Source organism: Fringilla coelebs (assembly GCF_963513975.1).
Source record: "Fringilla coelebs genome assembly, chromosome: 18".
Taxonomy (NCBI): Eukaryota; Metazoa; Chordata; class Aves; order Passeriformes; family Fringillidae; genus Fringilla; species Fringilla coelebs.
Genome location: NC_140044.1, coordinates 731,216 through 800,589, shown reverse-complemented (window position 1 = coordinate 800,589; position 69,374 = coordinate 731,216). Strand labels below are relative to the sequence as shown.

The 69,374-nt window shown below is 50.5% G+C and overlaps 3 protein-coding genes across 3 annotated transcripts; 2 read left to right on the top strand and 1 right to left on the bottom strand.

The window, feature by feature from the left end:
- Positions 1 to 21,790: 21,790 nt before the first annotated feature.
- Positions 21,791 to 24,389, bottom strand: CEBPB (CCAAT enhancer binding protein beta). Its single transcript, XM_084217953.1, has one exon. It carries the CDS (start codon positions 24,141 to 24,143, stop codon positions 23,169 to 23,171), a length of 975 nt encoding a protein of 324 aa, XP_084074079.1. The 5' UTR covers positions 24,144 to 24,389; the 3' UTR covers positions 21,791 to 23,168.
- A 6,622-nt stretch (positions 24,390 to 31,011) lies between these two features.
- On the top strand, positions 31,012 to 45,633 carry LOC311160898 (plasmanylethanolamine desaturase 1-like). The gene is made up of 6 exons (XM_084218039.1): positions 31,012 to 31,196; positions 34,232 to 34,351; positions 41,132 to 41,223; positions 42,658 to 42,802; positions 43,445 to 43,657; positions 44,418 to 45,633. The coding sequence occupies exons 1-6, from the start codon at positions 31,070 to 31,072 to the stop codon at positions 44,537 to 44,539; spliced, it is 819 nt and encodes a 272-aa protein (XP_084074165.1). The 5' UTR covers positions 31,012 to 31,069; the 3' UTR covers positions 44,540 to 45,633.
- A 2,749-nt stretch (positions 45,634 to 48,382) lies between these two features.
- On the top strand, positions 48,383 to 60,010 carry LOC311160899 (ubiquitin-conjugating enzyme E2 variant 1). Its single transcript, XM_084218040.1, has 4 exons — positions 48,383 to 48,429; positions 56,944 to 57,092; positions 59,149 to 59,274; positions 59,560 to 60,010. The coding sequence occupies exons 1-4, from the start codon at positions 48,408 to 48,410 to the stop codon at positions 59,704 to 59,706; spliced, it is 444 nt and encodes a 147-aa protein (XP_084074166.1). The 5' UTR covers positions 48,383 to 48,407; the 3' UTR covers positions 59,707 to 60,010.
- Positions 60,011 to 69,374: the final 9,364 nt, after the last annotated feature.

Genomic DNA, 69,374 nt, shown 5'->3' with positions numbered 1-69,374 from the left:
ATCCTTTTTCCATGGGGAATTTGCTTTTGGAGTGAGCAAAGCCCACATGCTCCATGTGAGACTCCCGACATGGCAAACAGCCACAGCACCTTGGCTAATTTCAGTCCCTGCCCATGAAACTCACCTCACCCAGAACTTGTTTCAACTTCTCCAGCTGTTCTTGGCATGTGTTGAGATTTCATAAAGTTGATGCCATCAACTCCCACACATATGGCAAGGCAGAGTGAGAGAGAAAACCCACACACAGTAACTAATATATAGGGAGAAGAGGTATTTGCATGGGAGAGCACAAACACGAGCCTTTTCTCTCTGGCTGCTGCTGCTGAGATGCAGAGGGATATGCAGATGGGGAGGGTGACTCAGAGAGCCCTTGCCAGTGCAGAACTCCAGGAAGACACTTGGTGCTTCCAGCTGGGCCATCATTAATTCTGGGGGTCATTTTCCTGCTGCCCACCGAGTGCGCAGGGGACGGTGCCCGGCTGGGCTCCTGGCTGGGCACAGGGACAAGGAGCTGCTCCCTGACACTCCCTGAGGAGGGCCCAGGGCGGCACATGGCTGGGCCACTGTGGGAGCTCTGATTCACAAAACAATCTCCCCTTGGAGTTAGTTTTGCTGAGACATTTTGCCTGTGATACAGAAGGTTTGTTCTCCTTGTGGGTCCTTTTTCCTTTTCCTTTAGAGGCAAGTGCATAATTTTTCAAATTTTCGATGAGACTCATTTTCAATCCATAATTCATTATCAAGATGACACCCAATTTTTATCCATTTACACTCTCAGGCAAGTTAGGAAAAGTCTGGAAAATGCAGGCAAAGGAGAGTTTGGTGACAAGCACAGAGTGCAGGCAATAGCACCCATTTCCATAGGCACCTTCAGGTCTGGGCACATTTCCAGGGGAATCCATGCTTGTCTCCTAGAAACGACTTCAGGAGAGGCAGAGGGGTTTTTTCAGCACTGAGCACTCACACCAAACTCTTCTTGGGAGTTTGATCTGCCAGTTACGGGGCAGCAAGCTGGGGTACGGGGGGCAGAGCCAGACTGGGAGCGACGCCAGGACTGGGCACAGCCCGGGGGATGAACCTCAGGCCCCTCTGCTCACCCAGCCCCCGGGCCAGGGTGGGAATGGGCCCTGGACACGCTGGCTCTGTGGGATGAGGCACCTGGCAGTGGCCTCCCTTGCCAGTGTCCCCACCTGAGATGACAATGTCCCCTCAGCCCCGTGCGCCTGCCCGGCAGTGGGACCTGGCAGCGCAGCACCCAGCCCGCACTGCAGTCACTTCCTTAGCCACTAATGGGCTGCACACTTGGGAAGCATTTCAATCTGTTTTATAGAGATTGAAAGGCTGCAATGAGATTTTGCTAATTAGCTCGTTGCATACCCAGCGAGCCCTGCATCGTGGGGTTTATTGGACACCAAGTATCAGGCTTTCCTTTTCCTCTTCTATTTATATTCTCTGTTCAAATGAAAACCACAAATCTTTCCAGGTGACCTGTTTATTAAGTGAATTTAGAGCACTTAACATTTGCATTTATTAATTTTCTAGAAAAACTGGTATTACTAGTTACTGAGAACTAACTGCTATCTCAGATTTCACTGGATACCAGCTGCAACTCTTGGTAATAAGACTTTGGTGATGATTAAGCCAATGATGTGATTTTTCAGTGGCACCTGTAGCCAGCTCCAGCTTTGCAGTGACCTGCGAGGACTCAGCACCTCGGACAACACCTGCACAACCCCTGGGCACAGATGAAATAAATGCAGAAGTCTGTACGAGCAGATTGTTCCCAGCTGGGTGCACAGAGAGCAGCTCTTGGTGGGACCTGGGTCTGCATCTGCTCTGACCCCTGAGAGCTGGGAGGGGATGGCACCCTGGAATTATTGTAGGAATTGCACGCTCCAGCAGAACCCCAGAGCCAAGTCCCTAAAGCTGCTCACGTCCCAGGACATGAACATGGTCGTGTTGTAGTTTTAGTGAGAATGTTTGGGTTTCTGAGCTCAGGCCCTGGGTTCTGAGATGCCCTTTTCTGAAGAAGAATCTGTATTACCTTCTTCCCAGGCTAGGACTCACAGACCCCTCCATGCTCAGGAGTTTTGTTCTACATTTCCTTAGGTGCATGATCAGAAATGCTCTTTCAGTAATTTTATCTCATTTCTTTTCAGTAATGACAGATCTTTTCTCTTGACAAAACCACCTTTATATTCCTGTACTGGGTCACTGTTAACTCTTCTACGCTCTACATAATAACACCGGAGATTTTTTGTAGATAGGCTTTCTGCCAGTCTCCTTCATAAAAATGAATTACATCTGGAGCAGGTAGGAACTTGGAACAATTCCTACCTCCCAGGTAAAATAACTCATCTGATGCATAGACATACCATGAATCCTGTACAGATTGAAAAGCCTGGGAAGGTGGAAGAAAATTTTTCTAATTCATAGCTGAATTTCTTCTGATGAAGGACATGTACAACCAACTGCAAGAAAACAAATGATTGTTCTGATTATTCTTCACTGTAGGAATAATTGGTAACATTGTTCTTCTTGGCAAAGATGAATAGTTGGAACCAGACTATTTCACAGAGACAAAATATCCACAGGGAGAGATTTTTGAGGCAGTCATAGGATGCACCCTACAGAGTGTGATTCTCATGACATTAAAGCTGTGCTAATGGTGCTGCAATTAACTTCTAATGAAGAGAGAAATGGACCTGATAAACACAGCATAAACGTTCTGTGGAAAGGACAATAAAAATATCACATCTTGGGCAAGGTCTGCCTCTCATTGAAGCCAAAAGGGTTGAATTTATTGAACTTATCCAAAACAGGAAAAAGAATTTATGACTGTGAAGGACGAAGAAACGCTGCTGTGAGTCCGAGCCACTGAATAACTCCATACCACAGTAGAGATCCCCCAGAGTTTTGCAATAGTAACTGTTGTGTTACTTTGTGGAATTTTCTGATCCTTTGATAATGTTTCCTCCTTTTAACAGCAAAATCCACACTGCTTCTTGAAAGCTTTTAGAATATTTTTCCTTATGCTTTTATCCTAGGCAAGGCAGGACCACATTTGGTATTTAGGACAGGGAGCTGGCAATCTGGATTCTTTTCAGCTTTGTCACTAACCCGTGGTATGACTTTGATCTCCTCGTTGTACAGCACCACTGGGAGAAGCCCTGGGGAGGCTCCTGTGCCTCAAAAGGGCCCAGGCTGTGCCACCAAAGGCAAACCTGGCACTGCCAGCTCCTGTGCCGGCTCTCTGCAGCCTGGCAAAGCCCACTGCTGCTGCAGAGGCTCCTGGAGCTGTGCTGGGGCTGCTCAGGGCTCTCTGTGCCTGCTGCTTTCCCTCCCTCTGCGCTCCCCACGGGGTTGGGGCTCCACAGCTTTGGCTCCACTCACCTCTCGCCCAAGGCCAGGCAAAGCAAGTGTTTATTTAGAAACAATTAAAATTGGACATTTAGATACTAGACTGGGAGGAAGTAAACAAGTAAAATGTAAAGTAAATAAATATAAAATATTTCAATTCTGGCCTCAGTTTTGCAACCAGAGGCCAGTCTTTTAAACACTGTCCCCTGCAATCTCAAAGAATGCTCACATGCTCAGAGACTGGCATCCACTGGTCCCAGGCTGAATATACACGGTGCTCCAACCTTCTTTGGACAGCCCTTTGAAGTTCTCCACTCTTCTGCTTCCTAAAATTAGGTTTTATAATATAAATGGGTCTCTAATTGACTTTTACCAAAGCCAGCAGCAATGGATATTTTAGCAGTGGTTCCTCTGGGTTTAGACCTAATTGACCAGAAGGTGTGTGACCTCTGTAAACACATCTCTGGCCCTTCCTGGGAACCAGGTGCCTTATTATTTCTGCCTTCCTCCTAGCCAGCCTGCTGGCTACTGCTTCCTACCCACTCTGAGCTGCTCCCTTTGTTCCTTTACACAGAGTTATTAGTCTTATTCAAGACACTGCTTACACACAGATTCTATTAACTTATGGCTTGTGGTGTTACCAGTTTCCTACAGAGACCTGGATGAATGGAGATTATTGATTGCTAACCCTTCATCTGACAGGACTTGTCTGGGACTGCAGTAATTCCTCAGCTTCATCCCCTCTCCCAGTTTCGGGCTAAAATTCCGAAAACCCCTCAGACAGCCTTCACTTTTACTGCCTGCCCTGAAAGGAGTCCCTGAGCACCTCGAGGTCCTGTTGGCTGTGCTTGGTTTGATGAGCTTTGTTTGAGGTAAAGTGGCTGCCCCTGGGTACCTCGGGACCCCTGACTGCTGGGCCCTGGGGTACTTGCTCTGGGGGGGAACAGGCTGGAAACAACGAGATGAATAAAAACAGGGGCTTTTTGTAAATGCCTTCAACTTTAAAATGGGACTTTCAGTTTCTAAAGGCTGGCAGGGAGTTAGTTTTGAGTCAGTCTTTGTGTGGTCATTTTCATTCTGGAATGAGAGTGTTCTTGCACAGAATTACACTAAAATGTGTTGTCAAGAGACATTGTCTTTTGTTTCCATGAGTTTGCAAATATTCCCAAACAAGTTTGATGTAAGCCAGAGTGTCCCAGCTTTTATCTTGCCGAATAAAAGCTTCTCCCCGAACACCACGAGCGCTGGGCTGGCTGGGAGCTCCGGAACGAGCACATTCCTGACCTGCCAGCGCCAGGCTCTGTGCCACAGCCCCACCGAGGTGCTTTGCAGCTGCTTCAGGGGGTCTCCTCTAGTGCTGCCATGTCGTGATGAGACTTTAATGGACTTTCTGAGCTGCCTGAATTCCTCTGATGAGGGGCATTATATGTGCACAGTTTGTTTGTATTGTTGACTAATTATGAGCAGCAATTAAGACTTCACACCTACAATTTGTATTCACAATTTGTAAAATTCCCTTGCCCGGAGTTCTCTGCTACTGCTGCCAACAAGGCATACGGCAAATTTTATTCTTTCCCCCAGTGCCACAGAACAAAGCTCTCCATCAGCCTCCTGCCAGCAGCACGAAGCCCAGAGCCCGAGCTGCTGACTCGGAGGCACCGTGGCTGACGTGTCCCTGGGCAGGGCTTGTCCCCACCTGAGCCCAGAGGACGGCAGTGACAGTGCCCAGGCTGTGTCCAGCACACAGCCCCAGATGGGGCAGGAGGGGCACTGCCCCAGCCCTGCAGGGAGGGCATTTGCAGAAAATGAGTTTTGTGGGGGCACCTTGTACTCATTCAGTCCTGCCCTCCCCAGGTACCACCAGCTGTCAGGGACTTTCCCAGGAGCTGGCACTGTTTAGGGCTGTGCTGTGTTCCAAGCACCAGTCCTAATCCATTTAACTGTGTCCATGCACATTCTGAAATGATTTGTGGAATGGGGAGCACGCTGAGCACATTTATACACATCCAATCTGCAATTTCGCTGTACTTTAAAAACCTAGCTTTGGAAACAGTTCTCCTGGGGAAGGATAAAGCCAATGCTATTTTTTTTTTTTGAGCTTTTCTGCTGTGCTATTAGGTTGGGTGGGGTTGGGCAGCCCACGAGCAGGAGGGAGCAGCAGGAAGGAGCAGTCAGTCCAGCTGTTAATGGCACTGTCTGGGGAGCTCCCAGTGCCACAGCAGCCAGAGCACACATGCCTTACCCAAGCGTGGCACTTACTCATGGAAGTGCTTACCTGGAGCCACGGGGACTGACCAGCGGCTCTGGGCTGTATTATTAATTTTGCTGCTGATTGTGTACGTCGTGATCAGAGTCAGAGGCAAACCAGAGCATGGCAGCAGTGTTTGGACAGACAGAACAGCACCAGGCCTTCCCTTGTGGACGCATCTCCTGGAAAATGCTCCTCTTCTGACTCTGCTGGGGAGTTTTGCAACAGTATCTAGGAAATATATTCCAATGGGAATGCCTCCAAATGGTGACTATAACATGAGTATAAAGTACTGTAATAAATTAATTGACTTTGGGTTTTTTAGCTAGAAAAATAAACCCTGGCTCATGTTGTTTGAGTGAAACTCAATTCAGCACAGGCAACATCAAGAGCACAACTAGGATAAAAACTACCACACAGTAAATCAAAGAGCAAGAAAAGTACAAGGCTATTAATGCTTTACTATAACATTCCTCACAGCCTCTCTGCGCTGTGGATAACTGCAAGCCAACATTTTTCAACTGTCCTAAAGTATGTGAAATGTAAATGTTTAGAAGAATGTTTTTGTGCCAAGCTGAGAGTGATCATAAACATCAGCTTCTAATAGAAACATTTTCAAAAGATGCGCTCTGTGCTGCCAGCTTTTGAGAGCAACACCATGTAAATTAGGTCGGAGTCTCCTCGGATTCCTGACACTCCATTGCTGCCTTTTAATTGCCAAAAATTGTTGGATTGATGCTGTGTTTGAATTTAAAGTATGAACTGCGACTGTATTAAACATGCTGCTTAAATGTCGTGCGGATAAACAATAAATCACCTGCCTGGGATTTGTTTTGGGGACAGGCCTAAAGGAAATCTGGAGGGGAAAGAAGCCCTGTTCTAATTATGACCCTTTATTTCTGTGGCATCACGAGTGTGCCTGCTGCTGTGCTGCCAGGTGGGGTTTATGGGCTGGATAACCCTGCCATGCTAATGACACACCAGGAGCAAAGCGTGGCTCACTCCTGAGTGCAGCCACTCCACCCTGCCCAGCAGGGAGGGACAGTGCCCAGCCACCTGCACGTGCTGAAACTGAAACCCCGGCTCGGGCAGCGCTCTGCTCCTCCTCAGTAACCTCCTCCATCAGAGAATCTCAGCCAGAATGCTCAAATCGAGGAAAATGAAAAGGACTTGGGAACTGTAACCAGGTTCAGCTGACTGGTTTGGTTATATCATCCCAAAATTGCAAACAAATTCACATTTTGTAAGTGAAATATTTTAACTTTGGGATTTAGAGTTTCCATTGTAGTTTAGTGCTTAATTATATTTTTAAAAACCTTAAAGGAAAATTAAATATTTGGATCCAAGTATCAAATGCCTTTTTTGTCACTGCTGCTAGTGAATCCAATTTAGTATCTCGCTAGAAACAGAGCCATCTCTGATCACAACTCAGAGCATCTTCTTATATAATCAGTGTTCAAATTCTTCCACTTCCCATCATCCATGGCAGCAGATGGTCATTGATGACATGAGGGGTGGACGTGTCTGGTTATTAGTGGATCATGGTTACAGATCTTTGCAGGGTCTATTTTGATAAAAGCCTTGAAATAACTTCAGAAAAATCTGGTTTTAGGTAAACTTCCAGGTTTTATGTACAGCCTGCCCCTTGTTTGGAAGGAATTTAAAAGGGGATGTTGAGAGGCAGAGGGGGCAGCTGTAGGTACCGAGCCCAGGTGCTCAGAGCAGGACCCCAAAGCCAGGGCTGGTCTGGAGCCCTCCCTGCTGAAACAGCAGTGCACAGAGGTGCAGCCCTGGCATTTCATTCTCTAGAGCAGCCACAGGTTTTTGGTTCACCCTTCTCTTGGTTTCTGTGTTGGTGCCTTGGGATGCTCCCATGGCCAGCCTGCCTGTGGAGGTGCAGCAGGGCAGCCCAGGGCCCTGCTCCCCAAAACCCTCTGGGAACAGCTGAGCCTGACTGCAAAGCTGATGGGAAAAGCCAGGAGGAAACATTCTGCCACTGTAAGCAGGAGAGGTGCTCAACAGGTGCAGACAACACTGCCCTTTTTACTGTTTGGATTGCTAAAGAAACAAATATGATCTTCAGATGGAGTTAGCACCTGTGTCAAAGAAAGAGATCCCAGAACGAGCAGGAGAGGGCAGGGGACCAGTCAAGCCTCACAGCATGGGAGGATGGGAAAAGGACTGAGGAGAGGGAATCAGAGGATGTGAGCTGTGCTCACAATGAAATCACTGGGAATTCTGCCATGGAAGCAGAACTGAGCTGTTCTTTCAGGTATGAAAAGTACTGTGAATGACAAACTGAACTCCCATTAAGAGGTTGGGACAGGAAGCTGCTTTCTTTCAGGGATGAGCCAAGAAGCTGCAAAAGCTGTGTCCCTAAATTTGCATGTTCAAGCCAGGCCTTGACAGAAGCCTTGCTTTCAGCATCCCCTGAGGGTGTCTTTTAATTCCCATTAATATCTTTTCCCATTAATATCCCTTGATTTCTACTGGCCTTCCTTCTCTTTTCCATCGGCTCAAGGACTGCACTGCAATCTGAAGCATGCAGGAGTCAAGAATGTCTTTGCAGTGTCTTTAGTAGCCTTTGAATCAGAGCAGGGAGGTCACAGTTCTTAGGTTTATAATCTGTTTTGCAGATGAATCAGGATATTTTGCTATTGTTTTGATTTGAGCCTCAGAAAGCCCTGGAAACAACACAAGCAGCAAATAGGTAAAACAAGGTTCGTGCCAATGGGACAACCAAAATATGTCATCCCAATACAAGCAGGTCTTGGTGCAGAACTAGGAATGAAGGTTAAGTGTTCCCTCCTTGTGCTTTTACCACTCCATCGTGCAAACTCCCCCAAATTATCATCAAATTGTGCAAAGAGTAACAGCCAGCAGAGACCAGCTCAGCCTGGCTCCTGCGAGCCTGCCAAGGCTGTTGGGATAGCGAGGGAAGGGACACACAATTCATTTTGAGAAGGTTTTTTCCTCCTCTTTTTGTCGTCTTCTTTGTGGCGGTTTGTGAAATGCTGGGAAGGAGCAGGACAATGAAGGGGAAATGTTCCAAGGCAGCCAGGCTGCTCCATGCCATTGCCCAAGCAGCACCCAGCGTACCAACCACGGAGCGTGGGACACACATGGGGACCGCATTCTGCTGGCAGGAGGCCTCCCTGCCCCTCTGAATCACAGAGCAGGGACGGGGCAGGGAGTCCGAGCCTCTCCGTGCCTGGCTGGGGCTCTCCCTCGCTCCAGCTCAAATGCAGGTGCAAAGTTACCGAGGCCAGAGTTTTTTTGCGCAGTTTGGAGCCATAAAATGGAAGCTGCCTCTGAGCACTTGGCTCTTCCTCTCTTGCAAGTTTGGGCCAGATGCAAAAGAGGACTTAAGCACTTACAATTCCATAGGTTACTCCCTGCTCAGGATAACATTTCTTCCAGCAGCAGCAGCTTTGTGTCTGGACATGCCCAGAGCTGCTGGGATCTGAGCAGCTCCGTGTGGAGCTCCCACCTGAACCCCAGTGGGATCCTCGGAGGAGGAGAGCAGCGTTCTTCTCTCAGCACAGGCAGCCCAGGGACGCTGCAGAGCTGGGACCAGCAGCAGGAGCAGCCCCCTCACAGGATGCAGGGCAGCTGCTCCCTTTGGCCCTGAGCAGGCAGGAGCTGGGGCTGCAGGGTTTGGTGTGTGCTGAAAGCTCAGCACGGGGACAGTCCTGGGCTGTTTGCTGCCTTTGCTGTGTCCTCCTGGGGCTCTCCAGGAGAACAATCATCCCCTCCAGGAGTGAGACGGGGAATCTGAACGTTTCCAGCACAAAGAAACAAAAACTCCAGGCCCTTTCAAGGAAAACATAAATGTAGTGAATTAGAACAAAACCAAAACAAAACCAGAAAAACAACCAACCAGAAAAACACACCACCAAAAAACTGAAGAAACCACAGTTATTCTGCTGGCTAACATCATGAAGACATGATGGTACTTGCAGCTTCCTGCTTGGACCTGGCTTGCTCCAAAGTTATTTTGTGTGTTAATCCTGTGGTTTAGATGATGAAGATTAGGTCTGAGTGAGCTGGTTCAGATAAAAGGGGGAAAGGCAGCAACCAAACCTTCACCCAAACTCCAACCTAAACTTTTCTAAGCTTTAAATAAAATCAAAAAAGTATTAACTTTTCTTTATTATTCCTTTGTTTTGCAATTAAGATTTTATTTGTAGGTACTGTTATTCATCAGCTACAGTTATTCATTCAAAGCTTTGGAAGTCACAGTGCTATGAGGAAGAGAGCTCTTACCCCTGCAAACACAAAAACACACGTTCCAGGTTCACAAAAATGTGTCCCTGCTGCCTCTCCTGAACTTGGCTTTTTAATGGAACTGGGATTTTTAATCCTAGTCACAGCTTCCAGTGTAACTGCCACCATACCATGCAAATTTCTTCCCAGTTTTGGTTTCTGTGCATCTTGGCCTGGAATGTTGAGTTACAGATTTCCTGATAAAGATCCCAGCTGACAGCCAGCAATTTGGCCAATGTTCCTCAAATAAATAGGAATATAAAATCATGTTCCAAAATCTAGGCAGAAATGAGTGATTGATTCTCAAAAAAATCCCCAAACTCAAAACTAAACAAACAAGAGCTGCCTGCTGCTTGGCAATGTTGAAAATTAAATTAATACTATGTTATTTTGCTTCACTACGTAATAATTTCAGTACCTATTTTTAAATGGTTGCCTCAGCCAATAGCACACTTTAGTGCTTGATTAGCACATATTTGGCACACAGAGCACCAGGGAAAAAACACTTGCTGCACTTCTTCTCAAGCTGAACCACTCTCTGCAGATGTGAAATACACACATGACAAAGGCAGGGTTTGCCCCTGTGCAAGGGCACTGGCTGTACTGGTCCAGCTCTGCAGCTCCGGGCCCCATCCTCCTGCTGGCAGGTCCCACACAGGTCCTGGCAGGTCCCACACAGGTCCTGGCAGCTCTGGGGGCTGGCAGCTCTGTGCACACGCCGTGGGTCTGGCTGCGAGGGGCTGGGCTGCAGGAGTGCTGTCCATGGACACCTCTGTGCAGGGAATGCACTTTGCCCTGGTGCAGCCCAATAAAGCACAGCCCTGCAGGAAAACCCACGGGGTCTGTCCCAGGAGGGTACAAAGCCCAGGAGGGAGAGCTGTGGGGCCAGGGCACCACCTCAGCATCTCCAAGGAGCAGGAGCAGAGATGAGATGCTCAAACTGGAGCCTGGCTGTCACTCTGTGTCACTGGCAAGAGGCAAGTGCCTTCAAAGAGGGGCTGAGCTCCCAACTGGTGAGGAAATGAGGATTCTGACAGGTCAGTAGGATCAATCCAAGCCTTCCAGCCCAAAAGCTGGGTAAAGTGTGACAGGAGGGTACCAGGCTGTGGGAAGGGCTGTGTGGAAACTGCTGCTCACACCTGCAATCACTGATCTTGGGTGGGCACGAAGGAGGGAACTCCTTTCTGTGCCAGCTGCTGTTTGTGCAGTGCTTCAGTCAGGAAATATTAAAAATGGGAAGAGTGAGCCAGCTCCAGTGAGTGACTTCCATCATTATAACCAAAGAGCCTTTGTTTAACATTTGAACTTTCTGAGTGCTTATTCTAATTCAACCACAGAATCTTCTGAGAGCTCAGCAGTCGCTAATTAAGACCTGCAACAATTTATCTGTGGTTGATCCGTGCACTTGGCAGCTTTTGTTCCAGAGGGACCGAGCACTGTGAGTGTCAGCGCTGGGAATGTCCCCCCAGGAGCACAGGGGCCAGCCAGCTGCACACCTGGAACTCCCCTGCCCCTTCCACAGCCGGCAATGCTTCTGTGTGGCCTCATAGTTAGGGTGAAAACAAATAACCCACTTCAAAAATAAACTGCCCTAGGAAGTGTCTTTGAAAATTTTTAATGCCAAATTACAAAAACATAACAGGCAAATGTAAATAATTTCCTCTGCAATGAATGCAGGAAACAAAGAAGTGGTATAAACAACAGGGAATCGGACAGGTCTGTTTTATTTCCCTTCCTCCTCCATCTCCCCCACAGTGTGATTTAATAAATATTAATGTAAAAGAGAAGGAATAACACTTATCTATTAATTTTTCTGCCTTTATTTTCTGATCATGCCTAATTTAAAAGTGTTTTGGGGTTACATTTAGTCATATATATGGTTGTTTGAACCTTTTATTAGCCATGATTCATTCTGCATATCAGCATAGCATGGAGCTCATGCCTTCAGTGTGTGTGTGCTCCATGATGCTCAGTTATCTGCCTGCCCCAAGCTATCCAAAGGGATGGATTTGCATGGACACTGTTCCCCTGTGGAAGAGAATGCCAGGAATGACCGGTCTGTACTACCTGCCCAGGTGAGCTTCCATTCAAATAATGCACATGCCACCAAAACAATTCAGATCAAAGCTCTGCCTTTCAACAGAATTCAAATGTAAGGACTTCTAAAGCAATTTTAGCAGTTGGCTTTACAAATGAACTTATGTCAGCTGCTCTGTATGATGAGTGACTAAATTACTCCTGTATCTAATCTTATCTCACTATCTGTCTGTCTGTTTTTCAGCATTTCAGTGCCCATCACTGCATTATCCAGGCGCCACCATAAGATTAGGAAGCTCTGCAGTGACATTCTCAGCATGGTCTATTCAAAGGTCATTAGCAGAGCTTTTCATTCTGGAAAAGCCCAGAGGAGGGCACGGAAGTGAGCCACAGGAGAGGAAAAGGAAAAGGAGAAGGAAAAGGAGGCACCAAGTGCTGGAGCCTTTCTGGCTGTGCTCACACGGTGTGGATCTGCTCAGGTGGTGCTGGAGGGGCCCGGGGGCAGTGGCCCTTGTGCCGCTGCAGGGACTGTCACACTTGTTGTATGCTCCTGTCACCTCGGACTTTGGCTCACATGGCCCTGGCACTGCTGGCCCCGAGCTCCTCTCAGATGCCATTCCCATGCTGGGGCTTTATGGTTTCTGGATGCTCCAGCCTCAGAGCAGGACATTTCTCTCCAAGATCCCAAGCTGAGATCAAGCACAGCAACTCAGGAACCACCTTCTCTGAGAGGATACACCGGTTCAATTTTATTGTCCTCCCAGTGGGCGAATCCTCCCAGCCCTCTGTGTTTGGAGAAGCCAGAAAGGAAGGGTTTCAATGTACACAAAGCTGCACAGGACCATGGAATCAGGAGAGAGGACTTTGTGCTGCTCCCACTGCAGCCGTGGTGCCTCTGGGGACAGCCTGGCCCTCGTGATCTGGGGAGGTGGCACTGCCCATCCCCTGCTGCTCTGCTCCAAGCAGCTGCTGGTAAGTGAAAATGTGCCAAAGCTGTTTTTTCAGAAGCCTGGCTCAGTCCTGAGGGGCCAATGGCAGCGTGCTGACGTGCTGCTCAAACAAGCCCTGGAGCCCTTTTGCCCCTCTCGCTGCAGAGGCAGCCGGGGATTCACGCTGGGGGATAAATAGGTGGTTCCAAAGTGAGAAGGAAAGAGCCAAAGTTGGAAGCTAACCACAAAACGTGGGTGTAAACGATTACCAAAGGCTTCCAGTAACTCTGCTATCATCAGAGACTGGCTTTATGGGTATGGCCTCAAGAAGTTTCCCTCCACTTAATTAAAGAGGCAGATAAGTATCTAGGTGGAGTGTGCAGATAGGTTCTGAATGAGTTATCCACTAAGGCTGGTTCACTGCACCTATTGTTAAAGCCAGAATATAATATCAGATTAATGCATTATATTTGCCTATTATAGCACTATGTCATCATTATATGACATGTTATAATTAAAGCCCTGCATTAGAAACAAAACTATTTGGCTTGGGATAAGTTGCCTTTATGACTTCTGTGGTTATGATTTCCTCCTTTTCTTAACCCCTTAAAACTGCATAATATAGCTATTTGTAGCTGTATAAAGAAAGTTTCTAGTTTCAGATTCTAATCTCAGGTAATTCAATGTAAATAAAGTCAAAATCTGGCACATATTCTTTTCCTGTGTCAGAGTATTGGCTAGCAGAAGGAAATCCACGTTGTTTGGGTTGAGAGGATCCCAAAGATGGGCAGATTAAAGAAAAGGGTGCCCGACTCCCCATCCTTCCAGTCGTGCCTCAGCTATCCCCAGCAGCTCCTGGGTTTGTCCCATTCCCCAGGATTTCAGGAAGCTGCTTGGCAAACTCTCACTCTTCCTTTTCCTTCCTGGAACCACACAAGATAAAATTGGTTCTTAGAGCAGATTCTGGCCACAGCTGCCGGGAAGCCAGAGCTCCCAAATGCAAACTGGAGCCTGGGTGTGGGATCACAGCTTGGCTAACTGACTATGCTAATGGCCTTAATTAGCCATTTGCATATGCACGCTTCTCATTCGGTAGTTGGTGATTCATGCGGGCAAGTGCCAGCCTCAGCCCTGCTGTCAGAGTGGGGCACAGGGTGCCAGCAGTGCCCCTGTCCCCCCCAAAGAGCGAGGGCTGGCCCCAGGCAAGGCACAATTCCCGAGGTGGCCAGGCTGGGGCTGCTGCCCAGGCAGGGCAGGGCAGGGCAGGGCAGGGCAGGGCAGGGAACCTTCCTGCTGCTCTCTGGAGGCAGCTTCACCATCCAGGGTTTTGCAATGATATATAAATCTAATTGTATCTTTTCTGTCACTGACTGGAGTGTGCCCTGGTTTGGCTCAGGGATGAACACCTCAGTGAGGGTGATGACGAGGGGACGCTGCCAGCAGCCGGGGGTGACATCCCCTGTCCCCTCATCCCTCTGTGAGAGGCTGCTCTGTGCTGCAGTGCTGGCAATCCAGCCCTTTTCTTCTGATTCGTGATGACCTTTCCCCTGGACTTGCAGAGAGCTGGATTTGGCCTTGGAAATTGGCTTGTGCACCAGGAACTGTTCTGTCATTTCTGTTTCACTTGGAAATGTGCACTCTCCTGCCAGGGCAGTCTCTGCCGTGCGGGAAGGCCCCGAGTGCGAGTGCCAGATGTGTCAGATCATCAGTCTGGGGCACACACAGGCTTCTGATGGAGCTGCTGGAAACACGGTTTTAGCATTTCATCTAAAATTATCAAATTCCTGCAGCGAGAAGCAGACAAGTAAAAATAATGACATGCAAAAAATTGATTTTCACTTTTGCCTTGAACAGATATTTACCTGGCTTTTGCCACTGGCGCCGTGGCCACTGCTGAAGGGAAATTCCCCTCTCTGGTGTCCCTCGGGCAGGTAAGGCACTGAGCCCATCCCACTGGGGCTGCCCTGGCAGGGGAGATGTGCTGGGCCACTGCACCAGCAGAGTCCTGTCCAGTGCTGCTTCACTTCACAGGAGTCTGCTCTGCAGGCTCCTAAACACTACAGACCTGCTCATTTCTGGGAACATTTCCACCAGCCCCTTCAAGGTGCTTTTAGAGCCCTGTTGAGTGCTGCCTGCCAGGCAGGTGTGGGATGGCAGGGTTTCTTGTCATTGTCCCTGCAGCCACAGCCTGGCAGGGCAGGGCAGGGCTCAGGGCAGCTCAGGGAGGGCAGAGCTCCCTGCCAGGGTAGCAAAGGGAAGATGCTGTCCGGTTCTGAGGGTGATCTTAAATTCCTGGAGATTATGGGGCAGGATAAAAATATGGCCCCTGCAGAGGATTTCCTAATGAGGGACAGGCTGCTCGGTGAGGGAAAAAATTACTTTCTAATAGCATCTGCCTATTTTACATATATAATGAGCCAGACACTGTGTGGTCAAATTGCTGCCAGGGAAGGGTTTGGAGTGAGGGACAGTTGTGCCTCTGGCCTTTGCAGTAACCTGTGCTACCCTGGGAGAGAGCAGAGTGGAAAAACAGAGCAATGTCTGCACAAACCCAAGAGGTCCATTTGCCTCTTCCTTGCAGGGAGTTGTGGATCAGAAGATTGGGAAGGCCCCAGCTGAGAGCACAGCTCCTACCCCGGTGGGCAGTGTCAGAGTTGGGACAGATCTCACTTTGCCCTCCCAGGCAGGTGGCTCTCGGTTCAGCTGTGGCAAAGGGTGACCCCTGTGTTTCCTTCCCCACACCTGGTGCCAGCTGCAATGGGGGGGTCACTGCAGAGGCCGGGGTGCTGTGGGGGACTGCAGCCCCCTGCCCAGCCCTGGGGGCTCCCTGCCAAACAGGCACACCAGCACCTCAGGAGGGGTTTGCCCCTGAGCTGCCCAGCGCTGCAGAATCCTGCCCAGCCCCTGCCCGTCTGGGCAAGGTCAGGCACCCCACAGGGTCCCTGCTGTCCCCTGCTACCCCTGCTCCGTGCCGAAGCAAGGCTTTGCCTCTTAAAAAAAAAAAAAGAGAGATAGAGAAACATTTTTGCTTTGCCTGTCCCAGTAAACTGGCTCTCATGCCAGTAAAGCATTCCTAATTGGCAGGATTTAGAGACTGATCATTTCAATTTATGCCCAGAACAGGTAGGGCAGCAATGAAAGCCTCTCCCACCAACCCCACCCCTTCTCACCAGTGAGCCTCAACCCTGCCCTGGAGGGACCACCTGGAGGGCTGAGCAGGGAGTTCCCATCCGTGCAATAAAAGCCCCGGCCGGCAGTAAATAGCAAATAGCAGGCTGGGCTTATGGCTCATTAACAGCCAGTGTCCCTCTGGTCACAGAGCTCCTGCAGGGCTCCTGGCTGGCTACTGAAGTCCCCAGTCCTTTCCTAAGACCGCCTTTAAGACTTGGCAGGAAACACCAGAGTGAAATTTTCCCTTCACTTTTCCCTGAGGTCGGTGGGAAAATCATCCCCTGGCTGTTGGAAATGGTTCCCATCGCTGCCACACTTGCAGCAGCCCTCCCAGAGCCCTGGGCTGCTGGGGATGGCTTCCTGCTTCCCAGGCCCCTTCCCCACCTGCAGATTTGCCTCTTTGCCCTTTCTGCCAGTGCCTTTCCACTGTGCCAGCCTTGCTCAAGGACTGTGTCCCCAAAAGCAGGCACAGGCCTGTATGACAGGAGGGTTGAGTGCCTCATTCCCTGTTGGAACTCACCTGTTGTGGGGGCCCCATCCCTCACAAGGCAAGCTCCCCTCATTCTGGGGGAAGGCACAATCAACCCATATTTGTTATTGACAGAGGAAGAACTACCCAGGAGCATTAGATTTCCCCATAAAGTAGGAGCACCTATTCCTCTAAATAAAATGCTTTGCAAAAATAACAACTAAACCCAAGCACGGTACAAACTGGGAGCCATTAGCAAATCAGGCTTCTGCAATTGCAGGGCTAAAATCCAAAAAACATTTTCCAGTAGCCCTTAGTCTCGTTCAGATTGCCCAATGCAGGCATCACTGCTTTTCTCAGCATCTGCTTTATCAGTTGTCTTCCAGGCCAGGGAAGTCCGTGGCTCTTGGCAGCAGCTCCTGCTGATGTGCAGGGGGTTATTGCTCAAGAGCCTTTGATCAGCAGCCAGGCACTATCACTGGAGCCCTGGCTGCCAGAGCTGGCCAGCACCAAGGCTGGATGGGCTCCCTCAGTGCAGCAGGATTCCTCGGGGCTGTTGGGCAGCATCTCCTCCAGCACATCCCTGGACAGCCAGCCTTGAGCTGGCCCTGCCCGTGCCACAGCTGCCCCAGGCTCTGGGGCCGTGTCTGTGTCTGCACAGCTCTGGGCACATGCAGAGCCTGCAGCTCCTGTGCAGCCCTGCTCTGCTGTGCGCTCACTGCAGTGCAGCTGAGCTCTTCGATCACAGGCTGCATCCCACTTGTCAGATGCTTTGGTGGTTGAGGTTTTTTTCCCTGGGAAATGCAGAAATGCCAGAGCCACTGTCATCTCCTTTTGCACAGCAAGTGACAGCCAAATCAGCTCTCTCAAACTGGAAAACACATGAAATGAAGAGCTCAGAATTTGCTGGGGCATGTGCTGCAAAACTGAGCAAGGCACAAAAATTTTCCCAGAGACACCGTGATCTCAGACCCATGTATATACAGATCCATGTAAATACAGCCCATGTAAATACAGATTTATGCATTTATCATTACTCATGCCAGTAATAATAGTTCCACTGAAATCACTACAGCTACGTGTATAAAATGAAGCACATGTGTAAGATCAGGATCTAAATATGGAACAGGCAAATTCACCTGCAGCTATGGCAACTGCACCTGGAACTGCAGATGCACATACCTGCATGAGCCTCTGTTATGTTAGGGGCTGACTGATAATATAAAGATACATGAAGCACTGGTGGAAAAGGCAGGACCAGAAACCGTCTCTTTTGTTCCAAAGCTCCGTATTTATCCCTTGCATCTCAATTTCTGTCAGTGTTCCGCACTCATTACATCTGCGGCTCTGTAATTTGCTTTAAAAGGGGTTGAGGACACTGTAGCTGCACTCAGACATCAAGGCCTTCTGCCATCTCTCTTACCCCTTCAGATTTGGGGACTCAGCCCAGCAATCAGCACTATTCTTAACTTCAAGCACAGAAATGTTTTGTGCCACCCTGAGTGGTCATCAATAACTCAGCAGCAGGAGAGCAGCCCGGTGCAGAGTTTGGGTTTCTTCACAGAGCTGGCACCGAGGCTGGCTTGTGTGCTCAACTCAAGTGTTCCTGGCTAGGGGCCAGCTTGCATTCCTCTAAGCAACCAAACTCCTTGATAATGACTCCTTTTTTTGCAATTCTCCTCATCTCACTGTGCCAAGTTATCCCCCAGATATTCTGCTCCTGGTACACTGAAGTGTTAGACACGCTAAAATATCTCAGTAAGTTACATTCTTGGTTTGTTCTCTGGCCTTCTGCATTGCAGAAAGCAACAGACAGGAGCTGTATTTTACTGTTGCAGGACACCCGGGCTCAGCAGGCCTGTCAGAACCATCCACCCCGAGTTGTGTGTGGATGGCAGAGGCTGGGGAGAGGAGCACAGCTCTGTTTGTGCTGGAGCCACCGCGCCCCTTGCGCTCCGCAAAGCGGCTCCAGGCACTTTCTCTAGTTCTTGTGATTCCCTTCCTGAATTGCTGCAGCCAAGTAATTGTTTCATCATGTTGCTCTGAAATATTTTCCCATCGTGTCACCATCACATTCATCTCTCAAATGTTCATTTCTCCCCTGCTCACTTATTGGAATTCTGTCCCAAAGCATCGCGCCCAGGTGGGGAGGGGAGGGAAGGCGGCAGGGGAGGCTCGGGGGGTTTGGTGGTTTGTTGACCTGATTCCTGTCACTGTCATTTCTAGGCACCACCAGCGAGCCGCTCACCACAGCCTCAATAACTGCTGTTGCAATCCACTGGCAAAGGCACGGTATTTATAGCAAACAAACAAGTCTGGCTGCGGGTGGGGCTGGGCAGCGGAGCCTCCCGCCCCTCCCGGCCCCGGCTCCGCTCCTCCGGAGGGGCTGCGCGGAGCCTCGGGGCCGGGGCTGCCGGCTCAGCCAGCGCCTCTCCTGCCGCAGCTCCCAGGGGATATTCTGCAAACTGTATGAAACTGGCAGACCTAACTGAACCTCTGATTAAACACCTTGAGCTCTGGGAAGGTGCTTTGATAGCTATGGAATGTGTGATACAGGAATCCCAAAAACAAGGGCCAACAGGACAGGGCAAGGTGAAAACCAGATGTAGATCTCAGTCTTTCTTAATTTTTAATTAGCTGGAAATTATTATTGGAATTTATTATTATTTATTGTTATTATATGAATAATTTGAATACTCAATATATTTTGGGGGGAAAATTCATAATAAATGAGAATTAAATTTGGCACTACTTTGTGAAATTGTGGCACACAGTTGGAAGGTTTGGAATGAAATATGTCCCTGGTGTAATGCAAATCAATTATCTCAAGCAAGTGTTAACCCACTTCTCATTTTGAATTCCAGCCCCACGGTTTCCCACATCCATCCACCAGCACGTCTAGGAAAGGAGAAAAGCCTTTTCCTCAAAATGAAACATTGGAACCATTGGCCAGGTGGGGAAATGATCACAAAAGGCAGGTTGGTTTCCAGTGGAGTTTCCAATTGCCAGTAGATCAGAAGCAGCATGTTTAGGGAACCAGGGCTCTGCCAGCCCTGGGAGCTGCGGTGCCCAAGCAGCATGACTTTCATTTGACAGAGGAGCAGGATGATTTCTATTTCACAGAGGAGCAACAATTAGTACAGAAAGATGCATGAATTTTCCTGTGTCTTCTAAGAGTTACCAATGGAAAGCAGTGGGGAAAAATGGAAAAGCAGCATCACAGTGTCAGAACTGCACTGGGTTGCACATGCTTGGGCAGATAACAGTGTGATAATTGAAGAACTGCTTTCAAAACTATAATTGCATTTTTAAATATATTTTTTAACTGCTACATATGATTAATTTTGCAGAACTAAGCACTACTGAATTCAAACACCTTATAAACCAGTGCTTTGGAAAGGGCATATCAGTGCCAAGGATTTACAGACTGACTTCTACAGAGAAAAAGCTCAGCTGTTTTAGTAGCCATAAGAAAGACCTGTAGAAATTAACCAATGCTAATCATTTGAAAGGAAATATAAAAATAAAAATAAAAGCCCATATGAAATGCTGTTATAAACTTTGATAAAACTGAGAGCAGCTGTCTGTGCCTGGAGTTCTCAGCATGGTTTGCCTACCACGAACTGTCCTGAGTGGCTGCAGGAAGAGAAGCTCGGCAAGTCCTGTCCGAGGCCAACTGAGACATTCCAAGTCCTGCTCTCAGCCAGCAGAATCTTATTTGTCATGGGAAACTAAATCAATATTTGCAGCTGAGACACTGTTTGGACAGGGATTTTCCAATCTCCCCACTGCAATTAGAAAAGGTATTTGGAATCTTTTATCTACTTTAGTGCTTGGAATTTTCTCGGATTCATTTACAAGCTGTTTTTTCCAGACTAATATTTTCTAGGAAATGTTTTAATTACCCAGGTTTTTTCATATGCTGTTTTAGAGTGCAGAGTATTTCATGGCTTCCATGCATTTAATGGCACTACAAAGCTCCTACAGTGTAAGTTATGAGGGTAATACAAGATTAAGAATGAAGGATTCAGGAATTCCTAGTCTTTCATGGATTCCTTCTGAGACTACTGTAAAATTAGTGTTTTATGGCTTCATTTTCTTGTCTGTACAAAAAATCATTGCTGGGCAAGGGTCCTCCTGAGCTAGAAATCTGTCATCCTAATTGGGAGATACCTTGGAATACAGCAGTAATTTAAACATCATTCTTTAAATTGCAGCAACGCCGCCCTGGCTGTCCTGCACCGGGGCAGGCAGGGTTTAGGGATGGGGATTAGCTCCTTCATGCCTGGTAGAGCTCAATCTCCAAAACTGGACTAGTATTTAAACAGATATAAATACCTCCAGTACATCTTATCTTTCAGTCTACCCTGCCTTCAAACTCTTGTTGGAAACTTTGTTATTAAGAAAGAAAGAAAGAAAGAAAGAAAGAAAGAAAGAAAGAAAGAAAGAAAGAAAGAAAGAAAGAAAGAAAGAGAAATGTATCTGAGGACGCCTGCAGTCCTCCAGCAGTTCCGCCTTCGGCAGTGCTGGTCTCTGCCTGGGAGCGAGTGTGTGAGTTTGGGTGACATTGTGTGGCCTCCAGCACAACAAGAAAATAGGATCTAAGGATGTGGATAGGTTTCGTAATGATACAAATAGTAGAATAAACAGCCAGGGGAGGCTGGGGTAATCATCGTCACGAGGGACAGCCCAGACAAGATCTAACGTCTATCCTGCCTGCAAGAACTTGAGTCATGCTGGTGCAGGAGCGAGCTCACCCAAGAAATCTATTTTAGGGGCTCGTAAAAACAACTGAACTGCACTGTACAAATGAAAAAGCAAATGGGGCAAATCTGTGTAGGGCCAACCCTGCCCTGCTCACGGCTGCACAGCTCTGGGGCGAGCAGGGAATGAGCTGCCGGTGTCAGGGAGGGCTCCAGCTGATGGACCTGCAGGAGGCTCTGATCTTAAGAGTCAAAAAAAGCAGAGCAGTTCTTTCAGCAGAAAACATGTTTTGCTTAAAGAGACACTGGAAATAAGCAACAAGTTTCAGATCTGTCCTGCAGGCCACGGCTGTTTGTGTGGAATGTATAGGAACAAGCTCAAGGCCACTGTCTTTGTTCTGAAACCCCCTTTTGTGCTCAGCTCTCAGGGCACAGGCAGCAAAGGGGCTTCTTTCCCCAGGCACTGGGAATCTGGATCTAAAAACTTCACGCTTAAATTTGGCCAAACAGGAAAATGGAAAATGCTGACTAAGACCTGATCTTTTGCCCAACTCCCTCCACGTAACCAGCCTGAGTCTGTTCACTCCTTACAGCAGGGGATAACAGCCAGCAGCTCTGGCCAGGCTGGCCTGTCCCAGCAGCAGGCACAGCCTTGGATCTCCCCAGAACAAAGTCCTGGCCTGCCACAAACCTCCTCCTCTTCTGCCACCCCCCACTCGTCTGTCTCTTGCCCCAGCAAACACCTCTCCTCAGAGGATCTACCTGCAGCTCTTAGGAGAACGTCTCCAAGCAAAGGGAAGGGGGTGGTTCATGAGCCTCTCACCTGGTTGGGTCTCATGGGAACTTCCTGAGCAATGCCCGAAATTACCGAAATCCAACAGAAATGCTACTTTCTCATGTTTATTCCTGTAAACTACAAACATAAGAAATGCTGAATCGTAAAGAATAGAAACTCTGGAAAGAAAAAAAAAAAAACCCAAACACAAACAAAACCTCATTTCAGGCTTCCTCCCTTACTTTTTCTTCCTCCCTCCCACTTCAGACTCGGCGTTATTTGCCAAAGATTGGTCATGGTTTGGATAGCACATCTTGCTCTACACGTTCAAAACAGCATGAAGTGCAGAAAAAAACCCAACACAAACACCTCCTCCCCAAACAACACCCAAGCAGCAGCTAAAGCAAGTGATTAAAGGAAACAAAATGAGGCAACAAGAACCGGCTAAGGCTTCCAGCTCTGCTCTTTGCTGAGTTTCTCTTAGGGGTTTTGGGGTTTGGTTTTGGTTATTGGGTTGGTTTTTTTTTTCCTTTCTCTCAGAGAAAGCTAAAAGACCAACAAAAATCCCTATCCCTGATCACAGCATTGACCCAGAATCAGCTGGAATTTCAACCCTGTGTTTAATCTAACTTTAAGCATGCCTTCAAAATAAAACAAGCTACTTTTTTTAACCTACTCATAAAGTTTATTAAAATTGTTCATTAATGCTTCAAATGTAGCAAGAATGCATAGATCCCAAAATATACATATGTATTTTCTTATAGAAATAGATTATTCTTTATAATAAAAAAACTGTAGGAACATCTTTAACAGATTACTCAATCCATGACTGACAGTTACACGAGATTGCATCATGTACACAGCATTCCCAGCCATGCTTAAAGGATTGCATCACTTTGCCCTTGCTCTCCTCTCGCTCTTTTAAATAACCCAGCGCCCAGCAGAGCCCGCCCGGGCCGGGGACGGGGTCCCTCCGCGCCCCCTCCGCGCCCGCCCCGCTGCAGCCCCGGCCCCGCTCAGACCCCGCGCGGCGGCGGAGCCTTCCGCCAACATGTCGATAAAGACGAAAAAAAAAAAAAAAAAAATCCAACAACAACACAAATTAAAACCAAACCCGCCCGCCCGCCGCGGGCTCTCGCCCCCCTCGGCCCGGCCCCAGGAGCGCGGAGCGGGGCCGGCGGCTCCGCTCGCCCCGCCGCCCGGCCGGGGGTCAGCAGCGCGGCGAGGAGGCGAGCAGGGGCTCGGGCAGCTGTTTGAACAAGTTCCTGAGGGTGCTCAGCTCCCGGGAGAGCTGCTCCACCTTCTTCTGCAGCCGCTCGTTCTCGGCCGTCAGTTCCAAGACTTTATGCTGCGTCTCCAGGTTGCGCATTTTGGCTTTGTCGCGGCTCTTGCGCACCGCGATGTTGTTCCTCTCCCGGCGGAGCTTGTACTCGTCGCTGTGCTTGTCCACGCACTTCTTGGGCTTGTTCTTGCCCGCCGGGGCGGCGGAGTAGCCCCCGCCGGCGGCGGCGGACTTGGAGGACTCGGAGGGGTTGGGGGTGCCGGGGGGGCTGGAGGAGGACGAGGTGGACAGGTTCCCGCTGCTGCCGCTCGGCACCGACTGGTAACCCAGGTAGGAGCGCACGGTGCTGCCGTAGGGCGAGGACATGCCCCCCGGTCCCGGCCCCGCGCCCCCTTCTTCCTTACGGGGCCCTTTGCAAGAGTCCAGGGTCTCGAAGACCGGCTCCACTTTGGTTTCCACGATCTGGGGCGGGAAGCAGCCCGGCAGCCCCCCCGGCTTGTGGCTCTGGCTGGCGCAGGGGTGGCTGTGCCGGGCGAGGCTGATGTAGGTGTAGTCGGGCTTCTTGCTGCCGCCGCTGCCTTTATAGTCCTCGGCGAAGAGATCGGAAAGGAAATCTTGGCCGGCGCCGCTGCTGCACGGAGGCTCAAAGTTGCCCCCTGCTGCTGCCGCGGGAGGCGGCGGCTGCGACGCCAAAGGCTCCAGGTACGGGCTGAAGTCGATGGCTCGCTCGTGGTCCCCGACGGTGAGCTCGGTCATGGAGCGGCCCCCGGCCGCCCGCGGGTGCAGCTTGTTGAGAGCAGCCAGACAGTCCGCCTCGTAATAGAAATTAGCCACTTCCATGGATTTAAAGGCGGGCGGCTGGATGGGGAGGCATGCTGCGTCCCAGGCCACCAGGCGTTGCATGAAAGCAAAGGGGGATGCGGGGAGGAGGAAACGACGCAGGGGGCCCCCCCCGGCAGAGGGTCAAGCTGCCGCCGTCGGGGTGGGGGGCTCCAGACCCTGCCGCGGTCTCTGGCCTGGGCACGGCCCCGCGGCGCTGCCCGGCCGGGCTGGATCAGTCCCTGCGGCGCGCCGGGGCTTCACCGCTCCGGCAGCTGCGGCGGGGGCTGGCGCGTCTCCTCCGGACCATCTGGTTCTGGGTCCCGTGTCCTAAAGTCTCTGACTTAGGAAAGTTCCTTTCCTCAGTTATTTATAGGGGCGGTGGATCCCATAGCAACAGGCGCGTCACCGCCTGGCCGCCTGCCACTCCGCACGCTCGGCGCTGCCGGTCCCGGCCCCGGAGGAGGCTCCCGGGGCGGGTGCGCCGGTGCGGTGCGGTGCCCGCCGGGCCGCCCACAACAAACCCGGGCAGGGACGGAGGGAGGGGCCGGCTGCGGGCCCGCAGGTGCGGGAGCTCGGGGCCGGCCGGGACGGCAGCGGGCAGCGCTCAGCCCGGGGCCGCGGGGACTCGCGTGTGCCGGGCGCTGCTGCTGCCCCGTGCCCGCCCGGGCTCTGCTCGGGCACCGCAGAGCGAGGCCGTGCCCGGGGCTGGCAGCGCCGCGCGGGGCCGGGCACGGAGCGCTCTGGGTCTCCTTTCACCCTAGGGGAAATCAAGGCGGGAGAGATTTTAACAAGTTCTTCTGGCAAAGCGGGGGGAAAGCTGCGAACCAAAGACGGATCCCGTTACTCTGCGTGCCGGGCTTGCTTTGGTGAATCCCACTGGCGAGCAGAAGTGTCCACAGGGACGTGCCCAGAGCCACTTTGCGCAGTGCCGGGCTGGAGCGGGGCACTGCCCCAGCTTCCTCCTGGCGGCCGCGAGCAGCCGGAGCCCGGCCAGGGCAGCGCTGCCTCCCCAGCACTTCCAGCACCCGTGGGGGCCTGAACGTTTGTCTTGGCATATTTGCTTTGCACGATATGGTGCAACTGTCAGGGCACACACGGGAACCGGGAACAGGGAACAGGCGCTGGAGCCAAAGGAGACGGAATGGGGGTCAGAGGAGAGTGAGATTCCTGCATCAGAAGGTGGAATCCAAAAGTTTTGTGATTTGCGGGGTAAGTTTGGGAAGGAAGAAGACTGAATCCCAATGTCCGTTTTAATTAAAGACACCCACCTTGGGAATCAAACTTATATTTTCACTCTCTTACTCCCACATTTACCTGTCTACAAGCTGATGATTCATGCCCAGAATAAAGGACATTAATTTAAAACAAAACATATAATTAAAGGAAGTAGGAGTGTCCTCCCTCAGTAAAGAAGACCTAGCACTGCAGGGAAAATGACACTGCCTCTTAGAATAATGTGAAGCAATCCTGCGGTGTGGGAAATATTGTAACGTTAAGCCAGAGGAACAGGTATTGCATTATATGATTCAAACAGTCAACTGTTCTTAATGTTCAAACCTCAGAACTCTGAAAAGAGGAAGAATTCAAGAATCAGTCAGTGGATCATCAGACTTTTTCTTTCTTTCTTTCTTTCTTTTTCTTTTCACGTTTTAATAGGATTTATTTGTTTGTTTCCATAACAAAAGCTCCCTAGCAGGTTTTCAGGCTTCAAATATTTCTAGTTCCATCTTTATCTACCAAGTTAATCTTTGGTGAATGTACTAGAGGTTAAATTGGAGCTGGGCCTGGCCAGAGAGCTGGGTCTGGAGATTGTAGTTGGAGCCCATACCTTCATAAATACAAACATCTGTATGGGGTGCAAATACTGGCAAGTTGCAGTGAGCCAGGGCTTGTTCTTCTGGCTGTTTACTCCCTCATCCTGTGCCTTTATCCTGCATTCTGATCTGGCAGTTACATCCAGTGGCTGCCCTAACTGGCCCTTCCAACCGAACTCTTGAAAATCAGTCTCGTGTTTCCTACCCCCGAACCGTCCCAGGGCCCCAGAGGCAGGAGCCCTCCTGGCTGGTGACCTGCTGCAGGCACAGCTGGTCTGCCTTGGCACTGCCCCAACAGGTGTCCAGCTTGCCGTGGTCCTCAAGCTAAAGTCAAACGTTAAAGCTGCTTGGTAAAATTCCTGAACAGATCTTCAAGATGTTTTTGGAGATCTGAGTTTGCCCTTTTCAAATTTCTGCCCTATTCTCTGCTGCTCTGCAGCAGAAAGTTGTATTCCTGCCTGGGGTTAATCTTCCCTAACAAAATAAAGTCTGTGCAACTGTCATGTGAACCAGATTCTATCAGGGCTGGCGTGGCCCACACCTGCTCTCCCGGCCAGTGCTGAGTAATCCCGCAGTCACCCCGATCACGTCAGCTGGGGTGGTAATTCAGGTTGGATGCCCAGCTTGTCCCCTCCTTCCCTTCTCCCCCTCACCTCCCTGCTCTACCTGGATCTCTTTCAACTTCCTCCAGCTCACCTCAAATCCCAACATCCACTCTCATGGAGCCGACGTCCGCTCTCAGCTTCTCATGGGAACCTTGTTGGCGGGACTAACCACTTATCCAAAACCCCAGCGTTCGGCGAGCAGGTTTTGAGCTAACTCTGGTCTCTTTTAAATTATTTCTGCACTTGTCACAACAAATGCGTGGCCAGAAGTGGGGGTTTTGAAATGGGAACAGGTGCAGAGCGAGGCTCACAGCGCAGGACTGAGCCGAGCTCTGGGCACACAGGGCTCTGTCCCTGCGAGTGCCTGGCTTGGCCTTGCCAGATGTGCAGAGGCTGCTAATAATTGTCCTGGAAAAGCTCCTCAGAGGTGCTTTAGGCAGGGAGATGCAGACATTCCTGGTAAAGGGACCCAGGCACTGGCAGCAACCCTACAGCTTGTCTCCCAACAGAGCAATTTCCATTAGAAAAGCAGCACTTCTGTGAAAAGCACCTTCCTTCTAGTGATTTCATAATTTCTTTTTTTTTTTTTTTCCAGAACTATTCAGCTGAGGGAGGAGACCACAAAAGTCCCAAATTACTTAGTAGGAATATAACATTTTTGAGAAAAAAATTCTGATGCAATAGCATCCAGGTTCCTCTACATTTATGTGTGAAACAATCCATACACGGGGAGGGGAACAGGAGGAGACCAGCGTGGTGAAAAGGTGGGGGGAAGAATCTCATCCTCACTGCTCATCTCTGTCACAAATTAAACTCTGCTCTCTCTTTGTACTGTAGAAGCCTTGACTTTGCAGCTCTGGGCTCAGACCTACAGTAAAGCATTGCAGAGGAATTTTCTTCCTGGAAATTGTCTTCTTTTCCAGGATTTCTTGCAAGCTTTCCAGTTCACGCACTCCAGGTCTACAGCAGCTGCCTCTGGAATGACACCAGCTTTGGGGAGATGCTGTGAGTTTAGTGGGGATGGCTCAAACACTGAAGTGTTTATCAGAAGGTCTCTGGAGCCAGGGTCATACCCTAGAAAGAGCCTGGCTGACATTTCTGATATTTCTTGCTCAGTTTTTTCCCATTTATGATTTCCCTGGCAGTAGCTCTTGGCAGGTCAGAGCTGCATGGCACTGGAGCTGCAGTGTGGAGCAGCAGAGGGGCAGAGCAGGGGCAGCAGGGCAGGAAGGCAGTGCCAGCAGCTGAAGGCCACAGCAGTGCCTAAGATGCTGTGGGCAGTGTTGGAGGTGAGCTGGAGGAGAACAGGAGGGATCCCAGAGCAGTGTCCCTGCCAGCAAGCACAGAAGGGCTCTGGGGGTAGGAGGGGACCTTGCCTAAAAGACTGACCTAAGTAGAGCAATGTTGCAATAAAGGCTGTAAAATAGAGAAGTAACATTGAAATTTATTTCTGAGCATGTTGAGCCCTTTTTTTCCCTTCTGCCTAGCCCCAGATCTCTCTTTATTCAGCTGCACACCATATGCCAACAGCAACTCACCAGCTGTACCTGGCAGAGCACAGGTTTGAAACCACTGCTCTCCACTTGCCGTTCTCTGCTGTAAAACAACAGCCCTCACTAAATGTCAGACAGGGACAATGTCTCAGCTCAAGAGAGAGGTTGGCTCTCCTCCTGTCTGCCCCAGCTCAGTCCAGGCTGGAGACTTGGCTTCATTTTAGCACAAGAAGGGATTGCCACATGGTGCCCCGCAGCTGGAGGCTGTGCTGGCAGTCCCAGGGGTGGGTGCAGGCTGTGTCTCCTGGCCTCCCTCGCTGCTTTTGTTACAGAGCAGCGTCCTCCCCCAGAGCACTCCCTCACCCCGCTCCCGTGTGACACGGTGATGGGCTGGGACATGGTTTTTGTTGGTCTTCTGCTGATTTTCTGCTCACCTGTGACCCAGCAGGCCTGGCCTCTCAGCGCTGCGTTGCTCAATCCCCCTTTATCTCCTCGCTGCTCTTTGCCCTACTGGCCGCGCGGAGACGACACCTGGAGACTGACACCGGTGGGACAACATCAGCCAGATTCCCTCCCTGACCCGACGGAAAATTTTCCAGAGCAAATCCGAGGTCAGAGCACCCACTCTGTGGCTCTGAGAAACAAAGAAAGGAGGAAGAGTCAGAGCACACAAAGGCCCATGGAGGGGAACAGTGACAAAGCCACAATCTCCATCCTGCATGGCAGAGAAAGTCCCTGCTGGAGCTGGCTGGCTGGCAGGATGTGGGCTGTCAATCTGAGCAGGGACAGTGAGAGGTGACTCTGTGTTTTACAAGTAGCCCATTTCCTTGTGCTCCATAAAAATGGCAGAGAAGTTGCTGTCCACTAACTGTCCAAAAGTTCCCTGTGGTTGCTTGACATTTCCTGGGTAATTGCAGCCTCCTGCTTTAATGAATTTGTTACAGATCATGCATTTGTGACCTCTAGTAGTATCCAAGATTTCAAATGATCTATCAAGGGAAGCTGAATTCTATCCTTCCAGGGTACCCTGTGAGGTGTCAGAGGTTCCTAGTAACGGAACTTGGTAATTCACTTTGTAAATTTCTAAAAGAGGAGAACTCTTCCGAGGTCCTGAGGCTGTGGAACAGACAGCTTGAGCTCCCTGGGGTGTATGGCAAGGGGCAACATAAAACAAGGGAAGTCTGAGAGGGGGTGACAGGACACGGGGCTTAGGTGAAGAAATAGAAGATTTTTTTCTTTACTAAAAGCATTCGAAGTCTGTGCTCTAGACTGTACAAATACTTGTTTTCCATCTGCTCTCACCCTGTGTCGAGCACCACAGGGAAAGCGGGGCTGCCAGGGAATCGGTTCGGGCTTGTTGTTTGTGAGTCCTGGCACTTGGAACAGCCCCGGGGCTGGTCTGTGTCACCTGGCAGCTGGTTGTGTGGACGGGCTGCCAGGTGGGGTAACCACGGTGTTCTGTCCTCCACACGCCGCGCTCCTCGGCCCCTGTCATCTCCCCACCTTTGCATGTTCGGCTTTGGACGGGAGCCGTGGGAGTGGCTGTTCCAGCTCTGCCACCCACTGACACTTTCCCATGCCAGAGAGAGTCCAGCGAGGAACCGCAGCCAGTTCCTGCTCCCCCGGTGCCCCGGGGCTCGGGCGGACCGAGCGGCACGGCAGGTGCGGGGCCGAGCGCCCGCGGGGGCTGCGCTCAGCCCGGGGGATGCGGCAGGAGCCAGGACGGGGCCGGGTGGCACCTGTGGCACCTGTGGCACCTGTGGCACCTGCCGGCTCCCGCCTCCCCGGCGCGGGGTGAGGGAAGGAGTTCAGTGCGGAACGCGATAATCGCGGCTGTCCGGGGATGGCTCCGGGCAAACGGGCTCCGCAGCCGTGGGAGCTTTCCCCGTGTCCCGTCCGGGTCCGTCCGGTCTCGGCGGGGCTGAGGCGCAGCAGGGCCGTGTCCGGGGAGCGGGGACCGGGCGAGACTGTCCCGACAAGGAGACCCCCGAGCCCCGCGCCGGGCCACATCCCGATCCCGATCCCGATCCCGATCCCGATCCCGATCCTGATCCCGATCCCCGCCCCGTGCCCGGCAGCAGGCTTGGAGCGCCACCTAGCGGGCAGGGCCGTGCCGGGCCGGGCCGGGCCGGGCGTTACCGGGGCCGCACCGACGGGGCCGTGCCCGTGGCCGTGCCGGCGGTCGGGCCGTGCCGTTTTACGGACAGGCGCGACTCTGGTCCCGCCGATCCTGAGCCATTTTCTATGGACGTTTGATAGCCTATGCACAGCCAAACTTCGGTAGCAACGGGCCGGTGCTCGTTCCTCCCGACAGCCCTTCCGCCTCGACAAACCAAGATCACTAACACGCCTTGGAGGTGACTTGGGACCCGCTCACGGGAACGTGCCTCAACCACAGCCACTCACGTACGGGCACGTGTGGCCGCAGAGCCGCCGGGGGTGTCCCGGCACCCCGGTTAACAGCGGCCGCGCGAGCAGCGAGCTGTCACCATTCACGCCTTCCGGCACCGGGACCCCGGGGCGTGCCTTTCGCCCGGCAGGCCGGGGAGCGGGAGGGCCACCTAAGGCACCGACCGTGGCCTCACTGTCGCCGTTGTGGCGGGACGCGGGCACGCGCGGGCGCTGCCGCGGGAACAGCGCCCCACGCCGGCAGAGGGCGCGCGAGGCACCGGGCGGAGGGGGCGGTGCGAACGGGAACACGCGGGAACACCCGGGACCGCCCGGGAACACCCGGCCCCGCCCGGGCCCGCTTCCGCCCCCATCCCGGCCTGGACCGAACCGCGCCCGCCGCCCCACCCTGCCCCGCCCGGCCCCGCCCGGCCCCGCCCGGCCCCGCCCCGGCTCCTCCCCAGCCCCGCGCCCGGCCCGGCCGTGCCGCCCCCGCCCCGCACTGCGCCGCCGGCCGTGCCGCCGCGCCATTGGCTGCTGCGCGCCGGGCGGCGCTGCCCATTGGCCCGGCGGGCGCGCGGCGGCGCCGGCGATTGGCGGGAGGCGCAGGGGGCGGGGCCCGGCGCGCCCGCCCCCCGCCGCAGCGCGGCCCGTTCCCGTCGCTGCCGGGCGGGTCCGCGGGCCCTGCGCGCCCATCCCGGCCGGACATGGCCGAGAGCGGCCCGGGGGCGGCCGCGCCGCGGGACGAGGCCGCGGAGGAGCCCGAGGGCGGCGGGCGGCGCTGGGGCGCTCAACACGCCGGGGCCCGCGAGCTGGCCGAGCTCTACTCTCCAGGTGAGGCGGCGCGGACGGGCGGGGCCCGCGGGCCGGGTGCTCGCGGTGGCTCCCCCAGGACCCGTTCACCTCGAGCCCCGCTCTCGCCGGGCCCGGTTCTTCCGTGGCCGGCTCCCCTCGGGCCCGGTTGTCCCCGGCCCAGCTCCGGGCGCCCCGGAAGAGCAGGAAGGGGCCGGCGGCGGCCCGGCGGGGGCAGCGCGGGGCTCGGAGCGGGGCTGCGGCACGGGCCGGGCTGCGGGCGGCGGCGTTCGCAGCCACAAACTGCCCGCAAGGGACGTTCTGCCCTCCGGAGCCGGCAGACAAAAGCGAACCTTCCCCTCGAGCGCAGGTGGGCAGGTGTGGCCGCAGCACGAGGTGAGAGCAGCGGCTCTGCCCTCGGAACATCTGCTCGGTGCGCTGCCCCGAGCTCTGCCGGCCTGGCCCCGCAGAACCGGCACACGGGTGCTTCAATCCCTGCTCCGCTCTTCCTGAAGCTTGGAACTCGTCATCAAGCTTCAGTTCGTCATTTGGGTGCTCAGTAAATAGCTGTTTGACTGTGCTGTGGGAATACTTGCAAACTCCATGTAAAAAATCATTTGTTTATAGCTCATGGTGTGAGCTGTGCTGGGTATTCCTGCCATTCCTAGAGAATCCATTCTCTGGTGAAGAATTAGGGAAGATGCGTTTTCAGTATCTTGTGGTTTCCAGCATATTGGCTGAGCCCAGCTTGCACATCCAAGGCAATTCCTGCACAAGGAGGTGTTCTTACTCACACAGAGCCGTGTGATGATAAGAAATCCAAGGCCTTTGTTTGTTTGTGTCACTGGGGCAAGTCTGCCTGTTTCAGTTTCTTTTGCTCCCCACGAGCTTGCCTTGAACAGGTCCTTTGTGACACCTTTCAGCCGCTGGGACTGATTCCTGTGCTTTACACAAAAGCACTCACTGACTTAACCACTGCTCTGGCTCATAAGGAAAAATTTCCCTCCCTGAAGAGCTTGCTGCCCTTCTCGCTGGCTGTAGCACATGTACAGTGATGTATCAGGGAGCTGAGGGTGTATTAGATATGCAGGTTTCTTCTGGAATTACATAAATAATTTACATAAGCAGTGCCAGAATAATTATTACAGCGGAAACATATCGTGTTCAAATTCTGAACTCATAAGAATGGGGCTTGCATTGAATTGTGCAGAGTAAACATGACTGGAATATTTCCCTGATTTCTTTAAGCACATACTTTGTGGCTTTGGCAATTCATTCCTTCACAGACTTGGGGGTTTGAGTGCCCTTTAAACACAAGTTATCAGCGCTGACTCAGTTCCTTGATTTGCCTTCCCAGTGCAGAGCTGAGGCTGCGTTTTTGAACCTGGATATCTCGACAGCCATGCTGGACCCCTGTGCTCAGGCTACAGAGGTGTTTGCACACACTGAGCTCGGGGGACTTGCCAGCCTCCTTTCCAGCACTCAGCTAATTGTTCCATGAGGATCTACCCACTTTGCTCCTCTAATCAGGGTGTGGTTTTCTTATGAAGGAAGTGAGTGTTAATTAACTCTTACTTTCGTTACTCCAGGGATGTCTTTATAGAATCACCCACATTGTGACCTGATGCTGCTGTCAAATATGGCTGTTCTTGTGTCTTAATTTAATTTTGCTATTCTCTCCTCTGCTACTGCAGTGTTAATTTATATACCCATGGCCCTTCTAGAACATCTAAAACTGACTTGTCAAAGTCTTTGTTCACACTTTCAAATACTGCCTTGTAGACACGTTGCAGATAAGACTGATCCTGCATTTATGTTCCTGCTTTCCCTGCTCATTGTGTGGTACAGTGAGAAGGAGGACTTGATTTAGCATTTAGGAGGAGAAATTTGATCAGGCATTAGGTCAGCAGAGAGGAGGAGTAGGACAGAAGCTGAACACATGCCAGGCCTGAGTGTGCCTCTGCTCCTGGGAGAGCATGTGCACCTCTCTGGAGCCCTCCCTGAGCCTTCTTTGCTCTGCTTTGCCAGAGGGACTGGGGAAGGGGCTGTGGGGCAGCTGCTCCAGGGAGCCTGGGCAAGAGGAGGCTGAGCTGGCTGACCCCTCGAACAGCAGGGACTGGCCTGGCAGCTCCTGAGGGCATTAAGAGCTGCCTGCAGCCCAGGCCCTTCTGGTGACAGCTCAGATCTTCTTGGCCTTGGGTATTAAAGGTCTGTTTCTGTGCCCTAATCCTGCAGGTTTCACCCTGAGTGTTCCCTGTGCTCTGCCTCGGTGCCTCGTGGGGATGCAGCAGTGAAGAGCAGCCTTCTGTGCTACCCTGATAGTCCAAGTGTTACTGTGCTCTGATGTGCCTGCTCCCTTTTTATAGGCAATAAATGATATTTCTATAGAGGTACAAAGTGGTAGAGCAAGGTGCAGGAGAGAATTTGTGCCAGATCTTTCTCTTTTCTTGTTCTGTCCCTTGTCATCTCAGAGTTGCTGAGAGTTGCCAGCCTTTGCCTGGGAGGAGGAAGGCACAAACAGGACAACAGTTCAGGGAGAAGCTTCAGGGGGATACTTGTGATGTTAGACAAGCCATTCCAGGGCCACCAAAATACAGAATGGTGAGAACGGTGCTTGAATAAAGCACAACAGCTTTATTCAAAATCTCAGAGCTTGTAAGTATTACAGATCACAAGGTGATTTCAATATGTTTGAGGCCAGAAATTTGTTCCCAGATTCAGCCCTTCCAGCACCACTGAATATTGGATGAAATGCAAATTGAGAAAAGATGTGACATGGAGGAACTTTATGCCAGCAATCTCAGGGAGAGGGAAACTAGGGCAGTGTGAGATGATGTCTGATTTGGCCCTGTTAATTGGGCAGAGGGAAGAGGGTAGTAGTGGCTCGGGGAAGAGGAATGTCATTTAAGAAAATGTGTGCACCTCCCATGGATAAATAAGTTTCTGTTTCAGTTCCCTGTCAGACAAATGGAGCAAATCATCCAGGCAGTAGAATGGTCTGTCTCTGTTATTTCGGGCTTCAAAATGTGCTTTCAGATAAAAGTAAAACATGCTTTTTCCCTTGTTCTTTCCAACAGGAAAAAGACTACAAGAATGGATCTCTGTCATCTTATGCTTCTCTCTGATCTGCTTCAATTTTTACCATCTCCTGTTCTACCTGCGGCTGGAGCACACGCCCTCGGTTCTCGTTGGGATATGTAAGTAGGAGCTGTTTGCTGCCTGCTCCAGGCAAGACTTGTGATGTGGGATCCTTCAGGCCTGACTTGCCATTGGAAAGGGAGAGGGACATTTGTGTGTGGGCCTCTGCAAAGTGTGTCACTGCTTTGTCTTTATGTTTCACTGGCTTCTCAGTTCCTCAGAGGGGAAGTTTTGATGTAGCTCAGTAAGTTTGGTGTTCTTGTGTAGTCGCTGCAAATGTAAGGACTTGCAGAAGGAAAAGAGCTGCCAAAATGGTGAGAGTTGGGAACAAAATGCATTGCTTGACAAAAATACTCACAAGAACTTTCCAGAAAGCAAAAGCTCAAGGGAAATGTCATAAAAGGTGCTTGAGGCATCAAACTGGCTTCATTTCTGGGGACTGCAGACTGAACACAAGAATTTTGGAGAATTGTGCTTTTGTGTCAGGATGTGATGTTTGGCCTTTATTATCCTGAATGATGACTTTTTCCAGGAGTATAAGAAAAGTTGATTCCACCTCTTCTGTGGAGGAGAGGAAGAACCAGTGAAGGATTCTGATAGAATGTTCAGAAAAAAATAGCTTTCCTATAACCTGTGTGGGGTGTGTGTTTTAGAAGGGAATGGGACTTGTTCATCATCAGTGCTGTGCATTGCTAATGAGTTCAAACAAAACAAGCAAACCCCACCCAAAACACTGCACGGGGTTCAAGCAGTGGTACATTACAGAAGCTCTGAATCCCTGCCAAAGCTGGGACTGGGGATTCCTGATGTCTGTGGAGAGGTTGTTGGGACTGGGGGGAGCAATGTCCTCCACTGAGTCACAGCAGCTCTCTTGGCCTAATTCAGTCTTGCCTGCTCTCAGCTGATGGGGTGGAGGTGTTGGGAGGAATGGAGAGAGCATGGCATGGGACCTGCTCCTTAGGCATGAGGGCAGATCCAGACAAGAGAATCAGCAATGATGGTTAACCTGTGGTGCAATCTGTTTGCAGCTGGCTTTCATCTCAAAGTTAATATTGATAGAAGCTGGAGTTCTCTGATATCCTTGTTACCAGTTTAACTGATAAAGCAGCCAATTCACTGATAGTATTATTTAAGTAGTAGTGAATGATTAGAGTAGCAGAATCTGGATTCTGTGTAAATACAGTGGTGTGGAAATAATTGATAGTGTGTACAAAAATGAGTGCCATAAAATACTAAGTGCTTCAGGCTATCTTGTTTTGCTGCCTTCAGTACATTATTTTTCCAGGTGAAGTGTGAATGATGTCTGTAATTCACACTGAGTATTAGGTTTTATTGCATATTATGCAAGTCATATCCATAAAAGTCCCGATTCCTAAATACGTGAGCAGCTTCACGGGCACGGTTGGGAATCCTGAGTCACCCACAGGGTGAGGTGTGCTCCATTGACAGCTCCCCTCAGGCTTGGTTTGGAATATTGACCTTGAGCTGAAGTCATAAAACAAACACTCTGCTAATAAAGACAGAGCTGCAGATCCAGCTCCTGCCAGGTTTTTGGCAGTCTGTTCCAGTGGGCTGGATCTGTTCTGCTGCACAGACCTGTTCACTGCACGGGGACCCTCTGTGTGCTCCTATGTAAATACATACTTTCCTTTAGGAAATTAAGCCCTTTGAACCTTCTGCATCCCTCCACTGAGCCTAAACCCTGTGTCTGTAATTAAAGGCCATGTCATAGCTTCTTTCTTTGTGCCTTTAGAGGCACACAGAATTGTAACACAAGCGATACTGTAAGTGCCTGAACCTGGGGATTCTCGGGCCAGGAGAGATCTGCCCCTGCTGTGGCTGGCAGTCAGGCAGCCCTCCCTCCCTCCCTGAGGGTCTCTCCTGAGTGCTGTGGCAGGGTGGCACGCAGGTGCCCTGGCCCTCAGGGCCTGCAGGGGAGCTCAGCACTGAGGGGACACCTCGGTGGCCTTGCTTCAGAGCAGCTCAGGCTGTGTCATGTCCTGCTGACTAAAGATGAGCTGGCTGGACAGGAAGAGCCACGGGACTCTCTTGTCTTCCAGGCTGGTTTAGCAGAGATGAGACAATTTCCTTCCCTCCTCACCAAAGAAAAAAAGAAAAAGAGTGGGCAGAGGATGGATTTCTGCTGTGGTTTGTGCTAACTCCAGTCATGCCCTATTCTGGATATCCTCAGCTGCTGGGCAGCCATGGAGCTGTTCCTCTTTCTGCAAGCTGAGAGTTGTGCAGGTCTGAGTTTGGTGTTTTATTTGCATGCACACAAGCACCCAGTTGAGTCAGGCAGCCCTGGCTGGGAATGAGGCTGTGAGGGAGTTGGAACACCCCCGTGTTTCCCACTGCAGCAGGACAACATCCCAGCAGGGCCACAGAACCAGAGCAGCCTCTGCCACTGGAGTTGAAGGTTGGTAGTGCCAGGGACAAGGCTGGCAAAGGGATTATTGTGTGGTAAGCAGAAAAGCCTCGCCAAAACATGTAATATTTGGCTTGAAAGCCCTCGTACCTTCAGGTGAGCTTGTGGTGTCCAGCATATTCAATATACGTGAGCTGGTTATATAGTTCATATATTAATAACATCTAGATAAAAAGTTTGGCAAGTTACAGCATGAATCTTGGTTTTCATTTTCCTCTCCTTCCTCCTATTTTTGTATAGGGTTTTAAACCCCTTTTTCCCAAGTTGGTTCAGGCATGTGACTGTTATCTGCAGCCACATTGGTTCATGACAGGGACTGTTCATTGCAGTCTTACAAAAAAAAAGAAGAGTTAACTTTGTGTTGTAACCTGTTTATATTCCTAGGAACTGCCCCACATAGAGCAGATATCTTTAGGAACATCTTGTGACATGATACAAGTTACAATTAATTACTGCTCTCTTGAAAGATGGGCAGCTGATTTTTTTAACCCATTTGAGGTACATGTTTCAGTATTGCAGAGATTATGGGTTAGCCAGAGAGAGCACATGGGAGGAAATCACTTAGTGCAGTTTCAAAATAGAAACTGGATCTCATCAAGGCCCAGAACCTCTTTGTTTCAAGCTCCAGCAGCTCTGCAGGGCTGTCCTTGGTCAGCTGCATTGCAGAGCCAGACATGAGTGTGTAACACACAAAAGCTGTGGCACAAACTCTGCTGGATTGGTGAAAAAACACTCCAGAGACATCAGGGCTGGCTGAAGCGAGTGCTGGGCACGTGGCTCAGTTGTCCACATCCTGCTGCCTCGCAGCTCCAAGGAAGCCACGTCATCTTGAATTTATTATGTGCATTAAAATGAGTTTCCACCTGAAATTTTGTTTTAAAAGTTTCCTGAAATTACACCAGAAATCTCAGCTAGCAAAGGAAAATGATCCTTTACTTTAGTGCTGGTCCAAGTAAGTTGGTTCTTTGTCACCTGCTGTCTCACCCACCTGAAGTAACCATCGGGTGCTTGGTAGCTGTGGGTAACTTTGTGCTTCCATTCTCAGCTGCATCTTCTCTTCACGAGGGAAGCTCCACAAGCTGTGATTGAAGAGACAGAGCTGTGGTCCTGTTCCCCTCTGCAGAGATGCCTTTGTGTTGCAGCAGCAGGGTTTGTGGGGTGTCTGCTGAGGATCCTTGGGCAGAGCTGGGGTGGCTCAGCTGGTGGGGCACCAGGAGGAGGACGAGGGTGCCACTCTTGGAAGCAAAGTGACCTGGTACACTTATTGCTGGTTTGGCCTCAGCAGGTGATGCTGGCACCATGATCTGTTCTTAGTGTCACTGGGACTGGGGAGGGGCTCCTCGGCTGCTGCAGCTGTGCTGGGGCAGGGTCTGCCAGCTCCTGCCCTGGCACTGCAGGGCTGCGGGGGGCACGTCCCATCTGTGTCCCCAGGGGATTGCCAGGGGACAAAGGCACCTCTGTCTGCCTGCCCAGTTGTCAGGGGCTCCTTAAAGTTACAGCAGAGTTTGGCTGGAGGATTAAGTTTATCAGGCGGTGATTCTGAGCCGAGCTGTGCTTTTGTAGATGAGTATTTGCTTGAAGATCGGCTGCTGTTCAGCCCTGGAGGAGACAGGACCCCGATTCCTTGGGGACCTCCTTTCACTGCAGTGGCTGGTGGGGGTGTGCCGTGCTCCAGAGGCGTTGCTGGAGGCAGGGCATCGGTCCCAAGGCATTCCCAGAGCAGCCCCAAGGAGAGGTGTCTGCCAGGGGAGCACTGCTGTGACGAGCCCAGGCTGTTGGTGTCCCTGGAGTGCGGGTTCTGCTGACAGGACTTGTTGGCAGCCCTGGGTACAGGGTGATAACTGCTATAGTGATGCATTTGCCGTCCCAGCCCTGCTTGTGGGCGCTCTCAGGTCCAGTTCTGACTGAAAGTTCCTCAGCTTTATTAGCCAAATTTATGAACTCTTTTTTTCTCTCTTTCAAGCTGCTGCAGTTTATACTTATTGAAATGTCCAGGGATTATAATCTTAGCCTTGTAACTTGCCATAATATCAAACCCCTGCATTCTCTGTACTGAAAGTCACTAAATGGGGACTCCAGGTGATTAAGCCATTTTATTTTCATAAGCATATAAGTGACAAACAACTGGTACTTTGGCATATTGATATTTAGACAACAAGATTTTTTTTCTGTGTGAAGTTAGCCGTGCAGACCATTTAATGCTGTTCAACCAGTTCGTACAGGCACCGATTAAACACGGCTGTGCTTCTCAGTGATGTTACACAATAGCATCAAGTTATTTAATAACATCGTATCCTGCTTTCTTCCTCTCCAGAGACTCTAACTGAATTTTTAGAGTGAATATGAAACTTTGTATACTTTGATGTAAGACTTCCAGGTTACAATTTGATCACTCTATCTACGCAAAGCCAAGCTTACATTCAGCTCATACCATTTTGGTGAAGTACAGCTTTTGATGGTAAATGTGCCCAGCAGTTTTGTGTCTTGAAGCTCTTGTAGGGCCTCTTCCTTCTGTGGATCCCAGGAGCAGCATGGCCGTGGGAAGTGGTTTGAGGGTCACCCACAAGAGCAGAGCTTGCAGGTTGTCTCTCAGTTTGACTGAAGCAGTGAAGAGGTGGAGAGGGGCCTTTCCTGGGTCACAAACCCTGCACGTTCCCTGGTTTCTGAGGTGGACACAAGCAGGACAGAGCTGCCCTGTGTGTCTGTGCATTTGGGGCAGTGGTTCGTCCAGCTGCATGCCCTGCTCTGGAGAGGCACCTGGTGTTGTGCCTGGGAGATGCCCACATGGAGGATCACAGGTGTGGGGAAATGGGACAGAGCAATATTTCCAGCAGATGTGTGTGGCGGTTGAGTGTTTGCTTGGATACTGCTTGGAGTCCATTTGTGCACTCTTGGGTTCCCTGTGTGCTGGGCTGCTTTCCTTCCTTCCTCCTTATTCTGCAGTCTACTTGCATACCAGAAAATCCCAGTGTTCTGAGCAAGTCCTGCAGCTCGTGTCCTTCTGCCCTCCTTCTGTGTGCTCTGAGCATCGCCTCCTCCTCGGGGATAACCCCTGGATGGGCCGATCCTCACCCCTCTCTCAGTGAGCTGCAGGAAAGCTCATGTATGTGGGTCAGGACTTCCCTGATGCTGCACTGAGCTGGCTTCTGGGGAGTGTTTGCAGTTCTACACTTGAGCTGGGGTTATCTTGCTTTTTCTGACTGTGTGGTTAACATTTCACCTGTGCTCAGGGCTGTCCATCTCCTCTCGCCCTCCCAGCCTCGATGACAGAGCATCGAGATCTTCTGCCGCCTCTGAGCAGCAACTGAGCTCCTGTGCCTTGGTCTTGCCATGCTCAGTGAGGGCAGTGCTGGGTGTGTGAGGATGCTGAGCCCAGTTCATCAGTGGGATGTGCCCTCTGAGCCCGGGGGCAGGACACACACCAAGCGTCACCATGCTGGTTCTGTGGAAGCTCAGCACAGCTCTTGCTCTTTTATTGTGACTCACCCTCCACAGAGGAGCACAGGGGAGAGAGCACGCCCTGCTGCAGTACAGCTGGAACAGGATTGCTGGTAGTTAGGTTTTTTCCCAATTGCTTTAGTATAATGCACTGCTCCAGGCACCCTCCATTCTTCCCTTTACCAGCTGACATCAAAGCAAAACGAGAACATCTATTGAGCTGTCAGTGTTTTGCCTCAATTTGTGTTGCTGTTCCTGCAGTTATTTCACTCTGATGATGCAGCAGCTGGAGGCGAGGCAGGCTAATGGGGGCATTACCTCAGCGAGAATGGCATTTGAGCCTTGCAAAGAGAAGTGTTGTTTGGATATCTTCCCCTGAACCCAGGCTGCTTGCCCTTTCAGCTGCTAGGAGCAGATCTAAACACTATTGTGTCCCACCCGCCCTGGCTGTAGCCTGCGTGTGTGGTCTGAAACAAGAACAAATGCCCTGAATCTACTGCCTAGAAAATAAGCTGTCTTCAGTGTAATAAGGGGTAGATAAAGAATGAAGCATCTCCTGCTGCATTTAAGAGTTTGGGCCAACTGGATAATGGATTCAACAGCAGGGGCTGATTAATAATAGAAGAGCTTTTTTATTTCTTCTCCCTTTCTGAAAATGAAAGGTGAGGGGAAGGAGTGTAGAGGTGAGGGGTCAGCCAAGCAAAAGGTACCCACTAGGGGAGGTATTTCTGTTCTGTAGGAGAAGGGCTAAACACAAATACAGATTTAATGAAGATTGCTGCAGTCCTAGTGGTGTCTTGCTAACCTCTTTTTCCCAACTGCCTGCCCGTAGGTTTATTCACCCTGGGTAGATCTCACGTGGTTGTAAATGTCTAAGTTAGAGGCGGATAAACAAGTAAACTTCTGAAATAAGAATTAGATGTGAGTGAGTCAATAAAAATGCTGTGTTTGTCTGACTCCCTCTCTCTCATTCAAGTTGCAGGAGTTATCACGGCCGACTTCCTCTCAGGACTGTTCCACTGGGGAGCAGACACCTGGGGATCTGTGGAGCTACCCATCGTTGGAAAGGTTTGACACTGTTATTCTTAAACTCCAGGAAGCTCTGAAGTGCCTTTCTACAGCCAGTGCTGCCAGCTGAGCTGGGCTCTGTGCCACACCCAGCCCAGGGAGCAGCCTGGGCTCTGCTGGGCAGGGCTGTGTTTGCACCTGGCCTGGGGGACATGGCCGAGGTGGCACTGCTCCATTTTGTCACCTGCCTCGAGGCTGGCAGCGTTGCAATCCCAGTGTTCACAGACCTTTCAGGCTCTGTGGGAACAGCCTGTGGCAGCACAAGTGTTGGACCCTGACTGTGTGTGCTCAGAAGGTCAGGAACACAGATTTGGAGAGCTGTCCCTGCAGCTGAACTCCTAAAAATTTGTGAAACATGAGGCTGCTCCAGGAAGAATCTTCCCAGTTCCCTCTTCTATGGGCCCCTGTTGTAACACAGTAATACGAGAATGGTGGTGACTGAAGATTTAATTTGATGTGTATTATACACCTGCAGCTACAAATGCCAGTTGCTTAGTGGAAAGTGCACTGGCTTCTGTAGTAGGCAACAATCTGTTTTCTTAATTAAATTTCTTAATACCTACCATTAATTACTCCTCACAGTGCAATATTAGAAGGATCAGTATTTATATAAAAAAGTGGGGTATTCCTTGTTATTATCCAGAGTTACATGAACTACAACAGCAGAATTAAAACTGTTGAGTTTGGCTTTTTTGTTCACCTTCAATAGACTTAGTAGTCTTGAACCCCTGTAGTTCTGGACCGCAGTTTAAATAATTTTTTTAAACCCTACTGCTAGAGACTCTGCACTAAATAACCATGAGCTGAGGCTGCTCAGGACACCTTTGCACAGGCTGGGCATGCTGGAAGTGTTAAAGGCAAATCAATAACTGTGTCCCACACAGTAAAACAATTGCTCTGTGTGTTCAGATGTGATTTCTGATCCTAGAGGTGACTTCTGTATAGTCTGTTTGTCTTCCACTGCTTTGTCCAGTCACTTAATTTGCATTTAGTCTGTTAGTGCTGGCATCTGTAGCCCATAAATATGGTAGGCTGAATCCTAATTTTTTTAGTGTTTTTTTCCCTTGGTTGATTTTGCTTAGCAAGTGAATTTCACAGGCTTATTTTGCCTGTGAAGTTAGGGTGCTGATGCTTTGTTTTTAAGATTACATTCTGAAGGTCCTAAGTGAAAATTTAGGAGAAGAAAACTGAAAAGCAAGGAAAATCTGGATTTGTGTGTGGGAACTGAATTGCTTTGCACATGTAAATCAAATGATCTGAGGTGTCCTCATGGCAAAAGTTTGAATCCCGTTTACGTGCTTTTTACTATGGAATTCTCTTCAACTCAATCAGATTTGAGTGTATGAGAGAGTTTGTTGACGTTCTTTTTTTGTAATATTCTTTTCCAAGACCATTATTGAGTGTGGTATTGTGTTTATCCAATTGTTTTCCCAGGCTTTCATCAGGCCCTTTAGGGAACACCATATTGACCCCACAGCAATCACCAGGCATGATTTCATAGAGACCAATGGAGACAACTGCTTCATGACACTGGTGCCCTTGGCTAACATGGCATACAAATTTGTGTCATTTTCCCCAGGTAAGCTGCTACTTCTGACTGCTGTGGATTTACTGTTCTTGTTGCTATTGAATGATCATTTGTCCATGTGAAGTTTGGAGGAATCCATGGATGTGATATGACAAGAAATAGCTGCTGGAAGCATGGTGCTCCTGGCAGGAGGGAGGGAAATTTTCTTTTGAGGTGTGGTGGCACAAGGTGGCACAGTGAGGTTCTCTAGCTCAGCAGAGAATCTGGGGCTGGAGAGTTGTGCAAGGAAGATTAGAAGTTATGCTAAATGCTTTTTTAATAAGAGGTACCAAGCTGTGAACATCTGTGGAAACTCATTGTTCCAAAGCATGTAACACAAAACTATGCTTCATCTCTGTGCACAAGTGCTTTATGTGCAAAGCAGAAGTCAAGAACAAAAGGATCAAATTAATTTAATAGATGGTAAACTCAGTTTGACTTCCTGTTTATGGCGTGTTGACAGGTTCTGGCACTTCCCAGCCTGTCTTGTGACATTTGGGAATTGCTTACGGCTCACTGGCTCTTGTGACACTTGTGCCAAAGCAGCTTTGGTGAGGCCTCTGTCAGCTCCTGCAGCAGCAGGCAGCCCTGGCTGGGCAGGAGGCTGTCCTGGCAGGAGTGTGCCTTGCCATAGCTGCTGTTGGTGTTTTGCAGAGGCCCTGTGTGAGACCTGTCCCTGGGAGTGCTACGTCTTTGCCCTCATCATCTTCATCACCATGACCAACCAGATCCACAAGTGGTCCCACACGTACTTTGGCCTTCCCCGCTGGGTCGTGTTCCTGCAGGACTGGCACATCATCCTGCCCCGGAAGCACCACAGGATCCACCACGTGTCCCCCCACGAGACCTACTTCTGCATCACCACGGGTACTGCCCCCCGCAGCCCTGCCAGCACAGCAGCTCACACACTGCAGGGTGTGCAGTTAGCGTGCTCTCCCTCACCAGCTCCTGGGAGAGTAAAGAGGGGGGAGCTTTGAGATCAGCTGCAGGAGCTCGGAGCCTGAGGGAGCAGTCAGTGCTGCTGAGATCTGATTGCCTGGGGTCTCGGTGAGCTCAGGCCCCTAATGGGGTTTGTTCACTAAAGCTGCTGTTCCTTCTAAAGAGCAGAATGTCTGCAGCTGGTCTGGAATGCTCATTTCTAAAAGCCAAGCCTCTGGATTTTCAGCAGCCACTCGTTCTGACTCAGAGGAGTGGACAGGTTTGCAGAAAGCTTTAGCTTCCTTTTATATCTGTACAGGTGGGAATGCTCAGTCACCAGTGTTGCACAATCCTAAATAAGTTATCAAGTTAATCAGACAGCTGGAAATTAACCACTCTGGTTCTTCATTCTGTCGCTGGCATCGACAAACGGTTCATGTGGGTTTTGAAACCTCTGCCAAGAAAAAAATCTAATTCTCATTAGCAGAATGTCATGTAGAAACATGGTACAATTAAGAAGCCTGACTTGACAGATGGTAGCAAAAATCTTGCCGCCCAAAAAGCTATTTTTAAGTCCTACTATGCCCTGAGAGTTTAAGCCTGACCATTATTAGCAGTATTGGGCGGGTTGCTTTTTTTCTCATTAAAAAAATGCTGAACTTTGGATGCTATGACAAACTAATCCTCTTTTTCCTTTGCAATCCCTTAGGTTGGCTGAATTATCCGTTAGAGAAGATAAGATTTTGGAGATGTTTGGAGAACATCATCCAAGGACTTACTGGGGAGAAGCCAAGAGCAGATGATATGAAATGGGCTCAGAAAATCAAGTAACTTCTGCCAGCCTTCTGCAATCCTTAACTTGTTGCCAATGTTGTTTTTAAAAGAAAAAAGAAAATAAAGCCATCAGCCAAATTCAAGACCTGCAAAGAAATAACAGACTCTAAAGCACAAACTAAAAAGTGCTAACACAGACTGCAATGAAAAGAACTAATTCTTAAAACAATACTTGAAATGAAGATGATTACTCTCACTGAGCACCTTTTTGTGTAGCCATGTCTGCTTACACCTTAGAACTTGCTTGTCGCTGTATCCGTGAGGTACCGGGCACGCCACAGGCACTGCAGGGGGACTGGGGGCGGAGAACCGTGTGTTGTATCAACATTTCTGAACACTTCCCAAACTGCTCCTTGCCTAAGGCCTGCAGGGAGAGGTGACAGCTCTGTCACTCGGTGTTGGAGTGCGAGGGAGCTGCGTGGAGCAGCGGGGGGAGCAATGGAAGCCTATAAAATCATGACTGCTCAATGCACTCGGTGATTGATCGACGTTCAGCTCTGTCTTCACTATCATGTTCAGCCTGATTGATGTCATGTGCAACAGACCAGAGAATCCCGCTCCTCCGGGGGCCACCAATCCTCAAGTGTCTTCAGTTTCCCTTAAAACAAAATTGTTCTACTCTCCACATGGAATTGAGCAGTTTCTGCATAAGCCTTCAACTTCAGGAGCCTCTGAGGAGAGGGAGGGCACCCTACAACACATGTGTCTGTTTGTGTGGAGTGCTCACTGCTGAGTCTTCTATTAAGTGTTTCCTACCCTGACAATAAATGTTTGAAATAGTTCTAGCATTGGGCACACTGCAAATAGCTGTATTCAAGAGCTCAAGGTATCAAACTCGTAATGTTAGAAGGGAAATGTCAATGACTGGTGTTTTGTTCCTTTTATTTTTTTTAAGGTGCTTGCTTGTTTCTGTAAATAATATAAAGCCTTAATCTCTTCTGGTGTAATGGAATAATATTTTAATGTGATGTTTGAATGTATATAATATATTTATAACAAAGCAGTTGGATAATACTAATCATGTTCAAGTCTTGTTGCTGTTTTTCATTGCTGCACTGGCAGCACTTAGTGCAAGAGCTGGAGCAGTGGTTGCACAGTACCTCGTGCAGTCCCACACCTGAGACACCTGGCAGCCTGCCACAGCTTCTTTGGGTTGGAGTGATCATCTGCCAGCATTTTAGGAGCCTGGCACTATGTTAGACCAGACTTCTACACCTTTCAAGAAGTGTAAGTAATTAATTTTGCTCTGGATGCAAAGGAGTAACCCCAACTGAATTGGGGTGAAAAAGTTTCTCTAAAAACATCCAACAGGCACTTTATCAAGTTGGTGTGATTTGTATCTTGTTCACTTCTTGCCTGACTGAAAGCTTAGTGATGATCAAGGTATGTTCCCTCCTCTAGCTGTAAATTGTGTTAAATTCAAGCTGCCTCTTCCTGAAGAGCAGGGTAAGATGGTTTTGAGTCATAGGTTTAGACTGACCTTGATCTCCACTCCTTCAGATATGGTGGATGGATTCTGAATGAGTTGGGACGTGGCAGCTCTCCTTCAGTGGCAGTGCTGAATGCAGGAGCTTCTGAGCTGGCTTCTGCACATTAAAATCACAGTTGCTACCTTGGTCACAAAATATTTCATCTGAGTGTTCAGACCCTTGGAGAACTTAATGCCATGACATGGAACGCTTTTCTGTTCCCATTGCCACAGTCACTACCAGGTCTCCGTGCAGCTTTGACATTAAAGAATTCTTCCACTTCAGCAGGAGTCCCAAACTGCCTTCAGTTGATTCTGGAGAGCTCTGGACAGAACTCGGTGGATGTTCAGGGCTCAGCCTGAAGCACGGGGTACTCTGAGAGCTCTTTTCACCATGGGGCTAAATGCCAAGTGAGCAGCAGTGGTACAGTGGATGGAACAAGTGGATTTGGGACGCAGAAATCACCAGAATTTGTACTTCTAAAGTGCTGTTTAAGGCATTGCTGCTGCCTTACTGGAAACAAATCTGAGCTACTCATACTGGTGGCTGCTGGGACTACTTATCTGTTAATCTTGCTTAATTATGAGAAACTGGGACAGAGTTAATCTCCGGCTGCACTTTCCACGTGGATGCTGTGCTGGGCTCCTGGGGCAGCCCTGGCTCTGTGACCCCACACCCGACCTGGCTGCAGCTCCGAGGTCCCTGTTCCACCCCTTCAGAGACGTGGATGCTCCCACAAAATCAGAATGGCAATTCTGGAGCAAAAGGCTGCGTGGATCCTTCTTAACAGCTGTAAATCTGGCTTAAGAAAATTTGTCTTAAGTTGATTAGGAACAGATTAGAGCTGAAGCAGAATAAGGCACTCCTGTTAAACTCCTCAGGGCTGGATGGCCTGCGTTTCAGTTCAATGCTTTTAAATGCTTTTAAGAGCTCTGATTTCAGTTTCACCTCCACTGAGAGCTCTGGTCAGGCTCCTGCTCTCTGGACCCTCAGAAGGACTCTCAGGCCTCCAGCTTTTGCCAGGGCTGCAGTTGCCCTCCATGAGTGGATCTTGTGGTCAGGAGGGCCTTGGAGGAGCAGCTGTGGTTCCTCACATGCATCCCAGGAGCAGGAGAGATTCCCTACCCACGTCCCAGGAGCAGGAGAGGTTTCCTCTGCACATCCCAGGAGCAGGAGAGGTTCCCTCTGTGCATCCCAGGAGCAGGAGAGGTTCCCTCTGTGCATCCCAGGAGCAGGAGGGATCCCTGCACACATCCCAGGAGCAGGGGTGATCCCTGCACACACCCCAGGAGCAGGGGTGATCCCTGCACACACCCCAGGAGCAGGAGGGATCCCCGCACACACCCCAGGAGCAGGGGTGATCCCTGCACACACCCCAGGAGCAGGAGGGATCCCCGCACACGCCCCAGGAGCAGGGGTGATCCCTTGCGTGCAGCGTGGCACTGCAGAAGCCTCCCGGACTGAGCAGTCCGGGGACACGGCTGCCCAGGGAAGTGTTGTGCTGCTGTAAACGGAGGAGAATTCCTGCAGAGTGCCTCGAACTCCCACTTGGCGGGTTTGCCTGGGGTGTGGTGCCTGTCTCTGCGATCCTCAGGACTCAGCAGCCTGTAAGCTGGAGGGGAGTGCTGGTCGGAAGGGTGTGGAAGGAGTCCCGCACCCGCCATGCACCCGAAGCAGCCCCGTCCTGCCGGGGCAGTGGGCTCTCGGGCCATCTGGCTGCTTCTCCTGCTGCCTTTTCCTCTTTCCTTCCCGCTGCCTGGCCCTGCTGCTTTGTCCTGCCTCTTCCTGCTGCCTTTTCTTTCCTTCCTGCTGCCTTCAGCCGGGCCGTGCCGGCCGTGGCTGCACTGAAACGTGGCTGGGTAAATAAAAGCAGTAAGAGCAGCGTTGCTGTTTTACAGCAGCTGCCAGGAACAATCGATGGCTCCGTCGCTGCTCGAGGCTGAGCCTGGGCCGGCTCACTGCAGAACGGCGCTGAAGCTGCCGTGGGTCTCCAAAACGTTTTCGTGCTTATTCTGGCTGTTTTCACGGGCTCTTTTGGGACTTAGTTTTCTGAGCGTGTGTTGTAAAGCGAACTGAAGCAGAACTCATTTCCTTCCCATTTCTTTTAACTTTTTTTTCGTATTATGCCGAAGGGAGCGGGCTGGGGGAAGCTGGGCCGGGGTGTAAGGGGTGGCGCTGCTGTCCCGGGGCCGGTGGCCGGGGCTGCCCCGAGCGGCGATAACGCCCGCCCGCGCCGCGGAGCCGCGGGAGCGCCGCGCGTGCACCACAGAGCTCCGCCCGCGGGCCCGCCCCGCCGCGCCGCGAGCTCCCCTTAGCGCGCCCGCCCGCGCCCGTGGCCGCAGTTCCCGCGTTGTGGTGACGTCAGGCGGGGGCGGGGCCGGCGGCGGCGGCGCAAGATGGCGGCGACCACGGGCGCGGGTGAGCGGGGCCGGGCCGGGCGGCGGGGCCGCGCCGGGGCCGCCTCGCCCCGGGGCACCCGCGGGGCCGCGGCCGGGGACGGTGGGGCGGGAGGCGCCCGGCGGTGGGGTGGCCGCGGCCGCGGAGCGGGGGCGGCGGTGCGGCCCGAGCGGGGCCCGGTGGGGCGGGGGTGGAGCCGGAGCCGGCCCCGCTCCCGTCCGCGGGTCCCGGCGGGCCCGTCCGCGCCTCCCCGGGGGCCGCCGAGGGCTCGCGGTGGGAGCGGCCCCGGTGCGGCTCCGGAGGCGAGCGGGGCCGCTCGGGCCCTGCGGGACCGGTGTCCCGGCGCGCCGGAACCGGGCCGGGCGCCGGGCGGGCCGCAGCCCGTGGCGGGGCCGGGCCCCGGAGCCCGGGCCGCCCTTCGGGCCCTTCTCCTGCCGTGCTCCTCTCCCGGCCGGTCCCGTGCGGCCTGGGCTGGCCCCGGGGCTCTCCTGTCGGCAGTCCCCAGGCTGTGGCCCGAGTTCCGTGACTGAAATCGGGCTCTTGGAGGGCCCTTTTGGCTGCTGGCCTCTCTCTGTTCCGCGGGAAGCGTGCCGCTCCCGTGGCAGGACGTGTGTGCCCGAGAAGGCAGTGAATTTTCTGTTCCCTTCAAACCTGCTCCACACCTGTTTTAAGCAGTTACACACACTCCCCCTTTTCATTTGTCATTACATATTAAACAAAAATACCGCAACTAGATTTGCAGTGAGGTTTTTTTCTGTTGACATCCTCTAATGAACTTCAGCAGATCGAGTAAATCAGTGTCACTTCTGTTGAGGCAGTTTCATTTTCCTGTTTTCCCAGTCCATGGAGGGTTTCACATGTGCCCCTGTAGTGCTTGTTTCCAAAGTGCTCCCTCCAAAGTTGGACTGCGCTCACTAGAACATGACTGGTGGGGATATAACAGGAGTATTTTGGAGTTCTTTTAGTATGGCTAGTTCTCTGTCAATGACCACTCATTGGATTTTAAGGATAACCATCACATTGCACATAATTCATAATAATCAATTAATAAAAACTTAATTAAGTGCAGTGGTTGCTGTCCTGAGAGTTGTGTTACAGGTCTGTGTTTGAATGTGTGAGGTGTTGACTGAAGACACAGGAGCTGTAGCTTGAGGAAGGGACCCTTCTTCCCCTGTTAGGTCACCTTCTCCTCCTGCTCTGCGTTCTCTGTGATCCTTTCAAGCTGCTGACTTTGCATTTTGTGTTTGGCTGGAAGAACAAGGGAAATACTTTCCTTTTCAAGCCAGTGCAGCTCTGTGAGAGAATTGTTAGGTGCTCGTGGAGGGGCACATGTAGGAAAGGGCTGGGCTGCAGTGACAGGCCATTGGGACAGGCTGTTGTTACCCAGCACCTGCTGGCCACATTGTGTCTGTTCCCTTGTCCCCTGGGTTTGTGACAGGGGACAGGGTTTTGTTCCCAGCTGTCTCGTGTCCCCAGTGCTGGCAGCAGGGCCACAGCGTGCAGTGTGGGCACACAGCTGCTCTGGGGTGACTTACAGAGCTGTGCTGCAGGAGCACTGCATGCCTGCAGCAAACCCAGCACTCAGTCTGGTGGCTCTGTGGGTGGCAGCTGGAGCTGGAGCTCACGGGCTGCCCTCAGAGCACTCTGCAGTGCTGAGGAAGGAAGGACAGCCTCCTGTGCTGGTGGCAAGGGCAGCCTGGTGCCCGGGAGCTGGCAGTGGCACTGCAGTGCAGGTGTGTGGGTCCCTGCTGCCCCTGCAGGGAAGGCATGGTCTGGCACAGGCAGGGGGCTGCAGGTGACACCTCGCTGTTCACTGCTGAGCCCTCGCTGGGGGCTTGGGACTGTGCCTCAGGACTGCCTTCACTCATCTGGGAAGCACATTTTGCTAAAACTTGATCTGTGGAGTCTTAATGTGTTTGTATTTGTCTGTAAAGCACTGGAATATTTGTGATATCTTGAGTTCATGGCGGTTTAGCAATGGAGCCTAAACACATATTGAAGATGAAAAATGCTCAGCTGTCTTCAAAAGCAGCTACTGACCCAGAGGAAGAAGTGGTAACAAATGTCCCTGTAACCTAAAAAAGTCATAGGGCTGGTCCTGGCAATTAGACAGGTAGGTAGATTAGATATTTGTATCTATTAAGCAGGTAGAAATTATTAACGGGGGGAAAAACCCAACCCACTGCCTGGAAGGAATGTTAGGATCTGGGGTCCATCTGTAGCACTGAGAGGGGGGAATTCTGTGTTGCTGATGATGTGGGTTTCCCACACCCCATTACTATATGAATGAAAAGAAAGGGCTGGCTTTAATGGTTTTAATAAGGCTGTTGGTAGGAGACTCCACTCTGTGTGTGTCCATCCCACAGACTGAGGTGTCCTGCAGGAATGCTCAGCTGCCAGAGGTGATCCAGCAGGAACGCAGGGGTTCCTCAGAGGCTCCTGCACTGGCTGGGCTGTAGTTACACGACAGACCTTGCACCATGGTGCTGTCCTGCAGTTTCGGGTTTTACAATGAGTCAAACCCCGCTGTGCTGGCCTGGGGGCTGGTGTTTCTGTAACTTTCACCCTGGGAAAGGTTTGATGACCTCACTTAACCCACTTTCTCTCACAGTTCAGTGTAGTTTGTCTGTTGCAGGGCTGTGAGGCACTGTGTTTACCAACAGCCTGAGAGTGTTGAGTAGTTAAATGGTTTGCCCAGATCTAAGTTTTTCCAAGTCTGAGGAAGGTGGAGAACTGCAGAAGAACCAGTCCTTGGGTGTATGGCTGTGACAGTGCTGGTACACATGGCTTAATGCACCTAACAGAGGTGAGCAGGCGTTGGGGTTAGTGCAGTGTATTAAAAGTGTCTGTTTCTAACCCTGAAACATCCCTGTGCACTCCAAGGGATGCTCGTGAGAAGCACAGGAGAGGGGCAGTGGCAGTGTTGTACAATACTGGCGCACCTGCAGGTGCCCCTCGATGGCTCCTTGGAGTGACAGCAGTCATCCTCATCTCAGAGGAAGCATTGCCACCACCAAGGGCTCTCTGGGACTGTAAGTGAAAGGCTCAAGGGTGGGGGAAAAGTAACTGAAGAGAATTCTCAAGGCAAGATAAATTCTGCGTTCTTAAATAATATGGGCTGTAAGAGCACATGAAATAGTGCCAGAGGAGTGGATTATTGCAGAGCTTTGTAATAGAAGGATGCAGTCGATTGAATAGAAAGGTAAATAGTTCAACACTCCTACAAGACGATACTGAATTGAATATGTTCATCTTCAATGATAAAAATAACATAATATATTTGAAAAGCAGCGTTCTGACTGAGAACAGTACTAATTAGTGTAGTAAATATGTAGACAGGTAAGGATCCTGGCAGGTGTAACACTGACAGATTGGGGAGGGTGGGAAAGTTGGGATTTTCAGGTTGTGAGGATGCTGTTCAACTCCTGCAAGTGGAGCTGCAGTTACTGATGGTTTGTGCCCCATCCCCCTGGGTATGAGCTGGGCCTGTGCCTTCACCTGGGCCTGTGTGTGACCCTGCCTGTACCTGGGAGCCTCAGACCGATGTTTTAGTAACCTCTTTCCAAGGAACCTGCCTAAATGATTGAAAGGTAGAACCAGTGCTGAAGCTTGCGCAGAACAGAAAACACTTCAAATTGTTGAAGTGTGCAGGAAGTTATTTTTGTATCTGCAAAATGTCTTGGTACCTGTCTGCATCATCAGAGTGGAATTTGTGACTGTAAAGACAATGCAAGAAATCCAAAGTTCCTGTCTCCTGAAAGCTTTTGTGACAATTCTGAAAGCCTTTTATTTGGTTTTAAGTATTCCATCACTTCAGAAACTTTATATACCATTGTGACAAGGAATGGCTTGTGTATTTTTTACTGTCCCAGTGCTGCAAGGATAAACTGTCCAATTCATTATCTGCAGTCAATGCAAAGACATGAAGCACAGACACAGAAACAAGCAACAGAAAGCACTTTAATGTACTGAGTAACAGAGGTGTTTAAAGCTGTTGGATTTCAGCTAACTTGAGTTACAGTAAATCAGGAACTAGGATAGAAAGCAGAGTTTAAATTGTCCAGAAAGGCCAGGTTGATGAGTCGCTTGTTACAGTGAAGATGTGGAAAAACCTTCAGCAAAAGACAGTTCCTCTCCTCAGAGCCCCATTTTCTGGGTGCTTTGCTGAGGTGTGCTGTGCCTGTGCTTTAGTCCTGAAGAGAAATGCTTGTAATTCGATCTCACTTTAGAAAGGAGAGAGGAACAGGTTTTTGAAATTTTTGAGAGGTGTATTTTTTGTTCTACTGCCACTGATCAGAAGGATTGGAGGAGAGGATCTCTCCCCAAAGGCACATGGCCTGCCTGCTTTCACAGTGCTGTTCTCAGCTTCACAAGGTGTCCGGATGTGAAATTGCTTTGGCTATGTGACTGAGGAAAATGGAGATGGAAAAGTGAGTAAGATGAGAAAAATCTCAGCCTGATAAGATCACTCTTAAACTTGTTGCAAGACGCATTCAGTTGTGTATCTGTATCTTTAGTAGTGCTTCTTGAAAAGGTAAATCTGAGAGTGCTTTAAGATCTTTTAAAGTCCAAGCTGGCATTGGACTGTCATCCAGGATAATTCTGTTCTTTCTTTAGTGAGATTCTGACCAGGTCGCCTAGTCGATACAGTTACAATTTAGCTTTCACTGGTTTGCTCTTGTGATTAATAGTGAAGATCTCCTTTTGCTCTGAAGTAGGTTTTCAGTTCCATTTCTGGGAGTATTTCTGTGACGTTAGGCAAGCTACAAGTGAAGCAGTTACTGAGATATTACTATATTTATGTTTCAAATGAAGCTGCTATTTGAGAGTCATCTTGAACTATAGTGAAGACTGAATTACAATGCATAACTGAAAGTACTTTAGACAAGCTGATTACTTTTTAATTGCGTCTCGCTTTATTTAGGCTTTCTTGTGTTAAGTGAAGAGCTCTTAAAAAAACAGGTTGGTTTGGTTACTGCCAAGGAAGTCTCCATTGCTACACTGAGAGGGTTATGCAAGGTATTTACTGGGGGGTTGGAGGAGGAAACCCCAGAAACTCCTGGTGCTGTCAGGGGACACAGGAGCCATCTCCTGACTCTGCAGCTGCCATGCTTCAGCATGGACATTATTTGGCAAATACTGTGTGTGCCTAGGACAGATCTGGCCGCTTTCTAGGAATCTTGGTGGACAGCAAGCACGATGGTGATGTGTTTGTGTATGATCACAAGTGATAAAGCTTGTGTGAGCTTTGGGTCCCAGCAGGATGTGGTAGCACACCATGAGTGCTCCAGGCCCCTGCAAATGAGGCGGAGATGAGGTTGCCTTAATGGCCTGGTGCATCTTTCCAGACCGACCAGAAGGATGAATCTGGTCTTTATTCTGCCTTGCTTAAGGGAAGTTTATAAAGCATTTATGGTCATATCGGCATAATATTTTATATTAATATGTGTGATTCTGTTGAATGAATTTCCTGAGAATGTGTCAGCTGAATTGGCACCTTCTGTGGTAGCTGAGGCGATGGCCCTTCATGTTACACCCTGAGCTTTAGAATAGGAGTAAAACACGTTAAGAAAGCAGCAATGCTGTGTGACAGGGTCATCTCTTGTAAAATTACCAGTTATCTGCCATGATCATTTTATTTTCCATGAAGTGCATAAAACTCCAATCTGTGTCCTTCCCTGTGGGCACCCCCTTGCCATGATGGCCCTGCAGAGCTCCCAGGAGCAGTTCCTGTAGAATGAACACTCATTGCTGTGAGCGATTTCCGTGTGGCAGGAGTCGCTGCACGGTGTGACTCGCCAGCTCTCTGGAGACCTCACGCTTGCCAAAGAGCTCTGAAATCCTGTGTGACTCTTTTATGGCTCTGATTCATGCTGGATTCATGCTGAATCAGAGCAGCTGTATCTGGGGAGAGCTCAGCAATTAAGTTGCCTTCTCTTCCCGTAAGGTTGTAAAGCCAAGCCCAGTTCTGGGTAGCAAATGTCAGAACTAAGGCTGCCTTTCAGTCTACGTTGTGGCTGCTCAAATATGTACGTGGTGATGTCATTTTTAATTACACGCTCACTTAAAGATTCCTGCTTGGCTCAGTGAACAGGGTGTGATGCTCAGAGGGATCACCCAGAATTGATGCTCAGAGGAAGGGTGGATGGGCAATACTTTTTGTTTTCTTCTTTGCTGTGTGGCCTGTCTGCCCTAAAGCTGATTCCTCCTGGGTTATTTAGCTTGGTCTCAGTAAATACCTGTAAATTGTCTTTGCACCACTGATAACTATGAAGTGATGTTATTAAGGAGCGAGGCACAGACTGAGCTGATGCTTGTTAAGTATTGTGATGTTGTGGTGTGGAAGTGAGAGCGTTTTTTGGCATTCATGTAACTCATTCCAGGCAGGTCTTGCCCTGGCTCCAGCTGATGGCTGCTCTGGCTGGGGCTCTGATAACAGCCACAGGGTTTCCTCTGTGGCATCCCCTGCCCTGGGGAAGAGCTGCTGGGCTCCCTCCAAAAGGACCTTCTGTTTGCCCTTCTACCCTGGCCCTTTTTCCCCAGGGCACCAGCAGGCAGGGCTGGAGCCCAGACAGCAGTTTAGCTGTGAGTCATCCCCCATCAGCAGCTCTCCTGTGCATCCACTGCAGCAAAAGTAGGGAAATAGGTGAGGTGTGTGCAAGCAAAGGCTGCACCTTGTCCTTCAACTTGTGCTCCGTGGCTTATGTCCCTCAGCTCTCTTATCCCAGGTGTTGGAGCTGGGCCACTCTGCCTCCCCAAACTACAGCACAGAGAGCCTTGGGAATAGAATTACAAATGCATGGCTCGTCTGTCATGGCTCAGGTGTGACTGGCAGACTTGAGCCCTCGTGTGTCTGGGGCACACAGGATACACACTTCACAACTTAAAGATTTTGTGGGAGAAGTTTATGCTGGAGTTTGTCATGCAGGGGACGTGGCAGTGGTGCCCAGGAGGTCCTATTGCCACCCAGGGTCTAGGGCTTGGGCAGTCTCGAGGCAACGGCTTTACTAGCCCCAGCTGATTCATTTCCTTTCACAGCCCAAGAGTTGTGTTGCTCAGCAGCCATGGAAACAGCAGGGTCTGGCTGGGAGGGGATTTGGCAGGGAGCTGTGCTCGGCAGCCCCCGGGTGGGAGGTCTGGTTCTGCCAGTTCAGGTCTGGTGTCTGCTGGCACCACTCTGCTGGATGAGTTCCTGTGCTGGTGCTGCAGCTGTGCCTGAGCCCTGCTGCCCAGGATGTTCTTGGATATGATCACGTTAGATGTGTATCCACTTTCTTTAGTCATTTGCTGGTTTGGTTTCTTTGATGCATGCTTTGTAGTGAATGAAATTTGGACACCTCTGATTATGCAGCAAAATCATCTCTGCCATTAAGTTTCCTTAGGTCCTTAATATATTTAAAGGAGAATTTAAAACTGCTAGATCCTCTGGATTTAGTCCATGGCCAAGGAGTGCTCCATGGGCTGCAGGTGCATCTCTGCTTCCTCAGGGGCATCTCTGCCCATCCTTCACTGACCTTGGTGCCTGCGCAGCCGTCCTCTGGCATAGTCTCACTCCTCTCTCCAGCTGCTCCTGTGCAGTAACTTTGTCCCTTCCCAAACACTTTGTCCCAGCAGTGCTGATGTCCTGGGCCTTGGCCAGCAGTGGATCCATCCTGGAGCTGCCTAGGATTGGCTCCAACACACAAGGCAGGGAGCTTCCAGCAGCTTCTGACAGGTGCCAGCACTGTAGCCCCCCACCACCAAAAGCCGGCACACAGACCCCAGGCTGAGGAGCAGCAGTGGGCTCGAGTGCAGTTCTGCTCTGTCCTGCCTGCAGTGCAGATACCTTGAAGAGCAGTGAGACTCACTGTGGCCTGAGTTCAGGGTCCTCCTTCACCACGGGCTTGGTGTGTCACCTTGGCTGTGTGTGCCATTGTTTTCCGTTAATGTAATGGGGAGAGGAAATCTCCCTGTTTTGCCGTGTTTTGAGGAGAAATGTGCCAGCAATTACAGAGTGCTGAAATTCCTTGGTGGTGGAGGTCACAAGTACAAAGGATGCTATTGCTGCTGACAAAGCCCACTTCAATTAACTTCAGATTAACCTACTAATGTTATGAAAGAGTTTTATTTGCTTTGAAAGGTATTTTTAAAGCTCTGAGTCAACTGCTGTCAAGCCTCTCATGGTGTCATTTTGTAGAAACTTCTAAATTTTTATACTATAAATCATATAGACAAGTGCTAATTAGAGCTCCATAATACTGAGTCTACCTTTGAGGGAACAGAGATTTCCTTTCATTTTTACTGCCTGCTGTAACATGTGGCCTGTCAGCCTTCTGGAATGTTTATTTGGGGATATCTTGATTCTGCTTGTAAAATCCAAGCTAAATATGGGAATAGCTTTTTTGTAACATTGAAATATTGTCATTCAAAAAGTGGTATTTTCATGGTTTTAGCAAAAATGTGATCTGTAGAATCACCAAAAGTATCAGGGAAATTACTCTAGCTTTTTTTCTTCACAAGATTTCTCAACTGAAAATATTTTTCTGATTGTTTCAGGAGTGAAAGTTCCTCGTAATTTTCGTCTTTTGGAAGAACTTGAAGAAGGTCAGAAGGGAGTAGGGGATGGAACAGTTAGCTGGGGCCTTGAAGATGATGAAGATATGACACTTACAAGATGGACAGGAATGATTATTGGGCCTCCAAGAGTAAGTATCCACTTAAATACTAAAATAGTACTGTTACATTTTTTTCCCCTTCTCCTAACCTCACCACTGAAGTCGAAAATAAACAAAAGGCAAATGAGCGAAGAAACACTTTAAGAAGTGATTTATGTTGGAGTTCTTTATAATAATGGGTTTCATGTGTCTGTATGGCTTTTTGCTTATAATTTGAAACATTTTGGTGCCTTTCTCTGGTTAGTTCTGTTATTTGTCTGCTTTATATTTGCAGATTCAGTAAGACATAACTTTCGAGATCCCAGAATTCTAAGGTGCTGTACCCTTGAATCCAGCAAGGTTCAGAATCCCTCAGCTAGTAAGGTTACAAATGGAGCTGCTGCAGGTGCTGGGGGGTGCTCTGTCTGGTTATTCTGCTTCTCCTGTTCAGTTTATTGGGTGCTGTTTATTGCAGCAGTACTGATGAGCTCTTGTAGAATTTCAGCTGACTGAGGAAACTCAAATGTTAGTGATTTCAGTCTCTTCTCTGAATGTCCTCTCCCAAAGCTGCATCTAATAATGCAGCTGGTCTTTGTGGGAGTATTGTTGTATTCCCAGCCCCACTAAACTGTGGGTTTACACTCTACTAGTGAACTTGAGGACTTCATTGTGTGTTGAATGTGTGCCTGTGTTCTAAAACGAGAACTTGTCTGTTGTCTCCAGTTTCACTGTTCTGTTTCCTTAATACCCTTTGATGGAGTGCAGGTAGCCAATTCTCCTTCCTGCAATAGCAGATGTCTTCTACATCTGGCCTCAGTATCATTTCTCAGTAATTCCATGGGTCATTATATGAAAATCTTTACAGACCTTTAATCATGTTCCTGCTCTCTGTTCCCATTCTGTCAGTTGCCTCTTTTGACATACGGTGAGGTTGTACAAGAACATGTATTATGAAGGCATTATACATGCAGTGTTTTCTGTCTCACCCAGAAGTGTTGTTTACTTGTTGTCTGCCTTTGCTAATGTCTCCCCAGTCACGAGCATTTCATTTGTTTATGATGTACTCAAATTGTTTTCTAGAACAGCATTTGATTTTAGAACATTAGGAGAGTGCTAATGAGCCTGCATTAAGGCTGTGAAGAAAGCTCACTGTGTGCCTAGGGTTTATGGAAAATTTAAACAACCTTGAAATCTAATTTAGAAAATTAAATAGGAATTGAAATGTGCAAACAGGAGCACGCAGCCTTGCCAGCAGTGATGGAAGTTTGCAGATTTTGTCGTGCTGCAAACCAAGGCTACAGGGCCATAACAGCAGAGGAGTCAGCTCTGCCTCTCCTGTTTTTCTGACACACTTAGGAATACAGATCTTCTTGCCAGATATGTTGTGACTTCTTTTGAGCTTCTTGCTTGAAGGCAGCAGATTTTATTGGGAGAGATCCTGGGGACTTGCAACCATTCTTGTTTGCTGTCCTCCTTTTAACACTGCTCAGATTCAGTTATTACCAATTTGTTTCTCTAGGATGTGGAAGTACTGGCTGGGGACAAAAGCTAAGGCCTGTTTCCCTCTGGGTGGAAAGCAGTAGCAGTTGGGAGGATGTTATGCTGGATTCCAGGGGGAAAAGGAGCAGCTGTGCAGAGCTGGAGTCGCTGTGTGCTGCTGCCCTGAGTTGTCCCGCCGGGCTGTGGCATTCCCGAGCTGTGAGTGATGTCCCTCAGCCAGGAGTCACCTTGTTGGCACGGGCTGTTCAAAAGCACTGTCAGAGCTGCACCTTGACCTGCACTGTTCTGCACTGGCTGTGCACAGCCGGGGCTGCAGTGCCAGCTCCCTGTGTGGGGTGGCTGTTCCACAGACCTCAAAGCCCTGCCTGGAGCTCAGGGCTGTTCCCTGCTCCATCCACCAAGACCAGCAGAATTATTAATTATCACCCTGCAGGAACACTTGATACTCTGAACATTGTAAAATGAACTCAAAACAGGGAGCCAGCATAGTATCTATGTGGCTGCCCACACTTTTGGTAGTTCCTGTGTTCCTAAAGTAGCCACTGCTTTAACCAAATGCTTATTGAGCTGCCTGATGTAATTGTTTCCCCCTTTCTTTTCCCCTCAGACAATTTATGAAAACAGAATATACAGCCTTAAAATAGAATGTGGGCCTAAGTATCCAGAAGCACCTCCATTTGTCAGATTTGTAACAAAAATTAATATGAATGGAGTAAATAGTTCTAATGGAGTGGTAAGTTTTTGCTTTTACTCATTTTAATTTTTTTTTGTGCAGCTCCAATGCTTTGTTTATGCTTGTGGCTCGCTTAGCTCCTCATTGCTTGTGATGCCCTTTGTTGGAGAAGGAAAGGGGGTAGAAGGGAAGTGGACAAGTGGAGATTTATTATGCTTTTAGGAAAACACTTGCTTTTGATTTCTCCCACTCAGATTTCATGTGGGATCTTTAGTTGGGGGTGGGGGGAATTAAGTGTAACCTGTGCACCAATTCTGACAGGAATGGTCTTTTTGTCTGTTTTAGGTGGACCCCAGAGCCATATCAGTCCTAGCAAAATGGCAGAATTCTTATAGTATCAAAGTTGTTCTGCAAGAGCTTCGGCGTCTAATGATGTCTAAAGAAAATATGAAACTTCCTCAGCCACCTGAAGGACAATGTTACAGCAATTAATTAAAAAAAAAAAACAACAACAACATGCCCCCCCTTATTCAATTTAAGCTGTCTTCATTTTCCACAGTAGTAAATTTTCTAGATGCATCTTGTAGACCTCAAAATACTGGAAAGAAAGTTCCCATTCAAAGGAAGTTTTTCTTGAGATACTGTAAATGATACTAATTTTTTTTTTCATTTGAAATATAAGTTGTGCTATAACAAATAATCCTGTCGTGTAACCACTGTCCACATAGCTGAACTTCTGATATCAGGAAAAGTCTATTTAAATTTATTACTGTCAAGACCAGTGTGGCACATCCAACTTAACTGTGAAAGGATCCATCCCACAATCACCTTGCTGTGTGTCTGGCCTGGGTTATTTTTTTCTTTCTCTGTCTTTTGCAATAGAGTCGAAGCTCAGGGCTATTTATTAGAGTAGACACAAAGGTTTTTGCTTCCAGTACTACACTGGGCTGTATGGACTACTACTGGGGATGTGTGCTAACCTCAGTCATCCCTCCCTTTGTGCTCGCTCTAGTAAAGGCTGAATGTGACTGTGGTCGTTTTTGGGTTTTTATTATTTTTTTAAATGCCCTGATAATCTGGGGCAAGCTTTCCTTCTTTCCTTTGGCCAAGGCATAGATTGTATTTCTCTTCCTGGTCTCCCTCACCAGTGACGTGAGCTTTGGGTGAGGGATTCAGGGTTCTTTTTATCTCTTCCCTCTTCCCCTCTTTTTAGTGGGGGTGCTGCTTTCTTTTTGCCCCTCTTGGTGAGTCTGCTCACCCCTGGCGCAGGGGTGAGCATCGGGGCAATAACTTGACCTGTTCCCTCCTGCTTATCATTTTGGTTTTGCAACAAATTTAGTCTTCACCAGCCTGGGAAACAAGAGTTCTGTTCTGCTGGCAAGCGTGGGTTTTCCCTTCCCTCCAGCACTGCTGCCACACCGCCAAGCTGGCCACGGCCGTGCTCTTAGATAGGCTTTGACGTGGGGAAAAGAGCAGTAATTTACCAGGATTGCCCAAACCTTCTGCTGCCAAACTTCGGTGGGGGAGACTCTGCACCTAGAGATTCTGAACACACTCCAGGTACCCTCAAATCACTGTGTTTTGGTGCTTTGGATTGACCCAAGAATGTTAATTAACAAAATGTTGCACTTGCGTTTGCCCCTTCTAAAGATGTAACAACCACAGACAAATCAAATCTGGGTGGTAGATTTTGTTAAGATTCTGTAAGTCTTAGAAATCTCTTCAGTGAAGATTTTGGGGAAGCGGTGGCACAGCAGATTAAGGACCTTGATTGGCTTTGCATCCTGGCAAATCACTGCCTTTTCTGTTTACTCTTCCGGACCACTAACTGCTGCAATGTGGATGCAAGCTTACAGGAAACCAACCTAGTGTGTCCTAAGTTTTATGAAAAATTCAGTGTTTGTGTAAAAAAAAAAAAAAAAAAAAAGAAAAAATAAGGAAAAAAAGAAAAGAGTAAAAATAAACACATTTTAAAGCAGCAGCTGTCAAGTCAATGAACAATTGATGTTTCCATTAACTTCTGAGGAAAATATTAGTTGTAAGGATTTAACATCCTCTGTACTGAAAGTTTAACATAACAGTATTCCATAAGCAGCCTTTTTATTGTATCAGACCATTGCCTGATTTTAATATAATAAAAAGTGTGCATTAATATTAGAAGGCTTTAATTGTATTTATGTTTAGAATTTTGATCCCTTATGGAATTCTTGATTTGTTGGAAGTATCTTCCTACAGATCACATTTAGCTGACAGGCTGTAAACTGGTGGTGAAAGGCAATTGTCTCTATCCAGCTGCTGCTGCTGTGCCAAGGACATCTGTAGTTTTGGCTTAAGCCTCAGGCTGCCCCTCAAGCCCTTGGTAGCATCAGGTGAGGCCCAGGGGCTGCCAAGGGCTTTCTGGTGCTGTCGGGCCGTGGCCTTGCTGTGCTGGAGTCCCGAGGAAATGGAATCCCTCTGCAGCTGCATGTTACGCTGTCTGTCAAGGTCAAGGAGTATTTCACAACCTGAGATTTCCAGTGTTTTTCTCAGATAGTGAAGAGTATCTGCCTGCAACATGCCCTGCCACAAGCTGAGCTTTCCTCCCAGTCTGGGTAAAAACAAGGCTGTGGAATGTTGGCCTTTTCCCAGTGTGAAGTGTCTGGAGATTGCTGGAAGGTCCTGATGCATTCACGGCAGTGATGGGCTGAAACAAGGTTCTTCCTGGGCTGGGAATGAAACAGGGAACGACCTTGGATGCTTTGTGACACTTGCTGCTGGTTTCTGGGCTGGAATGAATACTGCTGCCTCCTGGGGCAGGCCCAATGGGACCAATACTGTGTGTGTGTTTATTTAAAATAGCTTGGTGTCAGAGGTGGAAAGTGGGCATTGGAACAACATGATAATTACAGTGGGCTGCTTGATTGTCTCTTTTTCAGAGTGCCCATGCCCTCCTTGGGAGGTTGTGGTTGGTGCATGTTTGGGACCTCCCTGAACCTTCTTACTTCAAGTAATGATTTTAAAGCCGTGAAATCATCTGGTTTGCTTTGCAGGCTGTACAGGTGAGAGCATCCCACCCTGGCTGGGAGCTGGGAGCTGGCAGGAGCCACCTGCTCACAGCCTCAGACAAAGTTGGATGCTGCTTAAAGAAAAGGGCTCACTGTGACTGTTCTCCCCCAGGAGTTGCGCTCTCTGGACACCTCAGAGCTCTGTTGCTGTTCCCACAACCAAGTAAGGGCAGCGTGGAATAATAACTGCTTGGGAGTCAGCTGCCATGGGGCTGCATGGTGGCTCTGTCAGTGTGTGTCACCTGTGAGGGGAAGGGACCATTCATCCCAGGCTGGTGCTTGCTGGTGCTTCAGAAATGAGATGTGGAAACAAAGCCTGTCACACCTGTGCTTGTCCAGACTCTGGCAGCACCCAGCAAAGTGCTCAGGTGATCCCTGCCAGCTGTCAGTCTGTGTCCTGACCCACTGTCTCTGCAGAGAAAGCTGTGAAGGGATAATAAATATAATAAGGGGATTGGCCGTGAAACAAATGTGCTTGGAGCAGGTGCTGCTGGAAGTGGCTGAGCAGTGCCTGGAGGAGGCTGCTCTGAGCCAGACCCACCTGTCCTGTGCCCGCTGTGCAGAGGGTCCCTGAGCCTGGCTGTACCTGCAGAGGGTCCCTGAGCCACCCCTGTGCCTGCAGAGGGTCCCTGAGCCTGTCCTGTGCCCACTGTGCAGAGGGTCCCTGAGCCTGTCCTGTGCCCACTGTGCAGAGGGTCCCTGAGCCACCCCTGTGCCCGCTGTGCAGAGGGTCCCTGAGCCACCCCTGTGCCCGCAGAGGGTCCCTGAGCCACCCCTGTGCCCACAGAGGGTCCCTGAGCCTGGCTGTGCCCACAGAGGGTCCCTGAGCCTGGCTGTGCCCACAGAGGGTCCCTGAGCCACCCCTGTGCCCGCAGAGGGTCCCTGAGCCACCCCTGTGCCCGCAGAGGGTCCCTGAGCCACCCCTGTGCCCGCAGAGGGTCCCTGAGCCTGGCTGTGCCCGCAGAGGGTCCCTGAGCCCTCTCGGGCCGGGGCAGAGCAGGACGGCAGAGGGAGCCCCAAGGCTGCCCAAGGCTCGCCGCCGCCGCCGCCGCCGCCGCTGCTGCTGCTCGGGCTCCGCGGCACGGGACCCACTTCTCGTGTTTCTCCAGAACCGCTTCCATTCGAGACGCCTGTGTGTGGGAACTGTCCCGCTGGACAGGCACTCACAGGGAGACCTGAATTGTTAATAAAGACAAATGGTTGTTGGCTTCTTGGTGTGCTGGAATTAAGCTCTCTGTGTGCTCTCTGTGTAGGGACTATGTGCCTAAATGTGCCCTTTCTGCTCTCTTACAACCCTGTGCAGTGCTTTATATTTGAATTTCAGTTTCTCCCACTATAATTATAGTAACAATTCTGAAGCCAGGCTGTCTTCAGCCACTCTGTGAGACGCTGCTGCTGTCAGCGGCTCATCCCAGCGTGGGACAAGGACACGGAGCAGGAGGAGCAGCGTGCCCCTCGGCCCTGGCAGACCCTGCCCAAGGGCAGCTCCGGGTTTCATTGCAGAGCCCTGAGCCCCGTGGGGCTGCGGGGTGGGTGTCAGCAGGGGACAGCCCCGAGCTGTGGCACCAAACCCCCAGGTGTGCAGGGGATGCGCTCCTGCTCCCTTGCCAGAGCGCTGCCAGGGCTGTGGGAGCTGTTGGTGGCTTACCTTGGTGTTGGTGGCCATTCAGCCTCTGAGGTGGGTGCTTTTCCTGCAGGACAGTGCTACACCAAGGAGCAGCTCAGTGGGTTCAATGTGTTTGTTCAAGCTGGCACCAACATGCCCTGCAACGGGGGAGTTCCAGTTCTGCAGGTACCTGTAAATATGTCTGCATCAGGCTCTACCTACCTTGAGCTGAAAGAGAAATTGATACTGATCATCTTAATATCTAAACTTTTTTACTTACTATCTTCTGTTTAAGAAGGCTTTTCTGATGGCTAAGGGTTCTCCTGTCAGTGGAATTGCCATGTTGCATTAATCTTGGCTAATGTGCTCTCCCAGCGCTCTCTAACCTGGCTGCTGACTGAGATTCAGGTCCCTTAATAGCTCCTCCTTTTCCCTGCTCATGCTGTAGCACATTGCTGGAGAATGTGCTGAAGCCTGCAAAGAGCCCCAGTAAAGGCAAATTTAATTTAGGCACATGCTTAAGTGCTTTGTTGGACCAGAGCCAGCGTGCTCAGCCTCTGGTAGGAAAGAGGCTTTTTTAGCTCTTGTTGAGCATCTTCTTCCTTGTCCTCCCTTCTTGGTGCTACATCCCTGGTGCTTGTGCCTTTGCATTTTCCCTGATGTCTCCCACATTTGTGGTCACAAAAATGTAAAGACCAACAAACCTGTGTTGAGGATAAGGGAGATAAGCTGAATGCTCATCATTTTATATTTGTCAAGCATCTTGTCACCTTTTTTCATCATCTCCTTTTAAATAAAGCCTACAAAGGGTTTTCAGAAATGTGGGTCCTGTCCTATTTTCCTGCCTCTTGAGCCAGGTTGTTGGTGGCTTTGCCCTGACATGCCTGGAAAGCCCTGCACAACCTTGATGGGTGATAGGAGGAGAGAGTAAATGTCAAATGGTCTTAAAGTCTCTTCCCCCTCTCTATTGCTCAGCATCTATTCTTTTATCTTGTCTTATTTTTTATCTGTCCACTTGCCAAAGGATGTTTCAGGATAGCCAAAGCTGAAGATTCTTTGGGAGGAAAAAGCCAACCAAGCAGGAGTTTTGAGAAGAAAAGTGATGCAAACTTTTGAGCCATCTTCATCAGAAACAATGGGGCCATTTCCCCTCCTACTTGCTCTGCTCTAAAACCACGTGTTCCTAATTGTCTTGATCATGGTCTGCAGATCTTCAGAGAAAAGGATTTTTCTTTGCCTGGTGCTGGGAACTTTCTGGGACTGATTTGCTGTAAGTGAGGCAGAGAGAGGACAAGCCAGCAGAGGCTGGAGAGCTGCCCCAGTCCTGTGCATGTGGGCTGGGGCAGAGAGGTGGGGAAATGCCTGCTTTGGTGAGCTGGCAACGAGCTGCTGTGTGTCCCCTTGAGACAGGGGGAGCAGACAGTCCCACACCTTGAGGAGGGCTCCTGCCAGTCAGTGGTGGTGCCCAGCTGCAGCTCTGTGCAGTCCCTGTGGATGCTGGAGGGGGGGTCTGTACGTGTCAGCCCGGAGCAGGGAGCAGGGAGAGGAACAGCCACAGCAGGACAGAGTTCTCAGCAAGGATCTGCCAAACTTCTGTCCCTCTGAAGAGACCTCTTAAATCCCTGGGCTACCAGATTAGAAGCTGTCCAAGGTTAGCGGCCAGATGTTTCTCAGCTGTTTGGACCGGTTTCCAGCTGAGACCAAATGAGTGGCTGTCCAGCATGTACGTATTAATATAAACATTTTAGAGGCCTTGCCTTGAGTGAGCCATTAAAAACTTCCCACGGTCCTGTGAGCGGTGCTGCTCCTCGGAGAGAGCCGAGTTTGTGCCTCGCACTCGAGTGGGTCAGGCTGGGCTGCCACCTGCTCCTGGAGCTGGGCTGGGCCTCCCCTGCCTGCAGTGGCGCCAGAGCAGTGTGGTCCCAGGAATTTGATTATTTGTGTTAGCAGATAATTTAGGCCAGAAGGCTGAGAGTGTTCCCTTCCTTCCCTGGATGTCGTCATGCTTCCCAGCAAAACACAGTCCCGGGTCCTGTGTCCCTTCCCCACCCCTTGCCCCAAAAGTGCAACAAAAATCCTTTCAATGTCTCTTCTTGTCCACTCATTTTAAGCTTGGTTTCTGTCTGTGCAGGCCTACGCAAGGAGAGGATTTCATTAACTCCACCATGCAGAGTCATGTTTTAAATTATTACATGCATTTTAAAAAGTTGTCTTTTGATGTGTGGTTCTTCTAAAATATTCCTAATGCCACCCATGAGCTTTGGTGTTCAAACAAGAGTGACAAGAAATGACCCCTGTGGTCTCTCACTGCCACAAAACAAGACCCTTCTGACACTTTCCATCATTTTCATCAGATTTTAGTGCCTTGGTTCCCCCAGACCTGGCTGTGGAATTGCCGGGGGTGTGGAGCAGAGAATCTCCCAGTGATGTTTTTAACGAGATTATGGGATCAGCTGGGCCAGCAGCCTGCTGACATGTGCCTTGGCTCAGCTGTCCCACCATCAGCAAGGCCTTGGGCTGGCACCTGGCCGGTGTCCTCCCACGGCAGAGCCAGGAGGTCTGACCTGGGGAACAATTGTAACTCCACGAGGGCGGCTTTTAGTGTTGTGTGCAGTGGCACCTCTGTGCCAGGTGTGTGCTGGTGTGAACAGGAGCAGGATGCAGCCTCCCTGACTGCTTTTCAAGGATTTTTAGGAATGTCAGGTGGCTGAGATGCTCTGAAGGGAGGGTGTAATGAAGGGGCTTTTCCCAGCCCCTCAGCCCCCGGGTGTGCCCCTGGCTGGGCACTGTCCACGTTTGCAGCTCCCACAGCTCAATCACACCAAGAGCTCACATCCCTTGGTGGGAGTGAACATGTGCCAGCACAGATCCCAGCCAGGGTCCAGGAGCCATCAAACCCTGGGCTGGGTGTTGGATCTGCTCCTCTCCATTCCCCACAGCTCGGCATCCCCAGCTGAGAAAGGGATGCAGTCTTCTGAAAAGAAAAATGAGAAGTTATTTTCCCCAATCTCTAGCACAGAGGCATTCTTGTGAGTGGGAATTGTCAGCCCTGGATGATGAGATGGGTGTTTTCAATCATTCCATTTCCTTGTATTTCTTGCTCATTTTTTACCCATTTTGATTTATTTTTAATGGCCCTGACACCCTTGTTTATAATAATAAACAGCAAACGTGTGGACACAATGAGTCTGTTTCAGGTTCAAGTGTTTTTAATAACCTTGCAGCAAGAAATAGACCCGAGCCCAGATCTGCAGAAACCCGAGGAAGACTCAGTGCTGCTGGAGTGAAATCCGATTTCGGAGCGGCCGCTGTGCAAACAGCCCGGACAGCGCCGCGCTGACTCCCGGCCAGCCTCCAGACAACACTGCCCTTTGTATCGCCCCAGCCCTCGCTCCCAGGCAGTGCTCTTGTCTTCCAGACGTGACCTGCTTTAAGCAAAGGCAAGGCAAGGGGCAGGTAGAGGTAATTTTTACTATTATTATTATTTCTCGGTGCCTCTGCAGCCCCCCAAGCACACGGCCCGTCCGGAGCAGGGCCGGGTGAGTCCCGTCTGGGATGTGGCAGCAGCACAAGGCAAAGGGAAAAAGTGACAATCGGCATTGTGAGGCCTCGTGCTGCTTAATTAAGTAAAATCTTATTGGCTATTTTCAGTGGTGTAACAACTTTGAGGGACTTGTTGTTTGCCAAGGAAAATACCCGGGTGGGTTTGCCAGCAGCCAGAGAGGCTCCGTGTGCCCCTGGTGCCCCACAGAAATCGGGGGATGGCTGCTAGAAAACGCTGCCCGGGCTGGGAGAGGGGGATCAGCCTTTTGGGAAAACAGGGCTTTGATTCTGGAGAGCAGAGGATGGTAACCCTGCCCCGGGGACACCCGGCAGGGCTCTGAGGGACAGCGCAGGGTCCGGCTTTGAGGGTCCCTGGGAGCCCTGGGGAGCTGGGACAGGCCCCCATGTGGCCCCCAGCCCAGCAGCTCGTGCCCTCTCCCATGTCCACAGGGAGCTGAGCTTCCCTGCCTGTGCAGGGGAGAGCCAGGGCTCTCCTGCTCGCTCAGGGCTGCCCATTTCCCTGGCAGAGAGGTGCCAGTCCCAAAGAGGCGCCAGGGAGGGGAAGTCTGGGCGTCTGCAGCTCCCTCCGAGTGTGTCTGGTGTGCCACAGGGTGGGGAGGAAAGGGGTGCCCATGGAACCGGGGCCCTGCTGTGCTGGGGACTGCCTGCCAATGATCCTAGTCCTCCTTAGCAGAGGACGTCCAAGAGCCCCTGTGCTAGAGCAGGTCCTGCCCGGGCTGGGAGCAGCCCCGGAGTGTGCAGTGAGCTGTGCCCATCCTCAGCCAGAGCTGGGAGCTGGGAAATGCTCTGTCTGCCCCTCTGCAGCCCTGCCTGAGCCAGCCCTGCTCAGCCCTTTGTCTTTACAGGGTCTTCTGCCCTATTTATCTTCCCCAAATGTCATCTCCCCTCCCCACCCCATGCAACACCCCCCAAAAAATAATAAACGGCGGCAGGCTCTGTAAACAGAGCCTATCTCCAGAGCTGTTTGAAATGTAGACAGGCTCAAGTGAATTAGTCCAGCGAGGCCTTAATTGCTGTCCTGTCTGTCAGCATGCAGGGCTGAGGGTTAGCAGGGAGGCTGGCTGAGGCCTGCCAGGGAGATGGATGGGGTCCTGGCCGGGGTGGCAGCCGGGGTCACTGCTCCAGGAACCACGTCCCGGCGTGACCCCGCACAGATAAGCGGGCTCTGCACCGTCCCTGTCGCTGCATCCTGCCGCCCTGACCCTCCCCCGGCCTTCCCCAGATCCAGCCTGGAACAAAAACGGTGGGAGAAGGGCCTGGGTTGGCAAAAGTGACTTGTTGTCCGGGCCTTGTGCCAGCCTTTTTGGGTCTCGGGGCTGCTGCTCTCCCCGCGCGGGGAGGATTGGCTGCTGGTGGCAGCGTCATCTGTCCCCAGAGCATGAGGCACTGCGGGGATGTCTCCAGCCCGGGCAGGAGGAATTCCTTCAGTGGCGCATGAGAGGAGCAGGGTGCTCAGTGCCTGTCCCCTCCTGAGCAGCAGAGCCGTGCCTTGCCCCCCGGCACAGCCAGCCCTGCCGGAGCCAGCCCCAGCCCTTTCACACGGGCTGGAGGCAGCCGAGCGCAGCTGGCGAGGCGCTGCAGGGAGGATGCCGGGGAAGCGGGGCTGTGGCAGCAGCGGGGCTGTGGCAGCAGCGGGGCTGTGGCAGCAGCAGGGTTTAGGGTGGGAGATGCCCCGGGGGTGGAGCGGCCCCCAGGGAGGGCGCAGCACCCTCGGGCGGGGCAGGCGGGCTGGGGCAGCGGCAGAGCCGCGTCTGGCCGGGCTCTTCCCCACCTCCCCGGCAATTAAGCAGCTTCTGATGCATGTGGAAAAGGAAGGAGAGAAAGAAAAAAGGATCAGCAAACCCAAGCCCTTAGATTACTGTTTACCCCCTCAAGGAGCACAGAAGTATATTGTCCATTTAATAGAAGCCTATAAATCACTGAAAAACATTTATAAAATAATTGAA

Excerpts from the sequence above, each read along its gene's own strand:
- CEBPB (XM_084217953.1), bottom strand. The coding sequence starts at position 24,143 with ATGCAACGCCTGGTGGCCTGGGACGCAGCATGCCTCCCCATCCAGCCG.
- LOC311160898 (XM_084218039.1), top strand. The coding sequence starts at position 31,070 with ATGGCCGAGAGCGGCCCGGGGGCGGCCGCGCCGCGGGACGAGGCCGCG. Across the intron at positions 31,197-34,231 it reads GGCCGAGCTCTACTCTCCAG|GAAAAAGACTACAAGAATGG; the intron begins GTGAGGCGGCGC and ends TCTTTCCAACAG. Across the intron at positions 34,352-41,131 it reads CTCGGTTCTCGTTGGGATAT|TTGCAGGAGTTATCACGGCC; the intron begins GTAAGTAGGAGC and ends CTCTCATTCAAG.
- LOC311160899 (XM_084218040.1), top strand. The coding sequence starts at position 48,408 with ATGGCGGCGACCACGGGCGCGG. Across the intron at positions 48,430-56,943 it reads GGCGGCGACCACGGGCGCGG|GAGTGAAAGTTCCTCGTAAT; the intron begins GTGAGCGGGGCC and ends TGATTGTTTCAG. Across the intron at positions 57,093-59,148 it reads TGATTATTGGGCCTCCAAGA|ACAATTTATGAAAACAGAAT; the intron begins GTAAGTATCCAC and ends TTTTCCCCTCAG.